The sequence below is a fragment of the Melopsittacus undulatus genome, chromosome 3 (genome assembly GCF_012275295.1).
Source record: "Melopsittacus undulatus isolate bMelUnd1 chromosome 3, bMelUnd1.mat.Z, whole genome shotgun sequence".
In the NCBI taxonomy this organism is placed as follows: domain Eukaryota; kingdom Metazoa; phylum Chordata; class Aves; order Psittaciformes; family Psittaculidae; genus Melopsittacus; species Melopsittacus undulatus.
Genome location: NC_047529.1, coordinates 55,043,781 through 55,104,728, shown reverse-complemented (window position 1 = coordinate 55,104,728; position 60,948 = coordinate 55,043,781). Strand labels below are relative to the sequence as shown.

The following is a 60,948-nucleotide window of genomic DNA, read 5'->3' as shown; positions in this document are numbered from 1 at the left end:
CACAAGCCGCGGCGCACGGCGGGTGGGCATGGGCTGGGTCTGAAGGGCGGCCGGCAACAGGGCTTCACTGTTGTGAAGGGAAAGGTGAAAACGGTGTTTGCATCTGTCTTGTACCACATCTTCAGCTGAAGTATATACATATACACACACATACGTATTAGCAAGCATTATGAAGTGCTTGTAATGGTCTGTCCAGCGTTTTGCTCTGCTTCCCTTGCATTTTATAAAATATTAATACAAATGCAGTAATAAATAATCATCTCTACATAGGTTTGGTAACACATTCTGACTCGCGGCGGTGCCTCACAACACCTAAGGCTGCAGCAGGCGCTGCCCAAGGCGCCGGCCGGACACTACCACGGTCAAGGGCAGCACTGCCGGGCTGCGGCGGCTGACGGCAGAGCCGGGTCGGACTCCGTGCCGGGCGGAACCAACCTTCCCTGCGGCCGCGCCCGCCAGCCAGCCGGCACCGTGTCGCTGCCGCACGCCCGTCGCTGGCAGGGGAGCGGGGAGGGGCGAGCGCGTCGGCGGCGGCCGCGGCGATGTGGGGCGGTGGAGGGGCGGCCCGTGCCCTCACCCGCACCGCGGGGCTCCGGCGAGCAGCGGCCGGTGAGCAGGAGGGCGCGGGTGGGAGGGCCCCGGCGCGGTGCCCGCGGGGCCTGGCTGGTGCCTGTCCCCCCCCTTGCGGCCGAGCCTAACGGGGAATCGCTTCTCCGGCTTCCGCACGGCAGGGCCCTGTCAGCCTCCCGCCGGCTTCCACCTGGCCGTTGCTTCTGGCAGTTCCGGGCGCCGTCCCCCCGACCTAGGCTCGGCGTCCCGGCCGCGGCCTACCCCCGGTGTGGTGCGCGGGGCTGGGGCATAGCTGGTCCTTTGCGCGGCAGAGCCGGGAGCCCGCCCGGCCGAACCGCGTTCGTGCTGGTGATGAGGCACTCAGGCCTGGTGCGGCAGGGACTGGTGGGCTCTACGCATCCCTAACGGAGTTCTCCTAATGGAGATGTTTTCCTCCTGCTGCCTCCTTTACATCCCGTCAGCCCACAGATACCCGTAGTTTACTTAGTTCACCCCATCGCTCGCTGCTGCCTAAACCCATCTGCAGGGGTTGTTACTCCGGTATCGCTGTGATTTGGTTGCTGGTGGCCTGGCCACAGCTGGACTGTGTGAGTGTGTGTTATGCTGGGAAAGCCCAGTGCATGTTGGCAGAGCTGGTGTGAAGGACAGGTGCCCGTGGCCTGTCTGCACTGTTTGAGAGGTTTTATGTTTTGTTACCAGTTCGTAAGACACAAAATGAGCATGCAGCTGTGTATTTCTTACTCCAATAGGCAATGAAACAGGAATCAGAGCCCAGCATTAATAGTAGGTGTGTGTATGCACAGCTTGTTGTCAGAGGAAGTGTTTTGTGTAGTAATTGAAATATCTCAGCAGCATGAAAAGTTCCTTCTCATCCAGGCTCTGAAAAATGCCACCGTACATAACTTGAGAAGTACAAGTGTTCTGAATTAGCACATGCTCTTTTATTTAATCCCATGTGCTCATCAGGTATGATAGTGAGCACTGTGTAAAGGTTTGCGTGGTTAGTGGTGGTGTTTTAGCACAGCATTGTCAAATGAGGTTCGTAAAGCTGATGTTTTCAATTCGGTTGCCTTCCTTTTATTTCTGCAGACAACCATGCTGATCTGTCCTTTCAGGCAGGCCTGAGAGGTACCCTTCAGGACTGCAACTGGAAAACACAGCTGAAAGCCAGCAGTACTCTGCCTGTCCCTCTCTCTCAAATGAAAAGCAGCATGTAAGTGTGGTATCTAAAATATCCTGCCTGACAAGGACCATTGTTTTCTATAACAGTTCAATTTTACTTGACAGTGACAGTGTCCTGTGAAGTCATTTTTAAATCTCACAAGTGTTTAAACCTTTAATGTGGCCTAGTTTTGTTTTAGTAATTACTAGCTTAAAAATTACAGGTGTCTGGCCATCTGTACACATAAAGTGTATAAAATCTGTTTGTTATTAATCAGGTGTAACTGGAGCCTCTACAGGAGTGTGAGTTTTATCTCTTTTTCATTTTGTGATGCAGAATTTCCCATATTTTACCTGACATGGATACCAGTGTGAGTTTCATGGCATTCAGTTTTCGTTATTCAGGCTCACTGTGAAGAGACCTTTGAGCACTTCACGGTCATCAGTGGATCCCAAAGAAATGAAAAAATTCCAGTTCCTTGCGCAGAAGTGGTGGGATGAAGAAGGAGAATATTCAGCCCTTCATTCTATGAATGATATTAGAGTGCCTTTTATTAGGTATGGGTTTGGAGACAGATTTAAATAATGCATACTGTTTCTGCATAAGGTCAGTAAGAGAAAAGCAGTTACCAGCCCTTAAGGTGCATATTGTAGCTACGAAAGCACCCATGTGTTTGCCATTAATCCATCCCTTTTGTTCCAGAGATACTCTGTTGAACATGAGCAGTAATTACCACCTAGGAAGTCCGCTTTCTGGAGTAAAGATTCTGGACGTTGGCTGTGGAGGTGGACTGCTCAGTGAGGTAAGAAATGAGGTTCTCTGCTTTCTCTTGTTCAAAAGCATACAGTGTTTGAGTTGTTCTATTGTTACACTGCCTAGTTTCTAGTCCCCCAGGGAAGAGCTTTTCTTTTGCATGATATATTAGTTACTGTCTGGTTTGGAGTATGAAGTGTTCTACAAACCCCAGAGAAGGAGCTGGTAATGAGAAGTTCTGAAATTCCAAGGTTCATCAGATAAGTAAGATTTCAAACACTGTGAATAAAAGGAGAGGGGAAGAACAATGTCAAAGTGTTCGAGTACTCCTCTGGGCAGTCACAGTGTGACAGCTATTTCTTTTTTCAATTTACAAGCCTAGGCAAGAACACTTTAATCATGACAATCCTCATTAGCAAAGAAGTGTTTTCTGTTACAAACTTGTTCTTACACGTTCATTTCTTTGAATTGCTTATTTTCAGTTTCTTATACTGGGGGTGGGGATTCTTGCCTTTGCTTTGATCTCATGGGAAAAGCAGGGAATAAAGTCAAATATCCGAGACATGCCTTCCCTCCATCAGGAGAGGTTCTCCTGGTACAGGGGCTGATGTTACAGCTGCTTCGGGAGGAGTCTGCACAAACCTGGGACTGAGAAGTCACTGTCTGTGGTGGAACCATTTGGTTGCACAGCCTTGGAGCAGTGCTGTATCCTGACAATAGTGATTGTTTGTAAATTTGCTATTACAGATCTGGGAACTTTATGAGCATCTAAAACATGGTGTTAAAGAGGGACCTGAATCTCTCCCTATGTTTTCTTTATTGTTTTGTTTCTAATTCTGAGCAAAACCCTGTGGTCTTGTGAGAGCCCACTCTCTGACAAGGCTGGCAAAACCAGAGTGCTGCATCAGGTTCTCAGGCTGCACAAATGGTGAATTTCAGGTTGGAATAACATACATGTGGTCATGTTCTGCAGCCTGTTTCAGTTTCAGAAGAGGTGATGGCTGAGGTGTTAACCTATGAGTAAGAAGACACGGGAGAAACCTGAGTGACAGCCAAGCTTGATACTATCCTAGTAAACATCAGTGTTTAGTTCTCAGCAGTGAGAAAGTCCCAGAGATAATCATATATTAAGTAACCATTAAAAAGAGATGAGGATTTACCATTACAGGTGGATGTTAAAGAAAGTAATGACTGCAATTAAATACTGCATTATTTTCCCCCCTTTGAGGACTGTGTTGATTTCCCCCCTTTCTTTTTCCTCTATTGGAAGGTAATAGTGGCAGGCTTGGAGCAATTTATTCTAAAAGGCAATTTCAGTATGTCTATTGGAATGCATAATTTTCTGAGAAAATTAACACCACCTCCTCCAGATCTAAGAATTTCCTTACTTAAATAAACATTTAATATAAAACTGCCATGTCAGAGCTCATGATTTTTTTGTTTGCCTTGTGCTCTCATGGATGTTTTCTGCTTTGTGTATGTACCTTTCAAAGATGCAGGCACCTTTAAGTAAATTGTTTTCATGCAGAGAATAAATTATACTCTGTATTATTAGCCTTTAGGTAGACTGGGAGCTTCAGTTACTGGAATTGATCCTCTGGAGGACAACATTAGAACAGCAGATCAGCACAAGTCATTTGATCCGGTCCTGGCCCAGAGAATACAGTACAAGTCCAGTTCACTGGAGGAGATTGTGGAAGAGTCTATGGAAACCTTTGATGTAATTGTAGCTTCTGAAGTAGTGGAGCATGTGGCTGACCTTGAAATGTTTATCAAGTGTTGTGCTCAGGTGTTAAAGGTAAGAGAGTTTTTGTTTTCATTACTGGGAACATTTATTCTCTTTTATTATTAAGGCTTTAATTTGAATGGGTATGAAGGCACCTACATCTGTGTTCATTTCTCCACCTTGAAGTCTGAACCACGCTCTAGAGGTACATTCCATTCTCCTCCATCATGCGAGTAGATCTTCCCAACTTCAGTAACTAAAGTTAGAGATTTTTTTCCCCAACCATCCCTTAGAAAAGTGATATTGGCATTACCCAGAAATGCAGTGTTGCTTTAAAGCAAGACCTTAAGAAATCTCATTGCTTCTGATTTCACCCAGATGAGAGAAAACATGACATTGCTGCTGCTGTTGATTGATGGCTGTGGCTCAGACTGCACTGAAGCTGACTGTAATGATGTTTGGCTCCTAAGGTTCTATTCCAGCTCTAGCATCACAGCAGATGTGCTCTTGGATTGCTTATAAAGGGTCATAGTTATGCCTGGATGTAATCAGATGTTGTTTTATTCCACTCTGGTAAAGAAGGATGGTGGGCCCAGAACACAGTAACAGCTTTCATTTAATCTCTTGATTTACCTTTCTGGTCATCAGAAGGACTATAGGTGATTTGAATGAAATGGTGAACTAATTTTCAGCCTGCTATGGTCATGGAAATTATCCTTTATTTCTACCAAATAATCTCTGAAATTATTAGAATTAATTTCTGGCTTTGTTTTTGACCCTGTAATCATTAAAACAAGCACAGCATTCAGCAGCTTTAAAAATTAGGCAGTATTGCCCATTTTACTTTGGTTTTAAATTTGCAAAGTGTTTATTTTTACAACAGGTATTTTATGCATCTTAATATCTTCTGTTTATCCATTTCCTTGGCAATGGTGCATTATAAGTGACTTCGTTAGACGTTTTTTGAGGAAGTAGTTTTCAGATTGCCCAAGACTTCAATTAGGTCGAGTCTTGAAGGACTACTGAGTAATATGGTTAGAACACTATATTCTTTATTGTATTTAATAGTATACTTGTAAATACTTACCCTGGGATGAAATTAATTCTTACTCTTGCAGCATGTAGACTTTTGGTTGACAAATTATTTGTTTTAATGGCATTAAATGTACATTTTTAAAAATAATAAATATTTTTCTAATTGAATATTTGAATCTTTTAATTAGCCTGAAGGTTCTTTATTCATTACTACAATCAATAGAACACAGTTGTCCTATGTCCTGGGAATTGTGGTTGCAGAAAAAATTCTGGGCATTGTACCAGAAGGAACACATGAATGGGAGAAGTTTGTTCCCCCTGAAGACCTGAAGCGCCTCCTGGAATCAAGTGAGTTCCAGGCTGGATGATGGGAATGCAGAGAGGTATTCACATGGTCCTTGTAGAAGTGGCAAGGAGATAAGTTAGGTGGGGTGTGTGCTAGCAACAGTACACAGCTTTTCCTCTGTGAGTTACCAGTCGTACATTATGATTTCTGGTTTAAGGACACTACTGCTTACTGTATTTTGCATAAATTAAATAAACTAAGTGGAGCCCTAAGGATGCAGAGGTCAGTCAAACAAAATCACTGGTAGAGCTGCCCTCTGTTTGATAGCCTAAATGAAAACCCCAAGGTTCTCCATCCTGTTCAGATGACAGAATGTATGTGCTGAAGTGGTTCCATATGCTGTAGGTCAGGTTTGAGAAAATAACTGTATTGGCATTCCAGAGCTGCACTGCACTGTTTGTCATGTTTTCCTTAGGAGAAAGGTGTTTTTATTTTTGGTTGCTGCTCTATGCTCTTTATTCATATTATATGACTAAAAGATTTCTTAAAAAAATGTGAAGATTAAACCTACCACAAAGTCATTAGTCAGTTCTTGAGAAACTGTATGATACTGATTTGAAGAAATATTAAAATTGCTGTGGCTTGATTGCTTTTAAAATATACAAAACACTGAGCTGGGAAGAGTTCCACCCATTTCCCTCCTTCTCTGCAGATGTTTTAAAACCCTCTCACTGAATATTACACTTTGCTTTAGTTCACTGTAAGGAAGCTGTCCTGGGTTCAGCTATAACAGTTATTTTCCTCCTTCCTAATAGCTCATGCAGTGCTGAATTATGAGTTGAGCTGTTCTCTTGGCAAGGTCTTTTCCTGGCACTTTGCAGTACTGCTGTAAGGAACATGACTAATACCAGTTCACATATTGGTGCCTCTTTCTGTTCTCCCTTCAAAAGGAGAAGGAGGTGCAGTGCAGTGATTTGTTTCAATAGGGTGTTTGTACTTCCATCATGTACCCTGATGTGACACAGCAGAGCCATGCAGTGAACTGAGAGCTGCTCAGCAGGGAGTGCTAAATCAATTTTCATTTGCACTGAGTCCTTGGTGGCATTTTTCTGCCTCTTTTTTACATTTTTCTACTCCTAAGGGGAATCTGCAGAATCCTTCCAAAGATATGCTCAGGTTTTCACTTTGAAGCGTGTGACATCAATCTGAAGAATGTTTCCACCCACAGAAAACATTACCAGTCACAAAGATGTGAAGTTGGGGTTTCTAGCTTATGACTTTGCAGTGGCTCACTGTATAGCATGCTAATGGTACACGGTCAGGCACAGAGCTGCTGCTGCTGCCAATAATGGGACTCACTGTTACTAGTGATGCCTGCTGCTGCTTGTGGTGCTTACTGTCTGACAAAGGCTAGTTTGTGAAGCACTGCTCCCCAGCTCAGAGGAAACAGCCTGTTTAAGGCTTGCTGTTCTAAATGGTTTGATGTCGCAGTGATTTACAGTATTTAAAAACATCATTTGCTTTATGACTTCTTTCTTTTCTAGATGGCTTTTCAGTCCAGACAGTGAATGGGATGTTGTATAATCCCCTCTGGGGGTCGTGGAGCTGGACAGAAAGCACAAGTATTAACTATGCAATGCATGCTGTGAAGTCTGGGGCTCAGGGACAGTCAAGCCCAACAGATGCCCCATCAGAGACGGAAAGCAAACAGCACTCAGCCACAGCTGGCACCGCCGTATGATGGTCTGAGATGTGTGGTGATGGGCTGTCACCAGGCACAGAAAAGAAGGTTTTACCCAGATGAACATAATAAAACTTTTGTAACAACAAGCTTGCTGTTTGTATTAATAATGCTATTTTTGGCCAGATATTTTTGGGCAGTCTCAGAAAAAAGCAAGTGCCTGTTATCTCAGGAATCTTTTAAGATCAAAATGAGCAAAGCTTTTAAAGAGTATTTTTATAAGAAAGCAGTTTCAAATTGTTGGACAGGAAAATGCAAGTTACTCTGTCTGTAACTTGGAGGAAGCTCTTATTTGTGATGGCATTTTCAGATGGCATGTAGAATGAGCTAAAAACCACAATGATGTACAATAAATAAAATGCCTTAGGTATTTAAGTTACCTAACTCAGTTAAATACAGGAAACAAGTATTTATAAACCATAACCACTTATTTCCATGTTATGTCCTCTTCCTGAGAGGATAAAAAAAAAGAGCAGCAAACCTTTTCTGTCAGTTCCTGCTATTTTCTGCAGTTGACATGAGCTGATTGTGTGGTGGAAGAAGAGTCTCCTAGACCAGACTGCCCCAGGTGTCAGAAGCCTCTTCACCATAAAGGTACTTGTGGCTATTATTTCAACTCTCTTCCTCTGCTCAAGTAAAGGAAAGTAAAAGTTGTGGGTAAAATTTTCCTAAGCAACCAGAGCTTTATGCTAGAAAAATACATTGGCACTCTGTCCTGGAATTGAAGTGCCATTCCTGTTCAGCCTTACAGCCCTGGTGCTAGAGGAAGGAAAAGTATTGGTTTACAAGAAAACACAACATGGGTGTATCCATTGCTCTGTCTCTTTCCTTCTCTCTCTTCTTTCAGCTTGCATACAGGCAGAGAGATGGCCTGGCTGTATTTGAAAGGAGGAAACCAAAGATTTTAAAAATGTTTTTATTTTTTATTTGTGTTGTCTTTCTTATTACTTGTGCATTCCTCCTGCTGTAGCGGGTCTGGTGAACTAAATTATTGCTCTGCATGGGCATTCTTACTGTTTTGCTGAATCTGCATGCTGCCTTAGGGTCCAAGTTTCATGATTGATCTGATGATGCCTGAAAGAATATTTATAAAGGAAATACTACTAATTCATAGGTACTAAGACTAAAAAGGATTATCTAGTGTGATCATTTCCATGACAATAAGTTCTGTTTTATAATATTTGGCTTTGAAAAGAAGATTAATCTTCATATAGAGAGTTGAGTGATGGAGGAACCACTATGTTGAGAAGTCAGTTGTTCCAAAAGCTCATCAGTTGAAGTGGTCTAACCTCAGATCCTAGCTAGTGATGTCTCATTTTTCAGGGTAAGGACCTATCAGCTGTAGTTTCAAGTGAAGTCAGCCCTTAATTTTCTCTTGGATAAATGGACTGAAATTATAGCTATTACCACTGCAGTGCTGAGACTGTATAAAATTTTGTGGTAAATGTCCTTTCTGAAGCATGACAGTGGAAATGGATGCAGCATTTCAGAAATGGTTTCACTAATGCTGTCTGCAAGCAGAATACATTTTTCTTTCTGCTTGACCACCTTCTTCTACAGGGGAGTCTCTGCTCCATTGGTCATGCATGCAGCGTGCCACATAATGTTCAGGAGAGGAGTGGCACTGGGACAAATGTGGAGCCACAGCAGATAACCAGTGGTCTTTGTTCCTAACATTCCCCTAACCAAGTTAACAGCTTCAGCATAAGTTACTACAACTTTATGGTTGGTTGTTTCAAATTTTGCCAACAGTGAATTGAAAGAAAACAGATTCTGAGAAGTGCTGAGATCTGCACAGATTCCTGGGTTACCCCACTAGAAACGTCCCCCAGGGGGCACAGTTTCCCACTTCATCTGTTCGTTTTGAGACCTATCAAGTGAAATAAAACTCATGTAGATAAAACTGGAATAGAACAGCTAATTTTTGTTTGCTTTAAAAGCCTTAGATCCAGAGGTTTGTGTGACCAGCTGTTATCCTGGCTTTCTCATCCTTTCCTTTCTTTCCACTTGCTTGTTGCTTGCTTGTAGTTTTTCATTAAACTGTAAGCTGCCTGGGGAAAGAACTGTATTTTTTTTTACTGCTTTTCCTTTTTCACTTAATACAAAAAGCCTTTGATGCTGCTTGGTTCTCTGTATCTAGTAAGATGGATCACGTACCTAATCAACAATGGTTGGCATTGAAGCAACAAGCACATGGACCTAATTGTGGATACTCGTTTTTGACAAACCCACAAGCACCTGACATTCTGCTTCTAAGCATGCATAGAAGCCCTGCCAACCTGGGAGAGTTCAGTGAGTGGTGTGGGCAGAGGGGTGGGACTGCTTAAGCAGGTCCTTGTGTACCCATGGCATGTCTCCAGATGTCACCATATGTTCTCACTCTCTAGCCCTCAGGTTTACTCTCCTGGTGGAGTACCCTATCTGTTATGGCTGTATTTCCTTCCTCTGGTTAAAACAATCTGTTTTAAAGCTAGAGTGTAAACAATTGCGCTGGAGATAATTTTAGCAAGATAAACAGTGCAAGAATATCCTGCACCTTGCTTTTTAGCTGTTTTGTTTTTTTTTATTAAAAAAATCCTTGTATTATTCATAAATGTGCACCTCTGGCACAGTGTAATTGAGTACTGTGCACTGAGTACACGCTACATATTCATGCTGTGGAAAGTTTTTTCTTAATCTGTGCATAGGAAACCAAGATTTCACACTTCTCTTAGCCCAGTTCTGTGGAAATTTAATAGGTGCTATTGAAGGGGACAGCATTTAAGTCAAATTTGCAAATCTTTTTGCCTTCGTGTTGAAACTTGTTCGTGAGTATGAAGCTGCAGCTTTGACGCTCACAGAAATGGTTGTGGTAGGAGATAAAGTCATGTTACAGCATCAGGCACACACTTAGGACTAGGGGTGAGGCAAGAGGTGATTCTCACCTTGAAATTGAGAAAGTCATATTTGGGGCTGGCTTTCTTTTTCAGTCTCTGTATTTATTTCTGGTTGTAGACCCCTGGTTCTCCTGTTCCAAGCTATTTGTTTCTGCAACACTGCAATCAGAGCAAGGAGCTGATCTGCCCCAAAAAAAGTCAAGCAGAGCCAACCATGGTGGTCTGGGTAGTCTCAGCTATTCAGCTCTGTTGTGGCTCATGTTGTCTCATCTCTCCCCCATTGCTCCAGATAGTCCCAGTCCCAGCCCTTCACTGAGACTGATGCTTGTCTGAATTGTAAATACATGCTTTTCCTTTTTTTTTCCTTTGAGGCACCGCTGGTGGTTTTGGTATTCAAGGAGCTGAATTTTCCGCTTATTGAGGACTAGTGCCAGCCAGGAGGTGAGCAGTGCCCGGAGGGAGCATACAGTCAGGGAGAAGGTGCGGCAGAACAGCCCCTTGGAGAAGGGCAGTAAGCTTTAAGGTTGGCTTAACCTGTGTTGTGGAACAACAGTTTCAGATAATAATTGAAATATCAATTTCACTAAAACCCAATTGGAGTTGTATGAGAGCCTCAGAGGAGATTTGCATTTGATTTCCTTGTAAAATAAAACCAGAACTTGAATTCCATCATGTCCTGTTACACTGTCTCGTTGCCCATCGTTCCTTGGTGATCCAGTGACATTACATGGTCATTTTTGAAGGACTTCACAATTTCTTTATGTATCTTCCACACACCCTCTGTCAGGTTCGTAGGAAAAGGAGGGAGAAAGTAGCGGAAAAAGAAATATACAGTGGCTATGAGCAGAAATAAGAATAAAGACTATCTTGTAGAAAATTTTTCTGAAAATGGCTTCTCAGGTTCTTTCATTATGTTGAAAGCTGTAATTAAAGAAAAAAAAAGAAAAAAGCAGCTTATTTATTTTCCACACACTTCTAAGAAACACTTGAAAGGAACAGTCACATGTACCCTGGAGGTTCAGAAGTCAGAAGGCTCAGCTTCTGTAATTAGCCAGCCTGCTGAAGCAGACAGGAAGAGAAGAAGTGAGATGGAACATGAATCATCACATACTGCAGTTGCAGGGATTTGAGATGCACCCAGGAGTACATGGAATGGGGGACAGTCATCTCACTGAAAAGCCAGAAACTGAAGAAGAAATAAGTGTCGTGCCTGGAAGATAAATACAGTTCTGATGGAGATGCAAAATGTGAAGTTACAGAGGGCAATCAGGTTCAAGTGTGCCTTCAAAGAACTACTGATGGTTGGGAGAGGCTCTCCGTCAGTTTGGAGCCTAATAGTTCAGGTATTCCCAGCCTCCCACTTGGTTTTGCACATTAGCCTCCTGTGTCTTGTAAATGCCCACACCCTTGCTGAGCTCCTGGGAAGGAAAGGAGCACTCCTCTCGCTTCACACTGAGGGTTGGTCACTTGTTAATCATGAGTTGCTGCAAGCTCCCTTATTAATTGTGCTGCCTATGTTAGTGTGAAGGATCTTTTGCCCTGCCACATCCAGATGTATTCCCACTTACTTCTTTGCATTAAATTCCATTTTATCAGGAGTAATAACCTAGAGCAAAACTTCTTCACTGTTTACTCCAAGATGCCCACAGGTATGAACAACTTGTGTCCTGAAACTGCATCTCTGTTGACTTGAGTCAGCATTTATTTAGTAGAATTTCTAACATTATCTTGTAAAGGGAAAATGCAGAAGACCAAATGCACAATTTCTCTTCCCCCATCACCTCATTTCTGAAGTTTGTAAGCTGCTGACGGGTACTGCTTCTCCCTGACTGCCTCTGCAGGGCTTTGCTGAGCCTGCGAGGGAGTAGTACCATGTGGTGTACAATCATCCTTCAGTACCTCTAAAGCAGAGTTTGTGATTTATTTGTTTCTGTGCTGTCTCACAATAACTTTTCTGTTTTTCTAGCTTGGGGTGAATTTTGTTGCATTGTTTCCTGCTTCATGATGAGTGACCAAAAAATTCTTTTTATGTAGCACATTTTCGTGCCATCATAACCACAGATTTTCCCTGGCCCCTTCTCCAATGGAAAGTAGAAACCTGCTTTTATAATAATTTCAAAATAATTGAATTCTGCTTAGGCTGAACAGTACTATACATTTGAATAAAAATAACATTATTTTCAGATCATATTTTTGTGATAAAAATCAGGCTGTATTTCCCATTTCTTCCAGGTTACAGGAAAAAAATCCTAATCATTTAAAGCTTGTGCTACCAGTAGACTTTATTTGTATTGACACATGTCCCATTTTCTTGAAGCAATATAAAATGTCATGTTTTATTCTAACCAGAAGAGCTGTGATTTCACCCGGGCTGTAAAATCACCTGACCTGTCTTGACTTACACATGCATTAATTGCACAGCTACCTCTCAGTGCATTAGGAATGCAATATATATATTTTGGTCTGCATTTTATTGTGCTTTAATTCACCCATGGAGTCACTCCACCAATATAATCAATATTCACTTTTTCTAAAATAAACTTTTATTTTTTCTTCTTAAAAGGATTGTGAAGACCATTAGTATTCCATTAATAAATCCGAAACCTCTGTTGCATCCTCATGAGATGTGTTAACTGGAAAAAAAAAACCAACCCTGAAATAACTTGGAGCTTGAACTTCAAATACTGCCTTGTACAGTAGCTGTAGTGTAAAAACTTGCTATAATAGAAGACACAGAAAAATATGTGTTCATTTTCCTGAATTAGATAAACACATACAACCTGAAGTCATACAAAAGTAGAAGTAAACAAAGCATACAATAAAAGAAGACCTCAGAAGAACATATCCACCTCATGAAAGCAACTGCCAAAGTTAGCACATTTACCCTGAATGCCCTCTCATGAAGCCTAGCTCCAGCACTGAAATTTGGGGTTTAATTCACAGCTTTGCCTTACAGCTGTTAAGAGACGTGGCAGCTCAGAGATGCCAGCCAGGTCTTGACAGTATATGCTGCAAATGGTACTTCTGAGGATGCTGTCAATGGGAGAGCTCTTACAAATAGGCAAAGACTGGGAATCACCACACCAGGCTATGGCAAGCAATTTGTACCTGGTTCCTGACACTATTCTTCTGCCAAGAAAGTTATACATGAAAGATCTGACTATAAAAGTGTGTAGTCTTTATTATGGCTTTGTTTAACAAAAAATACAAGGTAAACCTTGGGGAACTACTGGAATTGTACTTAATGTGGACTTAGATACAGGTAATTTTGTATAGCATGGAAGCAGTTTAGATTCTGTATGGTTTGCATTTGCTACGTATTTGTACCTTTGTATGTCATTCAAGTTATCATTAACCCCTTTTCTAAATCCAAACTGAAACACAGAATGACTATTTTGCAGTTACATCTTAGCTATTTTTATCTGAATAATTAAAAAGATGTACACATGAAACTCAAGCTGCCCAGAGAGATCATTAATATTACAACAAAAGCAATCCTGCCAGCAGCCAGTGATTGTCTCTCTCAGAAGGATCTTGGAGAGCCTCCTGGTGATGAAAAAGCCTTTTTTCACCCTCTCATAAACTCAGCCCTCCGACAAAACCCTATTAAATTATTCTGCAGACAAAGGCTCAGTATGTTTGGGCAATTTTGGTGACCTCATAGCAGCCTTCCAATATCTGAAGGAGGCCTACGAGGATGCTGGAGACGGACTCTTCATCAGGGACTGTAGCAATAGGACAAGGGGTAACTGGTTTAAACTTAAATAGGGGAAGTTCAGGTTAGATATAAAGAAGTTCTCTACTGTAAGGGTGGTGAAGCACTGGAACAGGTTGCCCAAAGAAGTTGTGAATGCGCCATCCCTGGCAGTGTTCAAGGCCAGGTTGGACAGAACCTCATCAAACATGGTTTACTGTGAGGCATCTCTGCCTATGCCAAGGGGGCTGGAACTAGTGATCTTAAGGTTCTTTCCAACCCTAACTATTCTATGTTTCTATTTCAAAGAGAAGGAAAGCATTTCTGTATCACCATAGGATGCTCTGCCAGCACAAAGTGAGAGTCCAACCTGAGCAGGGGTGTCACTTTGGCTGGGGACAGCTGGTCACTGTGTATGGACATAGCGAGATGCTTTCACTTCAGGCACAGCAACCTGGAAAAGCAACCCATACTGACTAATGGAGCTCTTAACAGCTCCCTGCTGCCCGAACTCTGCTGCTTGGAAGAGAGAACAGCAGCAAGTAGGAGCCATAAGTGATACCAGTGTGGGAGACAAGTGGAAGATGAGTGGCCCTATTTCTCAAAGCCTCGGGAGATTTGGCAAGTGATGCTCTGCTGCTCAAACCCAGTCAGCAACAGTACAGGAAAGCAAAACCTGAGCTGAGGTGTTCAGTGTGAGCCCTGGTTTAAAAAAAGCTTTGCTAGTTCTCAGCCAAAATACAGATGGGACAGCTTCTGCAGTGGGACTCCGCAGAGACCCATTGCAAACAGGGATTCTGACATGTGCTGCCAGCTCCATGGGCAGCCCACCATGCTAACTGCAGGCTTTTTAAAGAGGTGCAGTGAACTCAAAGAATTGATGTAATGAAGATCAAGAGTCTTTATACCAACATCCAGAATCTGGTAACACTGATGAGTTTCTTAGTGCCTCCCTGTCCCACATTAAACTGGAGACCTCAGAAGGAAAATCTGGCTTGCTATGTAAGAAAGTAGGCTTAGCTTTATCTTAAAGAAGTCTACTTATTTTGTTCTGTTGTTCTCTCTTCCTTTAGGTAGCCACACTAGAACAGATTACAGATAAAAGTGTGCTTTAACATATTAGGTCTTGTTTTGCTCTCTGTGATAACATATCTGAGGGATGACTGTTCCAGACTGTGCCATACTCGGTGTCTGAAGCCAAACAGGCATGAGGGTGCATCACTGTTAGCTCTTATTTTCCCCACTCAAAAAAGAAAATTGGTAATTTAGCAAAGATGCAGAGCTGGATTCCCACACTCCCTGAGCAAGACAGCAAGGTGGCTGATGTCCAGTGGCCATCACCTGTGAGCTTCAAGGCAACAGTGGGAATATCAGACCATATCTCAAGAACCTGTGATGCACAGGAGCAGAAAGCAATACCCCCTGCCAAAGTACTGCAGCTTGGCTTCCTCAGCGCTACTGCTGGCTAATAAGCCTCTCTAATACATGTCATTGGCCTGTGGCAACAGTGCTGCCTTGTGGGGCAGTGCACCTTCCCTGGAGGAATGGATATTGCCACAGCCAGGGAAAAGGCAGGCTGGAGACATGCTCTTTGCTGTCTTGCCTGCAGAGCATCTCAGCTACAAGACTACCAGGCCAAATGGACTAAATGCCTGCTGGCAGGAATCTTAGAAAGGCTGGCAGAGCACCACTAACAAGTCAAGTGTGTAGGACAGGTATGAGGGCACAGAACCTGTATTTTGTACCATGTTCTTTATTTGCTGTTGTTCTACTGTGGCTACCAAGATGTGGCATTGGGACCTATACCGTTTAAATGGCCAAGTCTGGTCAGTGCTATGCAGGTCATAACCAACCTCTTAACATCAGGTTTATGAGCAGCACAGTAAAGCTGCGGTATGTCTGTGGGAATCTGTATCTGACATACCATGAGGCACATGGGCTCTGAGCTGAGGCTTCCTGTGCTGTGTCCCACAAGGCACTGCTGTGCCCTGGACAGTTGCAGCCTCCAGGAAACACTGCACCCAGAACAGGTGTATCATATCACAAGGTCTTTCTCTAAAAGAAGGGTGGCAGTCCCCTTGCTGAACACGTTAAACAACTGACTAGAGTACTGCTGTAATAACTCCAGAACAACCGTTTTGCCTTACCATCTCCTTGCACCTGTAAAGCACAAGTTAAACTACCAAAACACAGCATCCACTTTCAGAGCATAAATTGCAGTAATGCTTCCTCTGAAATACCAGTCCTGCCTGCCTTGCCCAGGGCAGCACTGGAGGAGAATGATTTACTCCTTTCCCCTTCTCCTCTCCCTCACAGGTTTTCCCCACTTGTGCTGGCCACTGATTCAAAACAGGATTTAGGATAGCTCATTTGCCTCTGAAAGAAAAGCAGTGGCAGCAGCTGGGATGTGGATACCCAGGACCTTTCTCTGCCCTCACAGAAGCTTTGATCCCATCTGTCACTGGATCCCTCTTATCAGTAACACAGCAAGCAATTCCCTTGCAGCAGCAAAAGCTGAGACCAGTGAGCAGACTGTGACTGGCCAGATTTATTAGGCTGTCTGCCACTTGAAACAAATCTTCACCCTGAGATTTACAGGTGTGTAGCAGAGAAAACCCACTTTTCTTCCTTGTGTCATTGCCCTTGTGTAAGAATTTAACAAAACCTCATGGTGCAAATAATCAGCTGTGGCATAAAGCAGCTGCAGCTCCCACGTTCCACTCTTACTTCATTACCTGTGCATCATCTGTAGTGAGAAATGCCCAAAAGCTGTGAAGAATGTGAGCAGCCAGCATCTCACTAAGGAGGAGGGCAAAGGAGTGCAACAGATTTGGGGGGAGTAACCTCTGTCTGGAAGGAGATTTGCTGAGTCCCTGGAATCTCTCTGATCCCACTGATTCCCAAGAGCAGGGCGTCAGCACAGAGTCAAACACATGCTATATATCAAACACGAGGCTCTTGCGCTGTACCCTGTGATTATTGAATACGTGTAAAGAACAAGTTAAAAGTGAGGAATAAATCTGAATTTTGCAAGGAGCTACTTCAGGACAGTGCCAGAGCACAGGAGTGTTTCCAGTGAGTACAGGCAGGGGCAGAGACTGTTGCTCTCAATGACATTGCACAGCAATACTAAGTGCAAAACTGGACACTGCTGGCACTTGGAGAAGCTGGTACATGGATGTGAACTCAGCTCATCTTCCTCCTTTGTCTAATCTCTCCTATATGCTGAGGTAAAGCCCTACTAATCTGATCTACAAAGCCCTGGTCACAGACCCCATCTATCTCCTATTGGAGACTGAAGGTTGCTCCATTTGTATGAAAAATCAGATCACTTCTATTGACTCTGGTGGCTTAATAAAACACGTAAATTGCAGGAACTCTCTGGAGGAGCTGTGTACACACCACAGCACCTGATGAAGGACTAGACATCTGGGCAGCTGTATTATCATAAAACAAATGGCACCATCTGCATTTTAGGGTCACTGTGATGTGCAGAGCTGTGGATATTGGGCAGAAGATAGCGTGAGTCCTGGTCATGCCATCACGGGGCACACAAGGCTCCCACTGCAGCAGGGAGGCTGCAGCCCAGGATGCGCTGCGACCCTCAGTGCCAGTAAAATCCCGCTACCTTGTGGGCTGAGGGATGTGAAGTCACTTTGCTTCCGTTTGTGCGTGTAAAAGCGTTCTCCCCCGTCACTGAACATCAGAGGAACAAAAAACCACCGCGAGGTGCCTGCTAAGAGACCCGTGCGGTAGTGGCCAGACACCGCGGTGTGATGGATAGGGGGGTGGCCTTCGCCCCAGATACAGGGTGACATACATGGCCTCTGCTCAGATCACGGCTATTTCAGCGGGAAGGGCTTTCACACAACGCCCCACTCGCGGACCACGGTCAGCAGCGCCGCACGCATTTTAGCCCTGCCTTTCGGGCAGCCGCTGCCTACCCCCGGTGCCCCCCTCCAGCCCTGGGCAGGCGAGGGAGCAGGGGGGACCTCTGCAAGGACATGACAGGCCCAACCCTCCCCTCCCCGCCGCTTGCGCAGCCGCGCAGCGAAGGCTGAGGGAGCCGCTGGAGCCGCCCACCGCGGCAGGGCAGGGCCGGGCCGGGTTGGGCTGGGCTGGGCAGGGCCGGGCAGGGCAGGTGCGGGGCTGGGGCTCGGCGGGGGATGCAGTGCCCGGGCGCAGCATGCTGTGGGGGGTGGGCCTGGCGGCGCCCCGCTCCTGCGTGGCGGACCTGAGCCGCAACCGCAGCCTGTCCCTGGGGTGGTGCGCGGGGCCCGAGGAGCCGCCGCCCGCCCTCTATGGGGGCGAGATCGTCGCCTTCCCGCTGGCGGGCGGGGGCGCGGGCGGCACCATGGCGGCGCTGGGACCCGACTCCTGGTGGAAGAAGACGCTGTACCTGACGGGCGGTGCGCTGCTGGCCGCCGCCGCGTACGTGATCCACGAGCTGCTGGCCATACGGTGAGGATGCGGCGGGGCCGCGGCGGCGGGGCCTGCGCTGGCACTGGCGTTGCCCGCGGAGGAGCGGGGCTGAGGCGGCTCTTACCTGAGGGGAGGGGGCGCTGGGGCCTGGCCGTCTGGTGCCTCTACTCCTCCGGGGTTTTGCCATTTACCCCTTTTTATAACCCGGTTTTCCCCCATTTCCCGTCCGCAGCAGCGCAGGAGGCGACAGGGGCCGGGTCGCCTCCACAGGTGGCCCAGGGTGGCGGTGGGGCCGGCAGCCCCCGTGCTGGTGCTGCGCCGGACACTGCTTGCGCTCACCGGCTCTGGTGCTGGGTGAGCCCAGCCCTACAGCGGACCGGGCTCCAGATCGGAGCATCACACCCCTGCTGCAGGCCGTGATGTGTGAGCTGCCTCAGTCAGGGCTTCTCCTATATGTGTTTATTGAGCTGATGGACCATGCACCTGTTCAGTTTTGATTATGTATTTATTTGTTTTTAATTCTGCTTTGTTTCTGACAGGAAGGAGGAAGAGCTGGATTCAAAAGATGCCATCATACTGCACCAGTTTTCAAGGCCTACCAATGGTGTTCCAAGTTTATCTCCATTCTGTCTGAAAATGGAAACTTACTTGAGGATGGCTGATCTGCCCTATCAGGTACATTGTCCTCTTTTCCTTTTTTCTTTCCTATATTGCAGCTATAATTGCATGAAATGGAAAATAGGCATCCTGTCTCCCTCCTCCTCCTCCCCCCTCCCCCCAATCTGTCTCATCCAGGAAGGTGTAAACATATACCTACAATTAGGTGGGTACACTTCATGTCTCCAATTCAATTTGGTACGTAACCTTTGAAGATATGGCTTGAAATGAGATTAGTCTGGAACAGCTCTAGATTTAACTGGCAAGGCTACATGAATGTTGGAAGTTAACTTAGCTGGAAATGCTGAAGTGGGAGTGTAGTCTGGAGTTTATATAATGCTAAATAACACCCCAAACCTAAAGCATAATGGTTTCTGAATTTGACCATGCTGAAGAGATCAAGATTCAATAGCTGCAGCTTCTTACTTTTCTGGAGGGTTTCTCTTTAGAGCTCTCCTGGGAAGACGTGCTTGCCTTTTGCTTCACCTCCCATCACTGGTGCTCCCACCCAGTGAAGGGAGACAGTATTGCTTTTAGGGGTTGTGAACACTGCTCCTTAACTGTGGTTGGGTGCATTCTGTGCCATTTTCCCACAGGGCAGGGAATGAAGCTTGTACTAGTCTGGAGAATGAAAGCCATGAGAGCAGGAATAGTATCAGGGTGGTGATGCTGCAAGTCTGGCTTGTGCCTTGATGTGGTGTCGGCAAGCTGTATGGGATACAGGCTCTTTGAAACATGGGGCCAGTTTCTTGTCTGCTTGTATAAAGCATTGAGTGCATTTCAGGTAATGGAACAATGGTGATAAATATAATGAGGATCTTGGGCAGAAGAAAGCTCCTCACTTACGTAAATTTGGCATCCCTCTTTGTCTCAAAGAGACTGAGCTGTGGGTAAGTTGCATGCTTGCCCCAAGTGGGTTCAAGTCACTTATTACTGCTGCGTGCCAGGGTGTTAAGAGGAATGTTTTGTTTATGTCCAGCATTTTATAGAGGAAAACTAATCAACTTTTTTTTTTTCTACACATTTGTGGTTGATATTCATTTGGCTTCATCTGCAATTAAATTGCTTTATATCGGAAGTGAATGAAAATCCCCATTTAGTACATTTTAAAAGCCTGAGTTTAATGTTCATTATCTTAGGATTTAATGGTACTTGAATCAGATTCTTCAGAGCATTAAAGAGGAAGATTTCCGTCTGTGGGATGTATTTTTTATGTTCAGGTGTACAGAACCTGCAAGATACTGAAGTTTAAACATGTCATTGGAGCAGGAGGACTTAGTGCACATTGTTTCTCCACCCAGTGTAATTTGAGTAGAAAATGCACATTTGCAAGAAAATCTGTTTTGGTGACATCTGTTTTCTTTCTAATGGCAGTTGATGTGGTTCAGATGTTTCTGATGACTAAAGTTGCTTTGGTGGAAAGTGGTTGAAGAAGGCTGCAGTATAGGAGATGGTTGTGGCAGGGTACTGTGGCAGGGTATGGTCACTTGCAAAAGATAGCACAGCACATTTGTGTGGTTCAGGATGGAGCCGATCAGACAGCTCATGCTGGGTAGAAGTGAGTTGTTCAGCTTCTTGGATGGAGACCAATTTCCAGAGGGTTATCCTCCTGTCTTTTGTTTTTCCTATACTGAAGGTCAGTGTTGTTTTTTGGGGTTGCATCTGTTTCTATCCCTGCTTGCTAGCTGTGACCACATTAAGCTAGCATAGGTCAGCAGGACCACCAATAATACAGTCTTACCTCTAGTCTTACCTCTCTTGTCCTTCCCTGCATGTGCTTCTCTATGCTCGATCAGACTGGGCCAGAGCTGGCCTACCTGGAGCCATGAAGGTTTAGTTTATTTGGTTTTAATCCACCTTGGTTCCACACATACTCCATGTGCCATGCTGGAGGAGCAGGAAAGGGTCCTGTTGGTGCTGGGAACACCAGGTTGCTGATTTTAGCTATGCCGGTTTATACAGGCTTGAGGTGTTTGTGGGATTACCAACCCTATGCTGGGTTTTAGAGGTAAATTTGGAGCTAAATTTACAAGCTGAGGATGCAGCTTTTTTCTCCCCAGAAGAGGCAAGATTCCGTTTCTGCCCTTGTGTTAGGAGTACAGTGCTGTGTTTTGCTCTGGGTGGAGAAAGGTATGGATGCTGCTGTGGGATTAAGTAGTAGGGGAGCAAGAGGGGAGCCAGCAGGTACATCCGTTCTCAGCTGGAGTTACGAGTTTTCCTGTACTTGGACTACATGGAGACTTATGTTTCATGTGCTTGTGGCTGCATTACCTGTAGAACATTAGAGGTAACAGAGGCATGTGATGGCTCCTCCAGTAGGGAGTATGGCTGGATGCAGGAGGAAACATCTCACTTCTCTGTGTGCTGATGGGGGCTGTGGTAGAGAAGCGATGGCACTCCAGCTGGTGGTGGGTGCTGGGGCTCACCTCTGGAGATTCGCTGTGGTCATCACCTTCCCAGGAGGAGGCTGCTTTGAAATGAAAAGGCAGCAGTGTGGTCAGACTGCTTTTACTCTTTTGATTCCTTATGTTTATTATAGTGCATCAGACTGTCGAATAATGTGCTGTGTTACACAAGGCTTTAATGGCATGTGAGAAATGCAACTGGGTGACACATTCCTACCTTACTCTCACCTGAATTTCTCCCAGCAGGTGCGCTCTTGTAATGTGTTCATTTTCTTGAAGCTGCCTTTCTGGGTGCAAGTTCCCCACCAAAAATAATTAAGGCAGCCCCACCCTGGCTGGGCTGTCATAGTACCTGGCTGTTCTTTCAAAATCTTTGATGCTTTCCTTGACAAAGCTTGCTTTGAAAGAGCCCATTCTGCATTATTGTGGAGATCTCTTGGTTTTTCTTGATTCCCTCGTGAATGTGAAATGCTGAGGGTTTATATAATCTGATAAGTAATTAGCACAGGCTGCAAAGATGGTAGGCTCCTTGGGAAGAGACATCAGTAAAAGTAAAAGCATAAGCAGCAGTAATTGAAAATGTGGAACCTAATTTCTTCTGGATAGTACTATAAAATTATCTTGGTAGTGCCCTGTGCCATTCTGTTTATAAATTCCTCCATAAATGAGGTTCTGGGGAGCTATTGTTATTGTTGCTCTGCAGACTGCAGTTCAGTTTAATGTACTATGAAATGTGAGGGGATATTTTGTTGGGTTGTTTTTTTTTTTAATGATAATACCATAGCTTTTTCCTGATTTGGAGCTGCAACAATTTGTAAGTGGAAAATTGATAAGTATTTGATGTCAGTTAGTAGCAGCCATAAGGATACTGAGGTTTCAAGCCTAAAAATACCCATCTGAGAACAGTGGATACAAGAACAGTATAACAGATTTGTCAAGAGACTAAGGTTTTGTCAGGTCATTGAAAGATGTTTCTTATTTTGTTTGATAAACTGTATGTAATGAAATATGCAAATCCTGAAAAGACTTTTTAAAGTTTAGGTAAACAAGTTTTGCTATGGAAACCTTAGCTCTCATTTGTGTTTTTGAGAGTGTAATATTAATGCAGTACAAACAACTTTTTATGCAATGTATTTTTATTTATTATATATATATATGTGTGTGTTTGAAGAAATATGCAGCTGAATAAGAAGAACTGGCTTTTTTTTTTCTGGATTGCAAATGGTATGGACTACAGTAATTGCAATACGTAATAAGTGCATCTTCAAGTCTAGCAGCTTCTACAAAACACCAGTGTTTGTGCACAAGAATAGAGATCTCATACTGGAGGGGCTAGGCAAAGATTAAGCCAGAAATGCTCAGTGCAATATAGACACACTGTGTAGTTCCAGGAAAGGCTTGTGATTATGTAGTAAATTCATAATGAAAAATTATGGAAACCTGAGTGCTGAAAGAGCCTTTTTGATGAAGTAAAGGTCTGGAAGGTGGAAGGATGTGACAGTGATCTCCTTTCAGTTTTGGATGTTCAGTTTTAGAGCTCCTCCCATGGACCAGAGTAATAATGCCCATTCACCCACACATGCAAGCGGAGGGGACTTGACTGCTTTATTCACCCATGCAAGGATGTAGTAGGTGAGACATTATATAATCAGGTGTCCTTACCATGCTATTTGTTTGGGCAGGAATCCCAGAAGAGGCCACAACCAGAAGGCATTGTTTTCCCAGCAGCGTTACCTGTTTTGTGTTTTCATTCACAAGGGAAGGGCCTTTGGGAATGGCTGTGTGTTCATAGCGCATTGCACATCTGTGTTTGAGCAGCAGCCAGAATGTGGTGCTCTTAGACTGAGCTGGAGGAACATTCTAGTGTATGCTCCTTGCTGTGAGAGGACCTTAGTCCATCTTTAGTGGATTCAGGAAGGGTAGATACTTTGGACCTAAACAAGTTGATCCAGAACTGCTAACCCAAAACCTCTAGCAATGAGGAGCTACATCCAGCTACATCCATTTCATTAAGGTGACTGCCAGAGATAGTGCAGGGTCTTTATTGTGAGCCCTTATGGCTCAGCTTTCTGAGCTAGGATTTTTCATTCACTAAATAATAGGACTCAAGGACAGCAATCACTAGAAAAGGAAAAAGTTCTGGCTTGTGTCTTTGCTTTCAGGAGTAGGACACAATTGAAGTCAAATGTCTGCTCACATTTTGACAGCCAGCAGTTCCTCTCCTCTTCATCGCATGAGGCATAAAGTTTCTAACTTCTGTTTCACCTTCTTCAACTGTAAACTGGGGGAAAATAAATGACTACTTCTATGTGAGTGCTATCCTGAGCAGACACAGCAGCATTTAGCAATGTACTAGTGCTGTAGTGGTGTTGGGCTGTTGGAGACCCAATTGTAACAGTTATGTCTGTAAGTGTATGAGATTTCAAAGTTACAAAATGGCAGAAGGGAGAGAGAAGGTGAAGGCAGATTTCCTTCCTGCTCAGTGAGAGAATGATACGCCTTTCATTATACACTGGTGATTGTGTTCATTTCATCCTTGGAAGTAATGCAGCTGTCTGAGATAGGCAGTGAGTTAATCTTTATAAAGTCCATTTAACATTAAAAGTGCTGCTCTCCGCAAAAGCCAAATGTAGTTGAGTCCTGTGATTAAAAACTTGTTGAGAATAATGGATCCAATCTTCTGGGAGATCTGAGCACCTCCAACTCTTAAATAACCTGGGTACAGAAATAATACTTCATCACTTGGCATCTAATATAATAGTGTATAACACCTTGCAGGGCCTGGAGACAGTTTTATCTGAGTTATGCTATAGACAGAGCAAGAGCTCTGATTTGAACAGCTGCTATTAGTGTATTCATTTAAAACAAAATGAAACAAAAGTTTGTTGGATAATGTTGCCTTTAAAAACACAGAAAAAGATTTTAAAAGCTTTACTCTCATTGAAACATAACCTGATGGTCCTTTTTTGTCTGTGTGTCTGTTTGTTTACTTACTTGTCTTTTTCCTTAGAACTATTTTGATGGAAAACTTTCCCCTCAAGGGAAAATGCCTTGGATTGAATACAATCACACTCAAGTATCTGGCACTGAGTTCATTATTGATTTTTTGGAAGAGAAACTTGGAGTGAATTTGAATAAACACCTTGGTCCACATGAAAGAGCTGTTTCCAGAGCCATAACAAAAATGGTGGAGGAGCACTTGTACTGGTGAGTTTGCATGGCAAAGCTGGCTGCATTCTTGTGCTGTCAGATCTGCCCCTATGCTCGTACCTGGATGTGAATGCTTATTTTCTCTTGCCAGAAAGCTTGGTAATAATTGGGTACCCAATTATTAATTTTACAACTCTCTTCACCCTGGAAAACTGCAGCTTCTTTCTGTGTACACTAATTATGAGCCAGGGGTAATTCCTCTGAAAAGCTGTCATGCTGTGTAAGCAAGGTAAGGAGTTGGGCCCTTTGCTTGCAGCTTTGCAGAAGGGAGCAGCAGTGGGCTGTTCATCTGTCTTGGTTTACGTGACTTCCATATAGAAACAGCTGTGTTAATAAGGAGCAAAAACTCATGATATTTGTGGCTTGGGGGGTGCAGGGGAACAAATTGGTGTTCATAGTGAATCTGGAATACTGTGTTTTTACATTTACTGATTTTAATTATCTGTGTGTGTGATTAGAATATGGATTATTGTCTTTCCTGTAACACAGGATACTCCTGTTAGTATGTGTTGTTGACAGTGCTACCAGTTGATAGGACACAGTATAGGTCACAGTATCCTGGGAAGCTAAAGTACATATATGAATGGAAAACATAAATATAACCTTGCTGCTGCTTGATGCATTTTACTGGCACTTTTGAAAACAATACCTGTGATTTCCTCCCCACCTTAAATTTCACTCCTTTTTAAATGCCTTTTCCAGTCTGGATTCATAGAAGTAGCAGGTAGACATGGCATCTTGGTTGCTGCATTGGCTGCCCCAACAGGCACAAGGCTTTTTCTTTTTCTCTTTCCCTCCCCCCCCCCCCCCCAGTAATTTGTGTTTTAGCCTGCATTTAAGTCCCGGCTACGCTAAGTCTTGCATTTTTGTTGCATTTTTTTTTTCTTCAAGACAATGTGTGATTTAAATGGAATGCATTTCCCTGCTTTTTCTTTCACCTTGTGATGGAAGATTAGCAACAACATGTATACATACAGATCTTCAAATAATTTTTAATGTTTCCTGGGAACAATTTCAGCATTCAGTTGGCAGATTAAAATTATATGGTTTAGAAATGTGATCTTTGCCTTCCAAGAAGTGTGATCTTTACCAGTTATACCCATCTGTTAGTGCCATAGCCTCAAAAATGTCTCAGGTAGCATGCAAATGTAACATTTTTTGTTCATTTTTTCCCCCTTAATTGTTCCAGCTGCCAAAGGGAAGGGGCCTTTTAATCCCCTAATGCTCCATCTCCTTGCCTTAGCATTGTTGTTTTGTTGTTTTGGGTTTTTTTTTGTGGTCCATAGACTTAACTGTTTAAAATGTAACAGGACTGATGACAAATTTATACTGCTGCTGTCATTTACAAACCACACTTTGCTCTGTGAAGCTGTTATCTGCCCATCCAGGCTCCCTCTGAGTTGATTTGGACACTGCTGGGCATGATGTAGGGGAACATGGGAGGCAGGTGTTCCAAATTCAGGCACTGACCCATGGAGGTGGCTAGGCCAAGTAAGAATAGAGATGTGCATGCCTGGCTTATATGCCTGTTGTCTTTCCTGTTGAGTCATGCAGCTGGGTTTCCTTAAGGCATGTGTTTTTGCTGCAGCATAGTGAAACATCCAACTATAAGTCTTATTGTATGTCCCTTCTGTGTGGCTGTGCCAGAGGCTTGCTATGTTGTTGAGGTTATACCATGCTGGGTCTCTATACTAGCCAAAATCTGAACTATGAGGCATCACAGCTGTAGCACTGTAATTTCTGGGTAACAACTTTGACTGTCTTGTGGTTATACCAAAATAAGATCAGGCTTTAGCTATGCAGAACCCCTTTAGCATTGTATATGTGGTTGCAGAATCCCTTCACATTAGTTCAATTTATCACCAGAAGCTTAGGGTTTGTTCATGGTGTCCTCAAGTCCCATCGTGAGGAACTGAAAACAGTGATCACCTTTCTGTAGATGAGGTTTATAAAATCAGGCCTCCAAAGCAGTGATATAAAACTTAATTCATAGTATTTCATTGCCAGCAGCATGCAAAGTAACTTCATCATGAATAAGTAATACTATAGGACATTTATCGAACAGAGCAGCAAAGTGCATCCTGTGGTGTGCTGTCTTTGGATGAAGGTAATTCTGGTGGGTACTTAGCATTTCCTCCTGAAACATTTTGCTTTTGCTGAGGTAATTGCTCATCTTTACCAATTAGTGCCTCTTACAGGTGGAAATTGGTGCTCTGGCTGGAGCTGAGAGCAATGCAGGGCTGTTGTGAACCTCAGCCTCTAGACAGCCTGTCTCTGCCCCAGGCTACCTAGCAGGGGTGAGGCAGAAAGACAGCACTTGAGTTAGTGTATCTATTTTCATGCTTGGATTAGAGCATATCTCCAAGAGGCTCAAGACTAATTTGGAGCTGGTACCGGAGCTCCTGTTTCTGGGGAATGCTATAACTATTAGGCTTTTTCTACATTTATATTGGCTAAAGACTAAAAGACTGATAACCTAAATGAGTGCTGGGCTAAGTCAGCAGGGAAGAGATGGGAGCAGACCAGTTCTGTCACACTGACTGCAGGTCTGGGCTCTGATGCAGACCTCTGTCACTGCTCCCTTGCCCTGGGTTGCCTCCATTGCCTGCAGCAGCTATATGCCCTCAGAAACCAGTGTGACATCCACGGGCACCTTTAGGATGTGTTAAGTTTTTGGTGTACCTGCAGCACATTTGTGGGTTTGGAGCTAAGTGGTAAGATAGCTTGAGGACATCTGTTTCTCATGCCCTTCTGGCACTGGCACACTGGGCTCAGTGGCACTGCCAGCTTTCAAGCCCGGTAGCTGCTGGTGCCTGGAGGGCTGGCAGTCACTGTGAAGTGCTTTCTGGCACTTCTATCTCAGGTGAGGGATCTCAGGTTAGTGACACTAATGTGCTTAGTGAGAATCTAAATCCTTGAATATGCAGCTTAACCGAACTAATCCCTTAGACTGTGTTTGACAATACAGTTAAACCAACCGTAGTGATTTATGAATGTGTGTATGTATACATATGCACACATATGTATTTAACTCATTTTTTGCCTTGTCTTTCAAGAAGATGATGTAAACATATGTGGTGAGTGCTTGAAGTACAGGAAAAGCATGGTAAGAGAATGCAAGTAAGTCTTGACTTTGGTATTCAGACTTACCACCTATTAAACATAAAATATGTTTATAGTATAAATGTTTAAATACATCAAGCCAATTGTAAGAGTGTTGTTTCTCCTATTAGTCATGAGGCTTGAATGTCCCACATAGCTTAAAAGCCAGTTGCTGTGGGAAGTTCTGCAGCAGGTGGGGTTTCTACAGTTGACTGTGGAATTAATTTGTTACAATCCTTTTGTATATCAAGAAATTCCAGTCTGCACAGGTTCAGATAGGAAAAATAACCCCCAGTTCACATCCTTGTGAACACCTCCGCCTTTTCTTAATGTTCAGACAGTTTGGGGATAATCAAGCAAGCTGCTACTGATGAGTCACTTTCTCCATCTCCTCTCCTGATTTATGTATTGAGGCCAAAGCTGCTGTTACTTTTAGTCTGCAGATTTGCTTTACCTCCACATCATTGCTCTTTAAAGCATTATTGGTTTATTTATACTCTTAGTATTTGTACAGATGTGCTGGCACAAATGGGAGTGTTAATGCTTCCCAAAATGCTCAGTTCAGGACAATATTTAAAGTAATCATGTCTTCCTGTAAATACTAGCTGTAGCTTAAAACGTACAGTTATGCTGAAGTAGGTTATGTAGACTACCTGATTTCTGGCATTTCCTTAATCTGTTGTAGCATTGATAATACTCTAGTAATGTAGTCTGAGCAGAGGCGTGATGGGTGGGAGCATGTTTTGGTAGGAAGCAGATTAATGAGCCTTTGAATAGAATTCTTTCAACAAAGTGCTTGTAAAGCCAGTTTTAAAAATGCTTGTAACTGTTGAATCTGAGCTTACTATTTGCTTTTGCCTGCTCAGAACTATACAGTTTTAGAAGTAAACTCTGTGGTTGTCTATTTAGTAGCCTTCATTGCTCATATGAATTTGAGATTTGGGACATGTGGCAACTTGACTAATTCAAGATGACAAGTAGATACCTAAGACCGTGCTTGAGAGTTTGGCCCAGGCAGGATTACCTAGATCCCATGCAGCTCTAACCTTCCTGTACTGGTGTCCTGGTCATTAAAAGCTTGATCTGGTCTCTGCCTTTTCCGGACACAAAGACCTTCTCCCCCAGAGCAAGCAAGCGCTATGGAAATGTATTTTTACTTTAATGCACAGGCTAATTAGCTTTGTGGGAAACCTTGTTAATCCTGTCTCATGAAATTAAAAGCATCCTGGACATGGTTGGTCATTCTTGGTGCAGTACCAGCTGGTGTGGTTGGAGTGAACAATAGTGATGACAAGCCCACAGGGCTATGTTAATCGTGGTTGACTGGAGTGACGCTTTAAAAAGTGCTGAAGCGGAGTCTCCTCTTTTCTTTTTTCTGTTTTGTTTTGCTGCCTTACTGTCCCTTCCATGGCCAGGCCTGTTATCCTAAAGAAATTAGGTTGTGTTGCAGAGTTGGAGGTAAAGCTGGTTAGGTCCAGGCTGCGGAAGGAGGGTCTGTGCAGCAAGATCTGTGCTGGTGCCTCTCACTGACTGCCTTTGTTTCAAATTCTGCTCTGCTGCAATCAGCCCAATGACTTGAGTTGATCTATCCATTGTGAAAAACAAGGATTGTTCAGGACACCCACAGTTGGAAGAGTGGTACTGAAGTGTGTGAAGTGTCAGTGGGATGCTTTTGTCATTAATACAGCAAAAGAGGTTGTGGAGAAAACCTCTGTTGAGGATAAAGCCACCAGTAATGTAGCAGGGGCATCTTGTTCTTCAGTTTTCATGCATTTGCAGCAAAACCTGCACATGCCTCACTGTTACTGACGTTAATGAAATCAATTGAGCAGAAGGCATTGTTCTGCTGTGGACAGTCTTTAATAGAATTAAAATGCCTTTCACCCACTCTGTCGGGAACGTTCTAAATTTGAGCTGTAAGTAGATTTTCTGTTATGCCAAATACTCTCCTTTTACTTCTTGTTATTAGTAATCCAAGTAAAGAATCTGAGGAAGCTTAAAGGTTAGATCATTTTCCTGTTGTAAACATAGTTGTTCCCTGATCGTAGTGCTGAATTCAGCTTCTGTTCATGACATACAGGAGTTTGATTTAGAAAAGGAATTCGCAGGAGTTCTCCAGGAGATACTACTACTATTTTTTTGTTTGTTTTAAAATTGAATGAGGTAATCCATATCGGCACTAAGGAGATTATGTGCAATTAGTCCAAACTAAAAAAAATGGAGCTCTAATCATACTGGAAATGGAAACATTTGATTATTAAGTTTGTGTTTAATATAATTGCGTGCGAGAACTTGCAACTTTAGATATTTAAACTTTTCGATCCAGTTTCACTATTTTTATTATGTCTCCATGAGTGTGTTTTTATGTGATCTCAAATACGTAAGTCCACATTTATATTTTTCAGTTTGGAAACTGATACAAAGACAATAGATTATGGGTATCAACTTGCAATGTTTCTGAGACTCTGGTGGCTTTATATGTCTACTTTGAGATGTTTCTAGTCCTTTTTCCAACATTCCTTGAATTTGGCCACAGAATTTATGTGGTGCCTTTGATTTCTTTGTAATGTCAGAAGATGCTAAATTCCAGAAAGTTAATGTTTGTTTTTTCATAAGTTTCTTGAGTAGTGACAGCAACCAATCAAACTTTTGTTTGCCTACAGTATTAGTAAAGAACAAAAGAATTCACATAGGAAATAAAACTTTCACCTGCTAAGACAAGTTTTTTATAAAAGACCTTTCAAAAGAATATATTTGCCATTCAGTACAGCTGAAATGCAGCCTAAAATACAAGAGTGTTTTAGAAATGCCTCGCTGATGAAATCGGTGTTTAGAAAATAGGAAAAAATAAAGGACAAAACCTGTGACTGCTACAATATTTATGTTAGGGCACAGTTGCTTGGCCAAGTTCCAGCAGTGTAGAAAATGAGGAGTATATGTTTGTAGGAAAGACTTGTTTCTTTGCAGGCTGTCTTGTTATTTTCCCTAGGTCTACACAGTCAGTCATCTATAGCTAATAAATCCTTTTGGGGCTGCATTTTGTTATGCAGACTTTTATATTTCAATGTGAATCTAATTTTCTCTTGAAGTGAGTCATGATTTACTGAGGGAATAAGCACTGGGCAGTCTGCGTAAATATCACAAAGTCAAGTTTTCTCTGCTGTCACTCTTGAGTTGCGTCAGGGTCTACTCTTCACTGGAAACCACCTCTCCATCAGGGCAGTGAGCACTCAGCATTAAGAAATTCAGCATTAGTTTGCTGCCTACCCTTTGTGTGAGCCTTTGCAGGGTCTTGAATGGGCTGTCTGGGTATTGCACCACTGTAACTTATTTTTGTATCCTTCTAGGACTCTAACTTATTGCCAGTGGGTGGAAAATCTTCATGAGACACAGAAGATGGTTTCGCTTTTTGGCCCCTTCAGTGACGTGCTGAAATGGATCCTGTGCCATCTGACCAAAGGGATTGTGAAGCGGGAGATGTTTGGCCATGGCATTGGCCGCTTCTCGGAGGAGGAGATGTACACGCTGATGGAGAAGGACATGCGGACTCTAGCAAGTCTCCTGGGTAACATACAGCGAGTTATGTGTGTTCTCTTTGTTTGCACCCCACTGTCTGCAGGTTGGAATCAACTGCCAGCTTGATTGTGTGCACAATCTAATTTTGTCAGTAGGCAGAGTCCACACTGCTTTGTCATTCAGTGCCACCCTCACTCTGCCAGGGACAAGTGTTTCTTTCTCTGCTGTTTGCCACCAAACTGTGTATTTAGAGGAGTAAGTGGCACCAGACATGCATATCTAGAGGAGCAGAACATGGCTTGTGATTTTAGAAGAGCTTTTTCCTATGTGAACATCGTGTTTAGTCCTGCAAATGAAACTTGCTTACATTTTGGGGGGTTGGCTCATGTTTCTTCATGGGACTCATGGCTGTTTGCTAAGATTGCTATGAGGGTACTGTTTGAAACTCTTTGCAGATGTCGTTTTGATAAGCTGGACTTTATATTTGGTTGGTATTAGCAGCTTTATTCAAAGCTGCTAGTAGGAGATGGGTCTGTGTTGTTGAAATAGGTGGATCCCATGGAGTTAGCCTGAAAGTTGTCCACGGTTAGAACAGCATGGGCCTCGTTTCTGTTGCATAGCTTAGGCTGAAATCTGCACTGGAGCTGTCTACACTTTGCTTCTCCCCTTGCAGTGTGCTGAGAGCTAACCATCTTGTGCTTTTGTGTAAGATTTGCATTTTGAGGAGTTGGTTTAGAGCAGGTTGTTTATTCCCTTGAGCTTGTGCCTCTCTGGCACAAAGAACCAAGAGAGATGGTACACGTGTGAATGCTTTGTTCCCTTTTGAGATCGCTTTAAAGAGGTGGCTGAGTGGAGGGCAGGAGGGATGCCTCCCATGCCCTGTGCTTAAAATAGATGGAATGGATGAAGGGAGCAAGATGAGGGAGAGCCCAGCAGAAGGCAGAAACTACATGCTTGCTCAGAAAGGAGGAGAAGAGAGATACTTCTGGACTTCCAAGGTGTTTTGGAAAGGAGAACCTAGATGGGGCTGTGCAGAGTTTTCTATAGCTTTTTCTGAAACACACCTGCCAAGTTGATGGATTAGGAGCAAAGTGGAAAAAAGACATCTGATGCATCGGCACAATGGGCAAGGGGAAGAATTGTTGACAGCTCTTCTGTCAACACTTTTTTATGCTGTATTTTGTTTGTTAACAAAAAAATTACCTACTTTAGTGCCTTCTCAAAGAAAACTTGGTTTGGAGTTTGAGGTCCCTTTTCTTTCTGGCGGAGGAAGGGTGGCAACAGTTAGTTTAGAAGAGGTCTGGGCACATCTACTGCAGAGCTGTGGCCAGATCAAGGTGCCCTCAGCTGTTGGACTACTGTTGCCATAGCTTCGAAGTCGGCACTGTATAGTTCCATATAATCATAGAATAGTTAGGATTGGAAAGGACCTTAAGATCATCTAGTTCCAACCTCCCTGCCATGGGCAGGGACACCTCACACTAAACCATATCACCCAAGGCTTCATCCAACCTGGCCTTGAACTCTGCCAGGGATGTATGTCAGAAAGAGGAATGGGGTTGGAATGGAAACTGAGGTGAGTTCAATCTATGATTTGGGAGCTCAGCAGAGCCCCCTGGTTCTGACTAGACAGTGCTGGCAGGCTGAATAGAGCAGCAATGAATGTGTCTGTGCTAAAGTCATCTGTTTGCCTAGGGCAGATATGGCCTTCACAAGAAAATTGAAACATGTTCTGAAGTACCTGTAGAAGCATCTAGATTTGCTTATTTGGAATCTGTATCCTTCTGTCTCTGGAGTCTATATGGACACTCAGATTCAGCCTGGAGAAGAGAAGGCTGCGTGGAGACCTCATAGCAGCCTTCCAGTATCTGAAGGGGGCCTATAGGGATGCTGGGGAGGGACTATTCATTAGGGACTGTAGTGATAGGACAAGGGGTAATGGGTTGAAACTTAAACAGCAGAGGTTTAGACTGGATATAAGGAAGAAATTCTTTACTGTTAGCATGGTGAGGTACTGGAATGGGTTGCCCAGGGAGGTTGTGAATGCTCCATCCCTGGTAGTGTTCAAGACCAGGTTGGATGAAGCCTTGGGTGGCATGGTTTAGTATGAGGTGTCCCTGCCCATGGCAGGGGGGTTGGAACTAGATGATCTTGAGGTCCTTTCCAACCCTATTCTATGATTCTATGATTCATAAAATTTGGAGTTAAAAGGGATCATTAAATCATCTAGATAGATCTCTGAATTGGACTGCTTGGTTGCTGTCCTCAGGACCGTGTCTTTTTTGTCCGGAGTATGTCTTTCATCCAGTTTTGATTACAAGATTTCAGCAGGGGGAGGTGCCACCACTTTCATTAGTAATTGGTGACAGATGTTGGTCACCATCAAAATCTGCTCAAGATCTGACCTGTTCAAGTTGGAGTTTGTCCAATTCCAGCCTGCAGGCAGATGCTCCTCCTGGTTTCTTCTCCTTCCCTGGGTGGCCTGGGTCATCTCCTTGTGAAGGTAAATGCTGTAATTGCTCTCTCCTGGTTTTGGTGGGGAAAATCACTGGAAATCCTCAAGGATAAGGTGTTTTCTTATATATATATGTATATATATATATATATATATTTAAATGGTCTGCATATGTTAGCAGAGGTTTTGTATTTACTTCCAGATTATTGATGAGAATGTTGTGCTTTCTATGCTTCAAAAAGCCTTGATGGGCATGTGCTGTGTACCTGTTATCTTGCTACGTTAACAGCTGAGTATTGTGCATTTTTATTTTTTTTTTCATCTTCCCTTCTGAAATGGATGCCAGGTTAGTCAGTGTGCATTTGTGTCAATCATTGTATTAGCCCTTTTGATTATTCCTGCATTTGTCTGCTGTTCTATAATTGTCTTGATTTTTTTCATTAACATCAGCATGCTCAGGTTTTCTCCAGCCAGCTGTTTACGGTTGGAGCTAATAACTGTGGTCTCCAGGTACTATCCTGGAATGGGAACAGGAGGTGGAATGAGGACTTCTAGCCTGACTGGAGACTCCTGTTTCATAGGGGAAGGGAGAAGGCAGTCAGTCAGCCTGTTGCCTCTGCAAGGATCTTCGTAAGATTCCCTTCCCTGTACACGTGCTGACGTATTTTCCCAGAAGAGGAAGCAGTTGAGACTTTGGCTGTTAATTAGAGGGCAATCTTAAGAGCTTACAAAGGAGGTCTGTCATGCAGCATAGCTGCACGTGCCAAACTGTGGCTGTCAGTCATCAGGCATATCAGATTAACTTAATGCTCCCCATTTTTTAACAGAGCCCATTCTCACGGGAACAAGAATAATTTTTAAATTCCAAGAGTTGCTTCCAGAGAATGGTACCTTGGCAGCTGCCAGGTCTTGTGACACTCATTTTGACATTTCCAGTCACATCTTGGGTGCTGTTTTTTTCTTTCTTTTTAATTTCTGAGAATCATTTTTCCTTCTCTCATATACCTACTTCCCTAACAGACTCCTCCAGATCTCATATAAATGTGGAAATTGGAACTAAGCCTCATGTGGTGGATTTGCCTGCCCCCTTAATACCATCTTGTTCTCTGTTGTGCAGTCTCTAACCCACAAATATAATTTCCTTGTGCTGTAGTAGTTTCCTGCTGCCTGGTAGAAGGGTAAGGAAGTTGGGGGGGAAAGCAGGCATATGAACTAACAATATATAAAGATATACATTTGGGTAATTACTCGTTAAGATGCAAGTCAGTGAGCAGTGCCCATAAATCTGTTGGGGCTCTCTGAGCTGTCTGCCTGCCTCAGGCTTTAGGGTAAATGGGGATTTTGAGCAGGCAGTTGCAGGGCAGTAGCTGCTGAAACCAGCTTTTTAAAATCATTTGATATCTTGTGGAGGGCAGGAGTGCTCAGGGCTGAAACACAAAGGTGGGACCAACCTGAAGGCAAGCCTCTAATGCTAGTTGAAAAGCCTGTGCAGGCTGTATGTGCTACTGTGGAATGGTGCAGGCACAAGTTGCCCTGTGCCTTACAGATCTCTCTCTTGATTCTTGACCCAATGCTGAATTAGCTGCTTTTGAATCCTCTGGTGCATGCATTCATAAAGAGCAGAGCTGTGTGCTTTCAAATCCTCCTGGGCTGTACAAATTTGCCCAGGTGTGACAGGGCGATTACATTTCCATTGGCTTAGCCAGGGGATGCGGAGAGGTGTTTGCAGTGATAAGCAGTATGGCAGCCTTGATGTGACAGGTTCTGTGTAATCTGGTTCCAAACTAGGCACTGAGATACCTGCCCTGTCAGAAAGTCTTCTGGATAAAAGTTGCCCTGGAAGTTTTGGGTACAGGCTAGAACTGGCAAAAGTAAATGGGCATGGAGGCCGTGTTATGTGGTGTAGGTTGACCTACCAGATCTACAGTTTTATGGAACCCCAGCTTTATTTCCTCCTCTTCCCCTTTGTGTACACACACCTGATGGTGTGGAGTGTTGTGCTTGGGGAACCACTCTGTTTGTAGAAGGTGGGATGGTTCAGTTGTACCAAGATGGAAATGGCAGTATTCCTTCCCAGTGCAACATCTCTATGGATCGAATCTCAGACCTGGTTGTATGGTGCTAAATCGTGGTGTTGGCACATAACTGTGATTTGGAGACCAGTTTTAGAGCTGTGTTTGAGATCGCTGCATGCTAGGTGTCACATAAAATACTGAAAACGCATGTTTACCCTATACATGGTTTTTCAGCAATAGATTGATACAACTGTGAAAGAGCTGGGGAGATCCAACTTCGTGTTAAAATTACATCTGACAAGCTAGAGGAGCTTACTGTTACTGGTTATTCCTGAGCACTGCTTTTTTACACTGTTGTACAGGGAGATGACAGCAATCTTTGTACTGTACTCTGGAATTTGATGCATTTTACTGCTGGACAGTTTTTCTGAGCTCATGCAATAACCCTAACATTTAATAACCAGCTGAATTATGGACAGAGGAAGAATGTCCTGGGGAGACAGGATAACTGTATTTGGAGAATTGAATTACTTACCACATTTTATGGAGTTTATAGCACTTTAGGACAAGGCAGGAACAGTGCAACCATTTAACCTGACCTCTGCAGTACTGCATGTTTCACCTGTATTCCCTGTTTGCACATTTATCCATCTGTTTGTGCTGTGGTGGCCGCTTAGAACCATCATGGCATTGGGGTGCCCAGAGGGGTAAGTAGAATAGCAGTGTGGAGCAGACATATCCCTCCTCTGGACCAGGCTGCTGTTTCACCTGCCTGCCTGCGTGCCTGACATGCCTCTGTTTCCTGCCAGGTAGAGCCAGTGTTTGAAGGTAGGGGCACTGCACTGGTGACCTGTGAGAGGAGCTGTTCATTCCTGCCTGATTTTGCCCTCTTCCTGGAGGGTTAGGGTTTTCTGAGCAGTTGTGGCCAGTCTGGCTGGTGCATTGTTTGCAGCCTGAACAAATGGTGGCAGAAGGAACCTTTGTGCATGACTTTCTGTTCTCTTGGGATCAGCTGGGTAATCTAAAATGGGGTCTTGCATGCACATGAGGTACTGGGTGACCAGCTTTGGAATTCCAGTGCAGTCATGATTTCAAATGATGTCTGAGTGATTTTGGGTTTGCACCAAAAAGAATCATGCTTTCAGGCACCTGCTGGTTGCAGGGAAGGCTTTAAATGCAGCAGAACTAGTGCAGTGTGTATGCTCTGCCAGCTGTGATGAATGAAGGAGGTTCCTTGGCCAGCAGTAGCTCTGTAAATGGTCTAGTTAGGGAAGTGGTGAGCACAGAGGAAGCTGCAGTAATGGGTTTCACTCACTGAACCCTAGCAGACAGCTTTTGAACTGTATTCAACATTGAATCCCTGTCCTCGAAAGAATGAACCTTTCAGCTAAATGATTTCAATTTAAAAAAAATACTAAGGATATAGACAAGGAGTTTTTTTTAATTTATCAATTTTTAATTGAGAAGTGACATTAGGTTAAGAAATGTTTTCTGTTGTATTTACAGGTGACAAGAAGTACATTATGGGACCAAAGATTTCCACTGTTGATGCCACTGTCTTTGGGCATCTGGCACAGGCAATGTGGACACTACCGGGGACTCGACCAGAGAGACTAATCAAAGGTAAGAAAACTGAAGTGATCTCTGATGAAAAAACTCTTGGTGGCATTTGCAGTCTTTAAGCTTGTAGCACCTCGTATGAACATTTGAGGAATGTAGCAACGTTTCAGCTGCATTGCAGACTGTTGTGCCTTTGATGTAGCATTTGTATCCCATAATGTTGTTTTCTTTTCAAATTCTTGTTTTCTTCTCTTTTGTATTCTACACAGTAATTGTTCCTGTCCCAGTCCTTCATTTTTTCCCTGTTTAATTCAGCAAAACCCAAATGTCTCTTAAGGAATGAATGCTGGGTAAGGTATGAGAAGACAGAAGCATGGCCATGAGCCAGATTCTGCTGAACTAAGTAGTTTCATTGATGATAAAACTGCAGGTGTCATGGAAATGACAGCCTTTGCTGTTACTGGAGGTGCTGGGCAAAGCAAAAGTGCAGCCTGACTTTGGAGTCACTGTTATTTTGTATAAATTGGAAAGCAACATACCCTTCCCCTACACACTTCTTTTTTCTTCTTTTTTTTTTATCTTGTGTGCTGTTACAGGCATGTGAAAGTGTGTTTGCATCCCTTTTCAGAATCAAACCACATAGTAAGAAAAATGGGAAGAGCTAAGGAGGAAAAAGATGTGAAATAGGTGTAAAAGGAATGAATTTGACCTGTAGATCTGCTCTGCAAGAGAGTGCTACTGAAGTAACTGTCAGGAGGCATAGGCTAGTATTAAGTTGTTCGTCATTTCTTCTCCAAGCATACCTGTGTGTATAAACACAAGGCGTAAGGTACTGAGGCCGAGAACATTAGGTGTGGGCCAGTTACCATGTAAAAACGTGAATTTATCTTGCAGACAACGCTGCCATCTGGTGGTGAAAACCCCAAATTCACCGTATTTTAATAAGTGTGTTGTGTATGGGTAGGATCAAATTCTGTGTTTAGAAACCGGGTTTCTGAAATAATAAGCAAGAATTTTACTATGAAAACTTAGTGTTAGTATCTTGTCCTGATTTATTTCAGTAGAGATTAATTTGGGATAGCTGTTTTGCTGCATGCATTTAGGTTACACCAGAATGAACATTTCTTGTTGCATGTAGGTTAATAATATGTGTTTTAAGTTACAAACAGAGGATTGATGGAATCTTGGAACTTGAAACCTCTTTGGAAAGAATCTGCACAGTTTATTTTCGTACAGTGCTAATCTGTTTCTGGATTAACAGATGAGTTAGAGCATTGTTGGCTGTATGTATTTACTGGAGCTTGTTGTGCTGTGTTGCAGGTGAACTGATCAACCTTGCTATGTATTGTGAAAGAATAAGGAGGAAATTTTGGCCCGAATGGTACCATGATGATGATAACACTCTGTATGAATCTGAGGAAAGCAGCGAAGCAAGCAAGATTTACTCCCCTTTGCGGGACTTCAGTTTTTATTCAAGGACAGAAACGTTTGATGAGGAAGGGAACAGTATTTCTCAAACCCCTGACACGGATTACACTGGACACTCCCTCTTTGATTCGGATGTGGACATGGATGAGTACAGAGATTATGAACAACGCAAGTGAAGTGTACAGGCATATCCCATTTTACAGATAAGCTGTTTCTTGGGATCAGTCTGATTTATCTTCTCCTCCAGGTCAGGAAGAAGTTTATACCACTTCAGAAGAGACCATTGTGCTTGTCTCAGCTGTCACATGCTACCTGGACTATTTCAACCTTATTTCATTTTGTGTAACTATTCAGGTGGAACCAAGGTAAAATGTTATTTAAAACAAACACGGGCAAACTGGAGGTCCAGAGGGCAACAGGACATTTCAATGACCTGCATTTTTTGTTTATGTTCAAAACCAGATCCTGCAGCCAGGTGGGACAGACCTCTGGGAAGTGGAGCATTTGTCAGAGCTAGTTTGTGTTGATACATTCTCTTTACAGGAATCCACTGAGGACAGAAATGGAAGAAGCATGACTGGCACATCTTTCTCCCAAGGAAGAAAATGATTGATGCTGTATTTAAAAGGACCTTTGGGTTGGGTTGATGGCCGGCTGAACATGAGCAGCATCTTGGCTTGTATCAGAAGTAGCGTGGCCGGCAGCGCTAGGGAAGTGATTGTCCTCTTGTACGAGGCACTGGTGACAAATCCTGTGTTCAGTTTTGGACCCCTCACTACAAGAAAGACATTGAGGTGCTGGAGAATGTCTCATTCCTGCCTAAAGAAGAGCAATGAAGCTGGTGAAGGGCCTAGAGCACAAGTCTTATGAGGAACAGTTGAGGGAAACTGGGGTCCTTTAGCCTGGAGAAAAGGAGGCTGAGGAGAGATCTTATTGCTCTCTACAACTACCTGAAAGGAGGTTGTAGCGAGGAGGGTGTTAGTCTCTTCTCCCAAGTAACAAACAACAGGACAGGAGGAAAGATCCTCAAGTTGTGCCAGTGGAGGTTTAGATTGGATAGGAAAAAAGGTCTTCACTGAAAGGGTTGTCAAGCACTGGAACAGGCTTCCCAGGGAAATGGTGGAGTCACCATCCTTGGAGGTATTTAAAAGGCATGTAGATGTGGCACTTAGGGGGCATGGTTTAATGGTGGGCTCGGTAGTGCTAGGTTAACAGTTGGACTCGACAGTCTTAAAGGTCTTTTCAAACCTAAAGAATTCTATGATTCTATGATTTGACAGAGTTCTGAGAGGATTTTATTTGGTAGCTACTTATACTCTGGGTTCATATGCTATTACGGTGTCTACAGGAAGGAACTGCTCCCAGTTCTTTTGGAGACAGTCAAGAGGACAAGAGAAAAACATTGCTACAGAAAGAAGCTTTTAGTGTTTCTTGTTCTTTGAAAAATATTGAAACTGATACTCTGGAATATTTTTATTCAGGAGGGAAATGTCAGTTTTATTCTGTAGTCTCCCAAACACTCACTGGAATGTGTGTTGGCTGAATTTCTTCTATGTTTTCAAATTATTATTATGTTTTTACTTCCTGCCCTGGCTTTTGCCTGCTATTGTTAGGCCAAGCTGAAGAATTGGGTTTTGTTACTAAACGTCTTGTGTGTCTCAGCAGTGGGTGCTTTGTGCTTTTTACCAAGAGGCACATCAAAGACATGGGGTTTGCAAAGCGATTTGGGGTATTTCTAGGCGTGGGATGCTGTATAAATGCAGGATGTTGGCCCAGGCAGTTGAATGCTATAGAGCTGTTAGGAAGATGCTTCAGGGGGTGCTGGGCACTGTGCTGGCTTACAGTGCACAGTCCCTAAAGCTGATGCGTAGGAGGCAGTTGAGACAGGACAGCTACCTCAGCACTGCTGTCTGTAAAGATTTCCAGGTGCTTAAAGAGTGACCAGAATTGATTTTAATGTGCCTTTGCTAGCATATGTGTGAATCTAGAACCCCAAATCCAGAATGACTGCACAGGTGCTGAAATGCTTTGTGTTTGTGTCTCCCTGAATGCAGGTTAGAGGTGAGAATGAATCCATTTGATTTACTCACCACTTTGAAGGCAAACTGTTTACGTCAGGGTTGCTTGACCATGAGTAGTTGATGTTAGGTAAAGATAAAGCATACAGAGCACAGAGAGCTGTGGTATTTGTAAACATGCAGATATTGATGGAGGTCTGTTTAGAAATACTTCTATTATGACTTTCACAGTTATTTCTAGTTGGATTAATCAGGATCCCACAGCAAAATTCTTACAATGTATTGGTTGTGTCATACGTTCTGGGAGCAGACAGGGCAGACAACTGCTTGAGGATGTTAACTGTTGGTAGTCCTAATAGACTGAAGCTTGTAGTGATTACAGCTTTAAAAAAATACCTCTCTTTCTTATATCATGGAGTGTCTTCTGCAGAGGAAAGCACTTGTTCTGGGGAAACACTGAGCTAGCTGTGGCTCTGAAAGCAGAGACACACAGGTCTGCAGTGAGTTCCTGGGACTGTTCATGTGTAGGAACCACTGCTTCAAGAGCTGAGGTTTGGTGTGATCTGAGATGGGTATGAATTTGTATCTATTTCCTCAACTCCTCAGTCATCATGTTCCATTGCTGTGGGCAAGTATCATGTGCAAAGTGAACCAAAACTGAGAAGGAGGAAGATATCATCCAGTTACTTGGGAATCTTCTCAGGAAACCAAGCACAAGAATAGGGCACAAGCATGTCTTGGGCTTGAAAGCACAGAGGTGGTGGCCTGAAATGCCTGTGAAACTTCATAGTCAAGTTAGGGCAGATTCTACCTGCAGAAATGTGGGTATTGGTGTTCTAGGTAAGACATCCATGTGAAAAATCTTCCCTTTAGAAACATTTGTGTGTTGGAAATTCAGATGGAGATGTTCTCAGTCATTTACCAACACATGTTTGAAGGCTGTGCTTTCTCTGTCTTAGCCTGCAGCAGGTGAGTCCCACCTGTGAGTCCCAGTTACAAGACCAGCCTGAGTTCAGCTGAGACAGATCTGTCCATGGCAGTGCCCTTGCAACATCCCAAACGCAGGTTAAGTACAAGTCAGTGACATAATTTCCCCTCCTGTGTGCACACGGCCAGGTCTGGATTTTGTATGTCCACAAGCAGGGGCGGGTGCAGAGACAAGAGATGCAGTGCAGTCCAGAGCTGGTGTCATGCTCAGAGCTGCTGGCATGCCAGGGAGAGCTGGTGCTGCTGCACCACGGCATGGGGACCTGCTCCGAGGATGTAGGTGCTTCCCTGGGCTGTGGTTATGTTCACACATGGCATTCCTTGCTTTTGTTTTGAATAACTGGTGTGCCTCAGTGGAGCTTGAACCTACCCTGGCCAACCAGGCTTTGCCCCTGGAGAAGGTGAGGAAGAGAGGATTCGAAGGGGTTGTAGAAGGGGAAGCAGCTTTTTGCTGTAGCTGAGTTCTTCAGGTTGTTGATTAGTGAAGTGACTACTGTGCAGCTTGTCACATGCCTTCCCTTTCTGAGGGACTGCCCAGGTTCCTTCAGAGAAGTTAGCTTTCCTCCTCATGGCAGCTACTCTCGATGAAGTCATCAGTTTTGAGCTTAGCTGTGTTTCCAACTGGAGGTGAAATAAGGAAGTGGCATCTCTGTAGGAATTTGTAGGTGTAGTATTTTGTCCAGGTTTGGTGGGAAATCCTTAGGTTTGTGTACTCCTTCTGGAAACAAAATCAACTGTTTGATTTCCTTAAAAGGATTTAATGCAAGCTTTTTTCCTTCAGAAACTGGCCTTGCTAAAGAGTTCCCAGGGAAAAAGGACGTTAAAAAATATACACAAACAACTTCTTTAACCTCTATGAAAAAATGTTGATTTTGGTTTGCACTGGGAAAGAGAATATGAGTTTTCTTAGAAAACAGAAAATAAATCAAAAAAAGACCCCCAAAACCACCCCCCGTAACCCCCCAACCCCAAACCAACAGACAGCATCTTTATTTCCTCTTGGTATTTTTTGGTTTTGTTTCTCTTCCCTCTCCTTTTCCCCCATTCCTCCTCTTATCAAAATTGTGAACAAGTCCATTGTAGGGATGCCAGAGGTCCTGTCCATGCTGCTGATGGGCGTCAGGGGCATCAGGTGTCTCTGCATCCATGATACTTGGGGCACTGCAGGATGCCAACTGCCTGGCAGATGAGCTGGGATGGCTGCTTCAAGCTGGAGGGTGATGGATGCCACGATATCATGTTTGAGGTGACTCGGACCACACAAGGTGTTTTCTTAGCTGGGAGTCTTGCTCCCACAGCCAGTCACCCAGTGTGGGACAATGTAACAAGCATCCCTGAGCCCTTCCTCATGAGAGTTGGAGGTTTGTGAGGTCTCTGAGAGCATTACAGCTGCTGGTGACAAACCTGATTGCGGGCCCAGCCACAATGGTGATGGTGATATGTAGTCCTGTCAGGAAGAGAGGAAAGCTAGCTTGGCCTCCTCACCACTGTCTGGCCTCTCCCAAAATACGGCAGGGGGCCTTTGGGATGGTCAGAGGAAGAGGAGAGGGTGGGATGCAGGAAGGGTGGTAAGTGGTGGGTAGGTGACTGCAGGAAGACTGAACCAGTGTCCTGGCTAATGCCACTGTTCTAGTGACTGGACAGGGTGCCCTACCCTGCTCAAGACTGGAGCATGACCTCTCATCCTGGTGAGGAGACAGTGCTGTTCCTTCCAGTTACCTTACCTTAAATACCACCAAAGGCCAAATACTGCCTTTGTTTCTCTATTGCTGCTTTAGTAGAATGGGTAATTGTTCTGCTCCTTGTTTGGCAAAAGGGAGTTTAAATCAAGGCCTGCATTTTCAGTAGAGTTAGATTTGAAGTAGTCTTGTTTTTTTTTCATGTGAATTGCAGTGTTTGACTGGGTAACACTTTGTCATGTCAGAAGGGATTTGTTTACCCTTGTTGGCCTCATTGGCTCTGTCAGCAGAGCTCACTGTTACCGAAGGGATGAAACAGACGGTGGGATGTGTAGGTCCTAAAGAAATCCTTCAAATGTGGTGCTTGATTTAAAAGCCAGACTGAACCCGATGTTTCATATCTGAAGGACTGTTTCCATCCAGTTATAACACTGAAAGTCACACATTTTGATCTTTAAAACCTTGGCAATGTCCCTCCAGATCTATATTCTCTTTGAAAAATTATTGCCTGAAATATTTCTGCAGCAACAGTTCAGGCACGAATTTCCTTTTGTCAATGATGTCTGCTCAAGTAATCATGACAGTTTCATACTGTTTTCATTGAAAAGGCTGTATCTGTCAGATACTAAGCCTTACAAAATACTGCCTGCTGGAAAAGTGTGTTATGTGCAGATTTATGCAGGGCAGCTCACCAAGTGAAATTTCTGTGGCAGGGGATGAATTCAAGCGGGTCTTGTCCTTAGATGTTTGAATAAGAACTTGAATCTGTTTTCTGACAAGTAGCCATTTAGCCTAACCCTCCCCATCCCCAAGCACTGCAAAATTATTTATTAGGCATGTGATAGAAGTAAAGCAGATTGTGCTCTCTAAAAGCAGAATTATACTGGGTGGTCCAATAGCTGGCATGTGGAAATGGATATACATAGCGTAGGTGTGCATCATGCCCATACGTGTCAGAGGCTGTGATCTGGAGGATCACCCAAGTAATCCTGCTTAATCCTGTGCACCAAGAGGACTAGAGGTACCTTTGACTGACTGCAGTGGTTTCCAGCAGTTGATTAGTGCCATGGATGTTCATGTACACTGTGCTATACTTTGAGTATTCGTTAAGGCCAGGTAGCAGTGCAGGGACTCATTCAGTAGCTGTGGCTCCAGTAAGGCTGTCAGAATACTGGCATCCTGTGCCGCAGAGTTGTCTGTGTCCTAGTGATGAAGGGCAAGGAACCATTTGGGTTTGACCCTTTCCAGAGCATCGCAGCCAGCACAGCTTTGAGCTTTCTGGTCAGCATGGGCTGTTGTGTTCCCACTGGCCCCTTGTCGAGGGAAGGTGTTCCCCTATACCACATGCATTGCTGGCGGGAGCAGGGGTTTGATTTTCAGGTCAGTGACCCTAATCTTTATAGCTCTGCCTTAGTGGCTAAAAGTGTAGCATCAGTCAGTGCTGTCTCTGTAGTTTTGGGCAATTCTGTCTTTGATGGCCATCGAGGAGGACTTCTTTTGCAGTCCTTCCATATGGAAGTACCCTAATGTGAAGTATTTGTTGGCAGAGGTTTCTGATGCTTCCTGGGCTGCTTGGAAAAGAAATGGGATGTCTTTGTACAGCACAGGAATTTCAGTCGATGAAAACATTGTGTCACTACATGCTAAAATGAGAGTACCATGTCCTGGTTGCCCCACTTCGAGATTCTTAAGGCGAGAGGAGATCGTTATGGGCATTGTTTGACTTGTGCATAAAAAGGGTTGTGGGATTTCGTCTAACGATTTCCACATTCATCTCAACAAACTAAAGCTGAAACGAAGCGTGTGCTTCCAAAAGGCATTCAACTTCTGCAGAACAAATAAAATCCTGCCCCCTTTGAAGCTGCTGACAAAAGTGCCATTTGCTTCAGTGGGGCCAGAGTTTCCAACCAAGTATTCAAGTGACCCAGAATTTATCACTTCTCTTATTCCTCTGTCTAATTATCCTCACCTAAAGATTTGCCTTATTTGGGGCAGTAAGGCAAACAAGATGTGGCTGTTGGGGTTTTTCTAAGCTCTCTAACCAACAACAACAAGAAGACAGTGCTGTTTTAAGCATCCCTGGTTGTGCTGATACTCTCACTAAGCGCTATGTTTGTGTTCTTCCCTCACTTCTTATTTTGTTCTTACAACAAAGGTCTCCTTGAATGCACAGGGTTTTATTTTTCGGATACTTGAAGAATACAAGTCCCAAAGGTTTAATCATTAGGGTGTGCAATTCAACAAGAAATAAAATATATGTGGATGGGTATGGGGGGAGGGATATATCCAGCTAGCTGCAGTGTACAAGGTTCAACTAACGAAAAGAAGCAGCACATTGCTAAATGAGGACTCTAATGCTGTAGCTACACTATGTTGTTTGTCTATGAACTTACATGAGACGTACATTATTTTAGCACTGTTATTACTACTAGTTTATAAAGCCATATTTAAAATTGTACACTTACTTGTAACATAACTTTGTGCATTGTGTTGATCCATGTATGTGTATATATGAAATCTGTATATTTTGTCTTTAATGCTGTATGTCATTGGTGTGTAAATTATAACTAATGGATCTAAAAATACCTTTCTGGCTGATGTCCTTATTCTGACCAATGTCTGTGGTTTCTGTAGAGTTGTGAACTAACAGTGTTCTCTTTCAGTGTGAGAGTGGGGAGGACATAAACTTCAGTGGCCAGTGAGTTAAACCCTCAACTCGCCAACCCTCAACTGGTGGCAAATACTTTCGCCACCAGTATTTGAATGGGGTCACTCTGTCACTGCTCATCTCTCCCCTTGACTATGCAGAAAGGATTTCAGGGGCCAGGACAAGAGGAAGGGCTACACTTAAACTTGGGTGTGAGGAGGGGTCCCTGCTCCCCTCTCTCTTGTCTCATGGTTACTGCTACCAACAAGAAAATAAATAATCCTGAGAAGGGAGCTTCTTAAAGCTTATGTGCTCCTGATGGTCTGTGTCCAAAGCACTGTGCTAGTTTCATCATACAGTAGTCATAGAATAGTTAGGGTGGAAGGGACCTTAAAATCCTCTAGTTCTAACCCCTCTGCCATGGGCAGGGACACCTCACACTAAATGTTCTGGACACACCTCAGCAAGCATAATCCTTAGCCAGAGTTAGCGTGCTGCACAAAATGCAGCGTGGGGACTGCGTGGCAGATGTGCCCTTGCTGGAAGAAATACAGGGCAACAGTGTGCAGGTGATAGAGATGCAAGACTGTACACAGGTGCCTTCTTACCTTGCAGAGGCTTGGACATCAAATACCACTTTGTAAGTGATGTCAATATTGTGGGTGCACTTCAGCTACCTGAAAAAAACAAAAGACAGACTCAACCCTGTAGCACCAATCTGAATAGATTTTTAGCTCCTTTTCATTGCCTCACAGCTTTACGGCTGGTGAGGTTGGTGTTTATAGATTTTTCCTCCATGAAGACTAGAAATACCAATGTCTCTAAATAACACAGAGGTCAGAAACATGTACCTATGTTGAAATACAGGACTTTAAACGCTAAACAGTGCAAGCCTAGAAGAGCTGGCAGCCAAAGCTGAGAGCCCTGTCAAGGTAAGGTCTTTCTGCATTCCAGGGAACTTCTCTCTTGGTGAAATATTCACAAACTCTATTTATCCACCAGCCCTAAAAACTTTAAGGCATGTGAGAAATACTCTGGAAGTTACGCAGTGGTTCTGGGCCTCATGGGTGTCGGTCAGGAGTTTGTTCAATCACAGTAACTGGCAGTAAGCCTGATCTTCCCTTCAGACAGATCATCTGGTGAAAAGGTGAGGGTGCCCATATGTTTTCCATGTGAGGAGATGGAGGAAGGTGGTCCAAGAGTACCCCAGGAGCGCATCCTTTTAAGGGAATTGCACAAAAATGGTGCCTGAAAAGCAATTTAGCCATCGGCCAGATCCTGGGTGGAAATTCTGTCCCTGCTCCTTGTAAGGGGGTTGGTTGCAGGTATGGTAGGGTCCAAGTTACCTGACCAGCATGAGTCCTTGAGTACCATGTTCTTCACAGGCTCAGACTGCCTGCCATGAGGTTTACAATTCAGAAAAGCAGTGATGGAACAAGACTGAGAAGAGAAAGTCTATTGTTTCAGTATATGGCTCTGGACTTGGCCATGGACATTTGATTTTATATGAAGACTTCTCCAGCCATCTCTAGGTGCCTGTGCTGTTGTAAATCCATGAAGATCTGCTCCAGGTGGTCTGTGCAGCCTCAGGGCTCTTCAGCGGAGCCAAAGTATCTGCCCTGGGTGAGCTGCCCTGCTCCCACTGTGCTGGCTGTATGGCCCAGAGCCCTGTGGGTGACAATGGAAGCTGAATATACAGCTCAGGAGAATGCCCTACAGTCAGACATCAGAATTAACACCTCTTAATCCCAGGCTGAATCCCACCCTAGATGGGCTGTGTCTTTTCCTGGGAGCCCAACCATCAACTCTGTTTCCATACTTTTTCTGGGAAATGGTGTACCATTTCAGACAGGAGAAGCTGTTCAAGGAGCCTTCAGGCTGTCACGCTGAGTGCTCCATGGTTAGGAAATATCAGCGTTCATGTAGTTTTAATGCCACCTCTTTCTGCCTAAGTATCAAGCCGCAGATTTCATTTCTGTCACTCTTTCACTATTTTTTTGTATTTTTAGTTTTGGACCTCTGGTGCAGGGGACAGAAACTGGTGAGTTAGTGATGGGCTGCTGGTGATTTCATTTGAAGTGTGACCCTCCAGCCTTATTTGCTGCACAGGATTCAAGCCGTACAATGGAAACAGAATGATTAATTTCCCCAAACTTCTCTGTGGCAGTCATTACCATGGTTTCTGGGTGCTTCAAAAACACTAACAAGTTTATTTCCACAACATCCTTATTGACATATAGTAATAGAAAGACGGAGTTGTCAAGTGCATTGAAACTAAGTGCAAGAAAGTGGAATATGGTATAGGATTGCCAGTGGATGGGCTCACTGACAGGGAAGACATAAGCAAATGATGGGCACCAAAGATACTTCTAGCAGATACACTTGATGTGGGTTAAGAGGTTTTAATGAAGAGCTGATTACTCTAGGATGGAAGTTGAGGGTCTAAAACAGAGCCTTGTTTGTCGGAACAGGAAGGAAATTGTTTAAAGGAGAAATGTGATACAGAAATAGCAAGATTTGGAGACAGGAGGCATGGACTGTCAGCTGTCAGAGGGCTTTTTCTATCCTTCACAGCAATATCTGCAACAGCTGTGGCTGTGCTGCCCTTACAGACAGTAGTGAAAGGACCTGAATTTTCTCTGTCCAAGCAGGAAGGCTTTGAGGTTGGGCCATGCTTTGCCATTGTTTCAAAGGCAGCATTTGTTTGGGAGCCATCTGAAGCACAGTTATTGTCTAATAAGAAGCTTTGCTTTATTGACTATGTGTAGGCATAGAGAAATTGCCATAATTTCACAAACAGCAATTCACTATGACAAAGAAAACCAGAATCATTCAGTGCACAAATGTCACTGCATGCTAACCGTGACTCTGGTCAAGGTGGCTTCTTGCCACCCCTTTTAACCTGTGAATGCAGCATCACAGAAAGAGCCAGCGGAGCAGGGAAAAGCGATTGCAGGGAAATGGATCTGAGGTACCTGGAGCTGGTGCAGCATGCTTAACTGTCCCCTGGGGATACAGGAAAGATCCCCCCCCCAGCCTTCTTCTGCACCCAGCCCAATTTTTGGTCCTGCTGCTGAACATCATGGGTGATTTATTGCCACAAAGTGATTCAGAAGGGAAAAATGTGAAGGTTTGTGATGAAGAAAGCATCACCATGAAAGCAGCTGGCTCCCAGATGTGTGCATCTTGAAAAGGCAGGGGGTGAAGTTTGTGCCTTCTTCCTCCTGAGCTGATGTGCAAGTTGTGCAGCCTGTGCTTTTCCTCTCACAGCTCCAGAAAACTTCCCTGTAATATTTCAGCTATAAGGTACTGTCACACGTTTTAAAGGCAGGACTGTAGCTGTTCTGCCTTCTCAGGCTTAGTGCTGGCTGAATAGTAAATATTCTCCCAGCTGTCATCTGAAAGCCAATGCTAGCCCGAATATTCTCATTAAAATAATTCAAAAGATTACATTTACTTTTGTGTACATGTCCTAACAGATGTGAGTTGGGAAGTGCCTGGGTTTCAGTGTAGCTCAGCTGCAAAATCTTGCAGAATACTGATAGGTTGTGAAAGTCTGAGGATGATATGAAGAATTTCTGGCTGCTGTAACTATTGTTAGTTTTTGGCTGTGAAGCCAAAAGCAAACCTTAACCAAAGAGGGGAAAAACGTAACTAAATCTGATACACCGTTTATATAGCTATGGATAAATCTGGAGCCCACTTGGAGAACCAGAATGAATAGCAATCTTTTTAAAGCCTGCATAATGAAGTGGTTCACAGTATCAAATCCCTTAGATAAGTTGTTAAAGAAGTCTTCAGTCTTTTATTGGAAGCCATGAAAATATTAGTGCTCTTAAAATGAGCCTAAAAATATAACGAACAAGAATGAATGGTGTGATTGCTAACTAATCTCTCCATGGTTTTGCAGCTGGCTAACAAGATAGAATTCAAGTACTTAGTAATGATTTGCCTTGTCTATCATTATATATTTTTGTTAAATCCATAGATAGATTTTTGGAAACATGCATCTCCTGAGCCAGACAGCATCAGGCAAATGTTGGAAAGGACCATATATGTGATACATGCTGGCAAATAGCTGTGGCTGGTGTGGAAAAGAGCAAATATTTAAACAAACCGGGTAAAACCAAAGCTGTTGATAGGAGGAGAATACAGAAGATGAGCAATCATGTTGCACATGCAAACTGCATGGTTGTTGCGTGGTCTTAGAGTCCTACCTAGTACAATTTAGAACTTCCTAAGGAAGAAGAGAGGTGAGATTCAGCGGAGGGTGTCTCCATCATTAACACTCCGATACCTGACAATAGAGATCAAGTGGTTACAGCAGGCAGGTTTCCATTCACAAAGGCTGTATGAAACAGCTTGCTTTATGGCAGTGATGGTTCAGTCTGTCTTGAAGTAGCCAGTGCTGGCAAAGTGAATAGGCAGATTTTGTGTTAAACTTTCACCCGTCTAAAACCATGCTCCCAGGTTTGGTGGTATTTTGAAGACCTCAGAATAGCTTCTTTCCAGATTATCTTAAAACAGTGTTTTTCCATGCTAATAAGGTGAGAGACTTCTGGATTTGTTGTTTGAGGTTTTGGTTTAGCTCAAGGAGTAAACATTAGTAGATTATGTGACAACTTTTACTTGCACAAATGGAAGTGCACACTTGTGTCATTGATTTGTAAGTCAGGAAGAGGTTCATTCATCATCTAAATGAAACAGGTTCTCAGCTCTACAGACAGTCCTGTATTCTGCTGTCTTCTGGTGGCTGAAATGGGAAGAGGGAGAAGAAACTGGGGTGAGGAAGGCAATGATAAATAAAATGCTATTCAGGTAAACATCTTGATAAAGGCATAGTTTGTACAGCCCTGATTACAAACATCCATGATTTAATCTTGTGAATAGCTGGAATGACTCAGAGGAGTTCCATATCATTTATTTTGGTTTGAGTACATCCCTGTAACTGATTAGATGCTGCTCTCCAGGGCAGTTTACCCATACACACCATGCCACTCAACAAGGCAAAGCATGCTGGAGCAGGATGAGATGTCCCGCAGGATTTCTGCTTACAGATTTTGTTAAACTTTCCTGTTTCCACCCAGGCTCAGGACAGAAGGATGATGCTTCAGAGTAAAAATGTTTTCAGGGAAATTAGTCTGAGGCAGCCCTAGCCTGAGCAGCAGCCCCACATTGTACCCCTTATCCGATTCCCTGCTGCTGGTGGGCACCAGGGCCAGTTATTAGTTGCACATCCCCAAACTTCTGTGCCAGGGTTAAAATGACAATTCAGGTGTCAATCACCCCGATTCTGATCTGGTCTAACAATGCCCTGAATAAGGAAAGGCCCAACAAAGTCCCTGTTTAACTGGTTTTTCATTCTTGCTCTGTGTGTAATCTCTGTCAAACAGAAGTGCCATTTTTAACTGTAATCTAAGCCTATTTGCCTCTGTACTGGAGCTTAGGGTAGCTCATGTCATCAGGCCACTGCAAACGTAAGCAAACGAGGCTTTGTTAGGTAAGTAAATATTTTTTTCTCTTTGACTTGTGAGTGGAATGCAATAGATATGAGTGATTGACTGACACCGGAGATGTCAGCCCCCAGATGCTCTGCTCCTGGCCTAGTTTAGTCAGCATTTTATTCCACACGTATTCCAAGTATCACTGGTTTCTGTTTATCCAGAGCTCTAAATGAGACAGTGATGTCTGTAATTTAAAGTGCTGATCCTTCCCCTCCTTCAGCCTCCTCATCCTAAGGCAGGTATAGTCAGCCAGTTTAACATTCAAGCCAGGGTAATCATGCCACAAGCTTTCAGCTACACAATTACGCCATCTAACACAGATACACTGTGTTTCTAAAATGCCTAATGCTCCCTACTTGGTACTTCATCTCTTAGCAGTCATATACGAGGAAGTGGAAATAAACCATCCACTTTGCATTCAGCAAAACATCTTTGTGGAGGACTGAAGTTGAGCTTCTATCTTATTTGCCTTCGGTTTGCCTCTGCAGTTCAACCTCCTCCTGGTTGTTCTGACAAGTCTCCAGCAGAGCCGGCTGCTCCTGCATGCGGTGATGTGCACCCTCCTGTTCGTGCAGTCTGCCATCTCACTAGGAGAGGATCCAGCAACGAACGATTCAACCATAAATATTCCTGGTTTCTTTCTTGGGGGAAATAGAAAGAGACTCTGAAGAGATCTTCTGGAAGAAGCTGCAAAAAAGATGCTGACATCTTTCTTTAAGGGGTTGCCCATGTGGCACTGTTGTTGATTTTAGTTATGTATTGTTACTAGAAGAGAGATATAAGATGTCCCATCCAATCTTGCCATATTTATATTTATACATCAGGGAAACGTACATAATTCTGTTGTTTGTGTCCCTTTCTTCTCCTTTTGCAGAATCCTCACTGATGAACGATTCCTGTCAGCTGCAGGGAAGGTCCCTGATGCATCCTGAATCATTCTTCTGCAGACACCTATGCTTGCCTTGGTGGATACTTAGTGGTAGTGCAGTCCTGCTGGCACACTCGGATGACTCCTGGATCCCCCTGTGGTGACAAATCTGCCTCTGCCTCCTTAGTTTCTCTTGTTTCCAATTCCTGACAACTTACTCTTCTTTGTGTGGTGTCTGGATGCAGCTGTTCAAGCATATTTGCTTTCTGGAGATGCTGTGCTGTGCTGAAACAAATGCCTCCAGGCTTCACTGTGTGTCACCAACTAAGCCATCTCTTCTGCGTCCTGGTGGAGAGGAAACCAGGGCCCTTCCTCTTTCTGCATGTTGGCTGTTTACTGAGGTGCCCTTTTTCAATAGGAATACATGAACATTCTTTAAAATTCACCCTCCATCCCCTTGCTTAGGGAGTTCTTCACAACTGCACATTGGCCACAGCAGGTTTGGGCAGCATGGGATATCTCTCCACTGGATTTCTTTGCATTGCATGGGGCAGCTGCATGCCAACCTGCCCAATGGCAAAAACATCCACAGCAGAGAGCTGGCCCTCAGCTATTACACTGCACTGACATTGCCCCTGAAGCACCCTGTCCTTCAGATGACCTGCAGCACTCTGTGGTGACAGCACATCTTCCCACTGTTTTCCCAGTATTTCCCGGTATTGCAAACTCAATGCAATGCAGCAGTGTTGGCAGTGTGGCAGTAATTCAGCAATTTGGAGGTTACTGATTGGCAAAAGCGGGAAATGGCTCCTGCAAACAGCAGAAATCCTGAAAACATTTAGTCAGTTTTTGATTGGGGATTGTTGAGTATCTCTTCAACCTCAGTCGCATGAGCATTGACAACAAATACACCACATGCCAAAAATGATGCTGGAGCAAAAGCCACAAAATAACGATTCCAATATACTCAGCAATCCCAAGCCTGCCCCTCTGGCAATGGCATGGGAAAACGAGTAAGACTTTGTAATCCTGTCTGTGAATGATACAGAAATTTTTCAGGGACTTTTGTTTTATGTTAAAGAAAAATACAGGGTTAATCTCAGAGAATAACACCAGTATAGCAAGAGCTTTTATTGATTTTGTCACAAGAATGCACTATTATATTCCCCTAAAAATTACAGGGAATTATGAATACATTAGATTTTCCCATGGTTTTTAAAGTGTACACATAAAATATTATCTAGTTTTTTCTTTAATTATTAATATTCTGCCCCTATTTTAGTTGGAAAAGATCTTTCAGCCAACAGCCAAGCATTAAGTGCTGAGGAAAGACAACCTAAAGACAATCCACTAACCTGGCAAATGTATTTGAATGGACTCGAAGATGAGGCCCTCCTCTGCTGCCAAGTGCTTTGGAGGTGCTTTACAGGCAGCCACAGGAGGGCAGTGGATGACTTGGATATGCGTTTTCTCTCCAGTTTTTATCTGTTTTTTAATCGTTTCGTTTCCCTTCCACCGAGCTCCTATCTTGTCAAGAAATAAAAATTTGACGCTGATGCGAGGAAGGGGATTTGATTTTCATTTCCCTCTGCGGGTTTGGCACATTTTCTTCATGTTCTTGTTAGTTCAGCTTATCATCAGTGTGTGGAGAGCTTGCGATACAATCCCCGGTACTGCACACAGGGCAAGAGGGGAGCGGTGGAAACGTATTTGTACAGCTCCTCTGTTTACACAACTTTCAAGGTCAGAACTTCCTTCCACGAGAAAAATGCCAGAGAGCCAACAAGCAGTTTAATGGCTATCTGTGGTGCTCACAGGTTGTTGGTGCTCACAAGCTCAGGTGTGCTCTGAGTTCTTCCTCATGGAAAGGTCTGACCCACGTTCAGCACAGGTTTCTGCCAACAAGCAGTTTAATTGCAAAATGAGAGCTCAGGACCCTCCCGGGGTTTGCTAATGGGCTGGTGTATCTCTCTGCCTTAGCTTTTCCCTAAGCCAGCAAAGGGCAAAAGTTGTAATTATAATCAAATTAAACATTTTTGGTAAAAACAAATGAGTGCAGGTTTCCTCGTGATCAGTGTTAGTGGCCGGAGAGTCTCTGTGATGGACAAAAGACAACTGTAAATGTCAGGGCTAGCTCTTCAGACTGACCCTGCATCCTGATCAAAGGTAGAGAAGTTGGCAAACACTCAGGATCAGAGGAAATCCAGCCTAACAGCAAGCAGAAACAGCCGCATACCGGCTGGACAAGCGCTCCATAGAGACCAAATGCGAGTTTTACAGTTCACAGCAGAAGTGATGTTTGAAACATTTGGAAGCAAGTTAGGGAGAACAAAGGCTGTTTCTGTGGCACAGTGAGTGCGGGGAGGAGAGGAGAGCATCCGCAGCCTGCCAAGGCGGTATGAAATATATGCTTGTGTCTCAATATGCCAGAAACTTCTGGGCTTTATTCCCAGAACTCCCACTGGCGTGTATGACCTTGTGCTAGTCACCCACGCTTGCCATGCCTCAGTTTCCCTAGCACAAAGTGGGGACAAAAGTACCTCTGGATGGCTGTCAAGAGCTGATTTTGTAACATTTTGATGCTAAGGAGAGGGTATCTATTTGTATTTGAGTAGCACTTCAAGCATTTTAGAGCTTTTTGACATTTGCAGTAGAGTAGCCAGACTTTGTGTTGAGGCACTGCAGAAAAAGGAGGTCGCAGCAGGGGCAGAACTCACATTTCCCCAAGTACAAGCTCCATCAGCTAATTATAGAAGAACATCCCCTAGCAGCTGACAAGGTAGGAGCTCTGTGATTTGTGCTGAAGTAGTTTTGACTCTGTGTAACAGACAGGGTATAGATTCACTGGCCAGATGTGTACCAGTAGGTTATTGACCCATCATTTCAGCTGCCAGGTTGGCTGGTCACCAGTGCCCACGCTGACAAGAGAGGATGCTCAGATGGCACTAGAAAAGCAAGAGGAGCCTGACCCTTAACCGTGAAGGGCAGATGAGAAACCACAGGGTGACTGATGAAAATCTCTATTTGGCCAGCCTGATGCTTGCTGGGTCAGGCTCCACATGCCCACTGTGAATGGATTGGACTCACTGTGTGGGTACATATGTGATTTATCTCTCACTGCTTTTACACGGATTTACAAATCTGGCTTATTTTGTATGGGACTTCCAGATCCACCTTGGGTTGCAACACATTTCTTTCAGCTGAAGGCTTGGATTACAGTACAGCCGAAATTGCATCTAAACTTCAGGAAGAAGGATGTCTCCATACTTATGCTGTTTTCACTATTCCCCTTTACCAAACTGAGCCTCCAGGTTTGTACCTGACAGTGTATGTGTGCACAAACCCGTGCACAGCCCACCAGTAACTGATTTTGGGGGGAGGCAGGGAGAGCATTACTGTTATTAGAATCTTGTTCCCTTTTCTGGTTGGTTTCCTCAACAGTCAGGGCAGTAAGTTTGTTGGCAGAACCAGCTCTGAATAAAGTAGGTTCTAAATAACTTTTGTAACACAACAGGGAGGAATTCAGAAGCCATATCTGAAGAGGTGCTTGTTTGTGTTACCTCCTCCAACAGCGAATGCAGCATGGGGGTGTTAAACATTTCAACTGTTTTAAATATTGGATATTGCATACTGCCAGCTGGTTCCTTGTGACCTACCTACCAATAAGTAGACATTTCTTTTTTTTATATACTTTAAATTTCTGGAGTTTTCCTTAGCATCTGACTTCGGCTGTGAGGTTTTAGCAGTCCACTTGGCCTTCAAGCTCTCTGTTTAGAAAGTAGGGACAATAATCATTTTTTCCTCTTCTGGGGAAATGTACTGTGAGTTTCCCATGACCTGAGATAAAGGAGACATGTGAATGTCTATGGTATTTTCCTTTTTTTTTTTAACTTTTTTTGTATTGAGTGCTGTTGTCTTGAGAACAATGTGTAAGGACATAGAGAAATAGTGCTGTGTAGGAGGATGGAAACCTGCTGCAGTACATAAAGGTCCCACCCAGAACATACCTACAGACTTGCCATTGAAGGAATACTGATGTTTCTCCTGTAAGGAACAGGTTTTGCCATATGGAAAGGAAACTATTGCCTATTGCTGGTAGGCCTGTGTCAAATGAAGGTGGAGAGAAGTAGCACATAGAAATGACAAGTTGTTTCCAGAGCAGGATGTTGATTTTGACTTGTAGTCATAACTTTCAAGCCTTTTCTATTTGAGTATTAGCAGTAAATCATTCAATTACCCACCAGATCTTCTCAACTGAGTTGGGACAGGCACTTGAATTGTGGGAGATGATCCTTCCAATACCTCTTCTAATTCAAACCTGATCCATACCCAAGTGTTTTCCACTGGACTGCTGTGTGGTTTGTAGTGGTGTGTTTCCACATGGCTTCTGCTGAAGCTCTTCTGCTTTGCATAAATGCTCTGTAGGTCCATAAACATGTCCAAGGCAGGGATGTGCTCTCCACAGTCCCTAAAACAACAGCTGTGGGTTCAGAAGGAGGACAAAGAAAATGGATTGCAGGCTCCTATTCAACCTCATCTGCCCTCCCAAAACAGGACCTCCCACTGCCTTCTTTGAGAGACAATGAGGGCCAAGAGGGATCACTGGGGATTTAAGGCAGTGCTCTGAACAGTGGGGGATTTTGGTTCAGCTCTCTGCTCTCACTGAAGCACAGCCATTCCCAACCTCCATCTGTGCCTTCAGCACTGGGGCACAAAGTCCTCCCCATCACAACTCACCCCTTCATGAGAGACATTCTTGACAATGACTTCTGCCAGGTGATCTCGTCTACCAAAAATGACCCCAACTGCAGTTTAAGCTCCCTGAAATGCTGAAAAACTGTTGACCTGGATCAACCTGGAGGAACATTTCGGTTCTGAGAACTGTTTCTGTTGCCTGGAGAGCTGAAAGCCAAGCTCTTCTTCTAGGTTAAGCAATGGAAGTGGGCGGTGGAAGAGGAGAGAGGGGCATGAGGTTACCAAGATTAGCTACTCCGCACTAAAAGTTTTGAGACAAGTCTGGTTTTGTTGCTGCTGTCTTTTTAAGTCACTAAATAAGCAAGAAATATTAACGACATCAGTAATCCCTCCTGGACACATTCCTGGTCATTAACTTTTCTTATTTTCCTAAGCAAAGGCATCACATTTTGTTGATGTTTTTTTGAGCAAATATGACTAGCAAATAATCCTCTTAAGGAAGTGCAAGTGGCTGGAGGTGATGCCTGGGGCTAAAAAACACAAAATGGACTCAAACCAAAACAACTGCTACCCTACGTGCTACCCTGCTGCTGGGCCACCCTCAGAATACTAATACAAGGAGGTCTGGTTAGTCAGGCTCTGGCTCACAAAACATAAGGTTTTCACCCCTTCTCAATGAAATAAAGCTATGTTTGATCAGTGAACACTGTCATCTCTTATAAAAGTTGATGATCTTTGAATGTGTTTCATCTCTTATGAAAATGATAAATCAGGTAGCAGATAATTACAGTGTCAAATTGACCTGCTGCATGCTGGTGGAATTCTGATATGTTTGCCCAAACTTATTCAGTGTTTTTACCTGCCCCAGTTCAACTTCCAACAAAGATGGTGCTAGATGATTTCCAATGGGCCATAAAAGTTTTTTTGAGGTGTTCCCAAACTTTACTGCTCTACATAACCCCAATTTTAATGGACCAAATTTATAAGGAAAATGAATGCTATGTCCCTTGCAGTCTCTTTGTCATTGCATCTGAACAGGGTTCTGAGGACTGTCCTTGTACAGAAATAGGCCCTACTGACTATCATGACTTCCTGAACAGTCACAGATCCATTTCAAGAGTCTGATGGTAAGCTTTACAGGTGAAAGCTGCAGAGGAAGAGTAGAAGGGATAAGGTTTTCTGTTATCTTCAGGTGATATTTGTTGCCAAGCCCATTTCAAGTGAAGATTTCATTTAACCTTGTTTTTAAATAGTTTTGTTTGTGCTCCCTGGTACTCAAGTGATGCTGTTTGCTGGACACAGGTCAGAACTCCAGGCAAAGTTCTTCTTTTCTGGTGCTGGGGGCTCTCTGAAATTTTCATTTAGGTATTTGGAATGCCTCAGGTTCCTCTGGGATGTTTGGTCACCTGTAGTGTCTAAAATCTACCTTTATTGGCTGCTTCTTTTCTTTGTAACATTCCCTTTAATTCTAAATCAAAAAACATCCTCATCCTCTAGACCTTTTGATCCTGCTCTGTCAGACTAATTCCTTACTGTGTAGTCAGTGCTGGGCCTTCTTCACTGCATCCCCAAATTTTGGTTCAAAAGAACCAAACCTTGGTGGGCTCCATGTTTATAGAGCCTGAAAAAGCTGTCTCACCTTTACCTTTTTCCTCTGTTTATTGTGGTGAGTTGACCCTGGCTGGATGCCGGGTGCCCACCAAAGCTACTCTATGACTCTCACAGTCTCACTCCTCTCTCCATCTCCCATTGCTCCTGCACAGTAACTTTTTCTCCTTCTTAACTATGTTACCCCAGAGTTGCCACCACCATCACTGATGGGCTTGGCCTTGGATGGCAATGGGTCTGTCTTGGAGCTGGCTGGCATTGACTTTATCAGACACAGGGGAAGCTTCTACCAGCTTCTCACAGAAGCCACCCCTGCAGCTCCCACCACTACCGAAACCTTGCCACACAAACCCAATATGCTTATCAAAGTGCACCCTTCTTAAAATGCTGTCCACACCTCAGGTGGATGGGCACATGTGGTCCCTTCTTAAGGCTGTCCAGCCTGAGTCACTTTGCGAACACACAGCCTGTACATGTACAACGGAGTACATACAGATTGACCCCAAGCACAGTGGTTATTACAAAAATGCTGACTATCCAATAGGCATTGTGGGTGCTTATTCATCTTACCTAACTGTAGCTTAAGTTGGGAATGAGGTTGCTGCTACAGAACCTGAGGAGGAAATGGTTCCTCCAAAGAGCAATAACCTGCTAGAGACATGACACTGGAGCATGCTCAGAAAAAGTATTGTGTGGTCTATTTGACTGGTGCAAGTCCATTAAATGCAGCTGTCAAATCAGCTGATGGGATACCTCGCATACTTATAGTTAACCTCATGCTCTGGGAAGCATTAGATCAAGTATACGAGTGTGGGACTGTCACTGAGGGGTGTGTAGCTGTATTGATACAGGTGATTGGAAGAAAAGGTTGGGTGCTACCACAGCAAACTGTAAGCAGAAAACAGCAATTCCTGTACCTAGTATCTTGAGTACTGTAATCTAGATAAAACCTAGCAGTAATGTGATTAAGGACTGTACTGTAAAACATAAGCACAAGACATCTTTAGGGTCACATTCATTTTGTCATTTCCTGACTCCTGAGCACTTACATTACTTTCTCATTTATTAATACAATGATTATTTAAATGGCATGATCTTAGGTGCTCAGATGCTGGTGGATGTCTTCTGCTGACTTTCTATGCTTCTGGCACTGCCTAAGGGTCATGGTAACATTTTAGAAAGTGTTTTCTGGGCTAGGCAGTGTGGTGGCACTGGAGAAGATGTTCTATAAGACCTTCTGGACTATGTACCAGCCAATTCTGACTGTGGGCCTGATGGTCTGTGCAGGGGAAAGGCAGCTGCTGGTGCACAGCCTTGGTCTGGCTGGTGAAGTCTGGCTGCAAGAGAAACCCAGTGGCAACAACAGATGGGATCGTGTTGTATTTTTAAGGTAGGAGTGAATTTCTTTCTTTATTTTGTTTCCTGTTTTTTTCTCATTTCCTGTTATCACTGGAGTCCACATTGCAGCAGGTCTATATGGCATTTCTAATGGAGCAGAATTTGAGCTGGACTTTTCAGACCATATATGTCCAATGATAAAGCTGGTGGCACTGGCTATGAGAATTATGAGCTTATTTGCCTGGTCTGAACACAGAGAGATAAACCAGTCCTTATATATTATGAGGCAATTATATGAGGTAATGATCAAGTTTTCCTACTCAAATTGTAATAGCTAGGCTTTTTATTGCCAGCCAGAAGGAATCTGACACACACTCTGGCCAGGCCAATAATGATTGCCAGTTCCCGTTATACCTTTAAAAGTTGAATAATATATGTAGCACTTGCAGTGTTTTAGTGGCACTTAACATAGTCAAACAGCTGAGCAAGCAGTATTGCATTTCACACTCATTTCTGTCAAGCAGGTCTTCACAACTGCCATCCCCACCAGTGTTCCTGCAATGAAACTAAGGTCTGAGGAGAGAGGGGTGAGTTTCTAGCTCAAGCACATCCCTGCAGTAATGCAGCTCTTTGTTTTTCATACTGGAGTGAGATTACATCTGTCTGCACCCAGTCATGTAAGTGTGCCTCTCTTGGCTGCTCATGTTTCCCTTTCTCCTCTTCATTGTGGGTTTAATGGGGTAATGGGGAAAATATTGTGGGTTTGGGATTTATTTTTTCTTCTGTTTGCATGCAATTTTGATTCTGTGCAGTGAGTGCAGGTATATGAGCTGTTAGCCTGAGTCTTCCTGTGGCTTACAGCAGAAGGCAGGACTATGTATATGCTGGAGTCTTGCTAGCTAAAAAGGCAGGTGGCCAAACTCATCTCTGGAGAAGTCACTGCTGGGGTCTGAACCACTGCCATGCCAGCTGCTGCAGGCTCCTGCTGTGC

General features: G+C 43.7%; 2 protein-coding genes across 3 annotated transcripts; both read left to right on the top strand.

The window, feature by feature from the left end:
• The first annotated feature begins 512 nt into the window (after positions 1 to 512).
• Positions 513 to 7,776, top strand: COQ3 (coenzyme Q3, methyltransferase). Of its 2 annotated transcripts, XM_034060826.1 has the most exons (8): positions 513 to 609; positions 1,660 to 1,783; positions 2,010 to 2,034; positions 2,123 to 2,289; positions 2,435 to 2,534; positions 4,041 to 4,283; positions 5,435 to 5,594; positions 7,077 to 7,776. In XM_034060826.1, exons 1-8 carry the CDS (start codon positions 543 to 545, stop codon positions 7,271 to 7,273), a joined length of 1,083 nt encoding a protein of 360 aa, XP_033916717.1. In that variant the 5' UTR covers positions 513 to 542; the 3' UTR covers positions 7,274 to 7,776. The 2 variants fall into 2 exon arrangements, with proteins under 2 accessions (XP_033916717.1, XP_033916718.1); XM_034060827.1 differs by lacking the exon at positions 2,010 to 2,034 and having other exon boundaries at positions 2,137 to 2,289; positions 7,077 to 7,775.
• A 10,253-nt stretch (positions 7,777 to 18,029) lies between these two features.
• FAXC (failed axon connections homolog, metaxin like GST domain containing) lies at positions 18,030 to 39,557 on the top strand. Its single transcript, XM_031045452.2, has 6 exons — positions 18,030 to 18,304; positions 18,805 to 18,940; positions 24,338 to 24,534; positions 30,987 to 31,204; positions 37,132 to 37,248; positions 38,506 to 39,557. The coding sequence occupies exons 1-6, from the start codon at positions 18,030 to 18,032 to the stop codon at positions 38,787 to 38,789; spliced, it is 1,227 nt and encodes a 408-aa protein (XP_030901312.2). The 3' UTR covers positions 38,790 to 39,557.
• The last annotated feature ends 21,391 nt before the right edge of the window (positions 39,558 to 60,948 follow it).

Excerpts from the sequence above, each read along its gene's own strand:
- COQ3 (XM_034060826.1), top strand. The coding sequence starts at position 543 with ATGTGGGGCGGTGGAGGGGCGGCCCGTGCCCTCACCCGCACCGCGGGG. Across the intron at positions 610-1,659 it reads GCTCCGGCGAGCAGCGGCCG|ACAACCATGCTGATCTGTCC; the intron begins GTGAGCAGGAGG and ends TTATTTCTGCAG. Across the intron at positions 4,284-5,434 it reads GTTGTGCTCAGGTGTTAAAG|CCTGAAGGTTCTTTATTCAT; the intron begins GTAAGAGAGTTT and ends TCTTTTAATTAG.
- FAXC (XM_031045452.2), top strand. The coding sequence starts at position 18,030 with ATGCTGTGGGGGGTGGGCCTGGCGGCGCCCCGCTCCTGCGTGGCGGAC. Across the intron at positions 18,305-18,804 it reads CACGAGCTGCTGGCCATACG|GAAGGAGGAAGAGCTGGATT; the intron begins GTGAGGATGCGG and ends TGTTTCTGACAG. Across the intron at positions 37,249-38,505 it reads ACCAGAGAGACTAATCAAAG|GTGAACTGATCAACCTTGCT; the intron begins GTAAGAAAACTG and ends GCTGTGTTGCAG.